Source organism: Euphorbia lathyris, chromosome 6 (assembly GCF_963576675.1).
Source record: "Euphorbia lathyris chromosome 6, ddEupLath1.1, whole genome shotgun sequence".
NCBI lineage: Eukaryota > Viridiplantae > Streptophyta > Magnoliopsida > Malpighiales > Euphorbiaceae > Euphorbia > Euphorbia lathyris.
In genome coordinates this window covers 73,865,079-73,937,167 of record NC_088915.1, presented here as the reverse complement: position 1 = coordinate 73,937,167, position 72,089 = coordinate 73,865,079, and the positions used below count along the sequence as shown (strand labels likewise).

At 37.4% G+C, this 72,089-nt stretch overlaps 2 long non-coding RNA genes and 1 pseudogene across 2 annotated transcripts; all 3 read left to right on the top strand.

Annotated features, from left to right (window-relative positions):
- The first annotated feature begins 22,203 nt into the window (after positions 1-22,203).
- LOC136233137 (dehydration-responsive element-binding protein 2D-like) lies at positions 22,204-43,776 on the top strand (annotated as a pseudogene).
- Positions 43,777-54,526: 10,750 nt separating this feature from the next.
- LOC136234090 (uncharacterized) lies at positions 54,527-56,621 on the top strand. Its single transcript, XR_010691037.1, has 3 exons — positions 54,527-54,618; positions 54,802-54,977; positions 55,376-56,621. It is a non-coding gene; the product is annotated as an uncharacterized lncRNA (long non-coding RNA).
- Positions 56,622-66,478: 9,857 nt separating this feature from the next.
- LOC136232159 (uncharacterized) lies at positions 66,479-67,758 on the top strand. Its single transcript, XR_010690345.1, has 3 exons — positions 66,479-66,803; positions 66,880-67,230; positions 67,353-67,758. It is a non-coding gene; the product is annotated as an uncharacterized lncRNA (long non-coding RNA).
- Positions 67,759-72,089: the final 4,331 nt, after the last annotated feature.

Below are 72,089 nucleotides of genomic sequence, written 5' to 3'. Positions count from 1 at the left end.
ATTGAAGTACGATGTGTTCGGTCATTTGAGAGCTCAACTGGGAGTCACAAAAAATTAAGTTTAAGGGGGCATGTTAAAATATAATAAACTTAATTTGGTTAAATAATAATAAAACAAATAAATAAATATTCAACTAATTGAAGACATGTTTTACATAGATGAGTCAAAAATCATTTATTGTAATAATGTGAATTCACGTGCATTTATCAATGCATTATAGAGGTAGGTGGTTGAACAAAGCAGTAGTCAAAATAATAATAAATTAATATGTGGTTGTAATTTTGATTTGATTTTGTGGTGTGTCTACGTTTTTTTGTTGTTTCAAGCTCTATATAAAGAGCATATTATTTCATTTGAAGTATGAGTGTACCAAGAAAAAATAGAGTGCATAAAGTCATTTTGTTGTATTCTTATCTAATTGAATAAGAAGTAATTTAGTTTTCTATTTTTATTTTCAACATATGTTGCATGGATATGGAACCGAAATGGACATGGCAACATGATACATTATTTCTAAAACATAATCTTCATAAAATATCCTACAAACAAATATAGACACTGAATGCAGAAACGCTATAAGGGGTTGATGTTGATGAGATGACATTAGTAAAGAAAATATGCATTCCTGAAAACACAATAATCTCTTAATTCTATGATGTAGCAACAAATTAAAAATCTTCTAAAGGAACTATCTCATATGGCCTTCTCTAACACTCAAGTTTCAGCATCCCAAATCAGACTTATTTTCCCTAATAAACCCTATAAATAGAGTTAATGAAGTGTGATTAGGTCAATCAATTTCATTGATAAAAAAAACAAGTTTTAGCAATGGTTTTCTAGCATTTTCATATTTAATTAGGTGTTATTTGTTCTTAAGTTAATTTCAGAATTAATTAAGGTCTGGTTAATTAAATTAGGTCCATATTTCACATAGAAATGTTAATTTTAACTGGATTAGTTGGATGTTTTTTCTTCCCTTTTTCTTGTTGGTGGTACCACCAACATTGAGATTGTCTGAAAGCATTTTAAATGACACCTTAAATTCATTGATAATATCACCAGTTGACATTATTGACTAATAAAAATACATTTTTGGAATGAGGATTCACATTAGAGGATGAACCCTATAATAGGAACAGTGTAACTGTGCCATGGGTTTATAACCATTTTATTGCATTCATTTGTATCCATTTTTGCAACTTTTTATTATGTTCATTTTATTCCATGGACGAACTTCTTATTTTGTTCATTTAGTCCCTAGATAACCCTCTTATTTTGTTCATTTAAAAAAAAAGTTCCTTGTCTATCAGGTCTTTAAAACGGACTTCCTGGAAGTCGTACATTGGTATCGCAATCTCCATAAAGCATTTCTAGCTTTGCAGCTGTTTTATGCTTTAGCGTATTGGACGAATCTTTTGAATCCGGTACCAACAGGTATCATACCGCCTAGAACAACGTTTTCTAATTTTGAACTTCTTATTTCTCTTAGTTTAGTCCTTAAATAAACTTTTCAGTTTAGTCATTGACCCATTTTACATCAACATTTATTATATACTTGTCTTAATTATTTTTAATTTTCTAAATATTAATTTTATTTTCTTTTTGGGCCCCATGTAATTTGTGTATTTATTTTATTTATACTCTTTCGGGGTGTTTGTTAGAAGGGATATAAGAGGTGGGATAGGGATAAAAAAACACGAATCTCGTGTTTGTTTGGAAGATAGAAGAGTGAGACAGATGAGGGATAAATTTCTTATCCCTCAAATCCTATACCCAGGAGGGGGTGGTATAAAGAGGTGGGATTAGTTTAAATAAGGGATAAATTTCTTATCCCTCAAATCCTACGATTTTAATAGGATGGAAAATTCAATCTTATCTCTCAAATTAATGTTATATAGTTTAAATAAGGTTAACATAGTAAAATGTATTATTTTATCATCATCTCTATCTCATATGCCAAACATTGAATAATAATTCTCGACTATCATATTTTTATCCTTATCCCAACCATCTACCTTTGTCCTATCCCAACCTTTATCATTATCTCATCCCAATAGAATATCAAACGCCCCGTTCGTGTATGCGATGATTAAACAATGTAGCATATTAAAGGCACAGTAAAAATAGGTGTTTTATTTCTAAAATGCTAAATGACACAATAGTATGCATATACTTTGACATAAACTTAAAAAGCTTTAATGGAGGTCAAAGGTGGCATTTGTCCCCTCCCCGAAGGGTTAAGGTGCAAAAAATACCCCTAACGTTTTTTGTTAGGAGCAATTTTATCCCTAATGTTGGGTCAATTTGAGAAATAACATCAAACCGTCTTCTCGGTCATGAATCTTGTCATCTACACTTGACACATGCGTTATTTTGTCAGTAACAAATCAAACATATGTTGGGATGTGAAAAAAATAAGAAAAAATATTAAAAATATATTGTCTTTTGTACGAATTAGAGAAAAAAAAATTCAAAAAATTCACCGAATTTATAAATATTAATCTCCAATTTTATTATAAAATTACAAAAAACATTATATCGTTTTTTTAGAACAAATTGATATGCAATTGGTGCAAAATAAAGAAAAAATTGACTGTATATTATAATAGTGTCTGAAATTGATCCAATTTATCAACGTTAGGGATAAAATTGCTCTTGGGTACAAACATTAGGGGTAAAATTGCACCATTTTAGACGTTAGGGGTAAAATTGCTACGTTAAGGATATTTTTGCTCTTGGCTACAAAAATGAGTCTAAAAACATTTTACATAGAGTTTTGTCTCCCCCCCCCCCCTCCCCCCAAAATCTTGGATCCGCCACTGCTGTTAAATAAGAAGTTGGTGGGCTTGTCGGGTATTTTGGAGTTCTTGATATTTCCTTTCCGTGGGATATTGACCTTCGCCAAACATAACTAATTATTCAAATCCATACAGATTTTTTTGGAACAATCTAACTCGTCTAATTTATTTTGCTCACTTGAAGTCTACTAGTTCCCCTAAAATCCATTTTTAACATTTTGGAATTTTATGTAGAGTTTATAACAATTTTATTGCATTCATGAATTAATACCCATTTTTGCAACTTTTTATTATGCGCATTTTAGTCGTTGGACGAACTTTTAATTTTGTTCATTTAGTTTGTAGACAAATCTTTTATTTTAGTCATTTTTAGTCCTTAACTTGAGATTTTATTCATCTTTATCCCTTTTGTCAGTTAAATTTTCATAGAATTGAATATCCTTAGAAGAAAGTTGAATACTTAGGATCAAATTACGATTTTCTGAGTTCAAAACTAAAAACTTCATTAATAGTGAATCAACTATTTTGTCAAAAATTTATGAAAAGCGTTTTACTTCTTCGTATTTTTTTCCTAAAAAAGAAGGGATAATAAAATTATATCATGAAGTAGATGTTGGGGCCAAACAAACAAACACACACCCACACAAAGAAATAATAGAGAAAAACAATAAAGGCACACAACAATTTTAGCGTGGAAACCTCTTCAACAAGAGATAAAAACCACAGGACTCGTAGGCCTCTTAAATCTCCACTATCAAAGGATTACAATTTTTGGACCGACAAAACTGTAACAAAAAACCCTCGCTCTCTCACACAAAATCAAAAACCTAAGTTACACCTCCTAGTTAACTAGCCTTGAGAATGTGTAATACATCAACCAAAGGCCTGAAGCCTATTTATAAGGGAACTCCCCATTGACTTCCTTATTTCTAAGCAATGTGGGATTCACACAGCGCTTTACAACACTTTTAACCAATATGGGATTTGGGGTGATATCCCAACAAATCCTCCCTCGACCCAAATCCCCACATATCTCAACATCTTCAGAAAACTGAACCCTCTTTGCAGTTCTTTTTGTTCATTCTGCTAAGGGAACATCCATTCAGATAATAAATTTGTTTCCCTCTTTTCATTCCTTGCAGTATCAAGCTTCCACCTTTGAACACTTTGCAAAACTTGTCGGGTCCAACATATTTGTACCCACATGAAGTCAACTGTCCCAATGAAATTATATTGGCTCTAGCATTAGGCACAAACTTCACATCAGCAAGTGTTTTGACAACACTATTGTGGAGCTTCAGGCGGACTCTTTCGATGCCTTCAATCTTCATCTTCGAATTGCTCCCACTCCGAATGTAACCAAAATCTCCATCAACCTATAAAGTGTCAAAACTAGCTCGATCTCTACAAATATGAATATCAGCAGTAGAATCTAACACCCATTCAGAATGATCTTCAACAAGATCATCCGCAATAGTCAATAAAAAATCACAATCTTCAACCACATTAGCAGAGGATTCGCCATTTCTACCATTACCCTTCTGTAGACGCTTCAAGTCCTCCCTAAACTATGGGCAATGAGATTACATGTGACCGGATTCACCACAGTAAAAGGACTCAACAGTACTCATATCCTTTTGCCGAGATCTTGATCTCCCGCCACAATCACTGTTCCTATGGTTCCTCCCCCTTTATCCACTCTCTCCAGCTATGAGTATCTTGGGACAACTATCATCTTCTCGCATCATCTTCTCATTCTCTTTCAAAGTCGCCATCACATCATTTAGCTGCAACCTGTTCTTCCCCACTAACATCATTTGCACTAACAACTTGAAAGATCTAGGCAAAGAAGCTAACAGGAGCAACGACTGCTCTTAATTCTCAATCTTCTCTCCAATAATCAATAACTGACACACCAATTGATTAAAATTATTAATTTGGTCAAGAATGTTACTTCCATATTCCATTCTGAGTGTGTACAGATCCATCTTCAGACACAACCGGCTAGCCAACGACTTCGACAAATAAGTGCTCTCCAACTTCTTCCATAACTCTTTCGGAGATGTCTCCGTCAACACAGTCATCTTAATTTGGGGAGCAAGGGCTAACCTGATAGTGCTGATAGCCTTCCTCTGAATCGCACTCCATTCATTATCTTTCATACCATCGGGCTTCTTCTCTAACGCGATGTCAAGACCCTGCTGCACCAAATAGTCTTGAATCGTACTTTGCCACAACGTGAAATTACTCTTTCCATCAAAGAGCGGAATCTCATACTTGAACATTGTAGACGACATCTTCTCTATAGCTCGGCTTATGCTCTTCCTCTGCCGAACCTCGGCTCCGATACCACTTTGTTAGGGCCAAACAAACAAACACACACCCACACAAAGAAATAATAGAGAAAAGCAATAAAGGCACACAACAATTTTAGCGTGGAAACTACTTCAACAAGAGATAAAAACCACGGGACTCGTTGGCCTCTTAAATCTCCACTATCGAAGGATTACAATTTTTGGACGGACAAAACTGTAACAAAAAAACCCTCGTTCTCTCACACAAACTCAAAGCCTAAGTTACACCTCCTAGTTAACTAGCCTTGAGAATGTGGAATACGTCAACTAAAGGCCTAAAGCCTATTTATAAGGGAACTCCCCCTTGACTTCCTTATTTCTAAGCAATGTGGGATTCACACATCCCTTTACAACACTTTTAACCAATGTGGGATTTGGGGAGATATCCCAATAGTAGAGACCAAGATAAAACAGAATTGATGTTCAAGAAGAGAGATAGAACCATAAGAAATTGAATAAGGAAATAAGGAGGGAGAGTAAACACGGATTGAGGAGCCAACCCAAAATGATAAAAAGATATATATTTTCCTTCCCAGCGGAAGCCATATATTAATGATCTTCGGTTTTATATAGTCGTTATGGTTATAATAATAACTAAACATTATCAATGAAAAGACTATTCTACATTTCTAACTTATATTAACCTAATTATATAAGAGCTCTATTAACATTGAGTCCTTGATCAATTATGATCACATTCACTAAACTTGTTGCTTGTCAAACAAGCATTACTCGTTTTATTTAGGTATGAAATTGTATTCTTTGTAGTTTGAAATAAGATTTTCTTAAATTTTTATATAACCACATCAAACATAAAAAAAATTATTTCGAACTATTAAAAATATAAATGTCGAATGAAAATGAAATGAATAACGTTATATTAAGTAGGTTATGTGTTGAACATCGAGTTTTGTGATCGTCAAGAGCTTAATGTGTGCAATTGTGATCAATAAATTAATATATTAAATTGAAAGATTAAGAGCTTTATTAACAAAAATTGAAAAGATTATAAGCTTCATAATGATTTTTTTGTGGTGAGTTTGCTCGTCTCCTCTTTTGTATATTCTGTTTCCTAGTCTTTTGATGTGCTCAGATCTTGATCTGTTTGTTTTCTTGGTTTTTACATCACTATGTCATTTTCCCTTTCACATGACACAATGTACATGACTGACATTTGTTTTCGTATCGTCTAAATATTTTTCGTGACAGTATTTTAACATTATGTCATCTGAATGCGTAATAAAAAACACGCTCGATTCTCATATAACGTTACGATTACACACTACTGTTATCCAAAGAAAACGCACATTTTCATTAAATTTGATGTGCTCAACAGATGACACCTCTAATAAATGAATGTCATTGTATGCCGAAAATAAAAAAGCGGCAAATGAAATTTCACTTACGCGACCATATACCAAATTTTAGGCGCTCTATTGTTTGACTGAAATTTTAGCTGATATATAAACCCTCTCTCTAATCCCAAACCCTAGCTTAGGTTACGCAAGCTTCATCCCTCTCATCCCTCTCTATCTCCATGGTTGATTTCAACATGCAATCACTGGGAGTGAGCTCGAAACACGGTACCGGTAAGCCATATTTTCTTCGTTCCTAGATGTATTAGAGTTTCATTGTTCCTTACTCTATCTTTTCCTCATTCGATTTACTTTTGTGTATGTCGATTTCAGCAGCTGGAATAAGGATCTAGTGATTTTCAGACCTATCGTTGAAAGGTTTAAATTTCTCGCTTAGCTACACTCATTTTATTGTATTCAGATTCACTGCTGAAAAGCTTGGGTCTTTATCCTTTTTAACCTAGGGCAATACAGTGCCTGATGTTGAAGATGGTATGAACTCATATGATTCCTTTTTATTTGAACATAACATTTGCAAGGATAGTAAGAATGCTTCAGTATATGGGAAGGCTGACTGAAGAGATTGTTAATCGGTTCATGCCTCTAGCATATGGGAAGATTTCTTTAACTTAATGAATATATATTAATGTTATGTTGGTTTGAACTGATTGGTCATGCCTTTAGAAGTAATTGAGTATGTTTGATGTACTGTTTAGGAACCTAGAACTCATTGATTTAGGAAACTAGCCTGATTTAGTATATATATTGTTATGTGGATTTGAACTGAATGATTACATATATGTATGATGTTGTGGGTGATGATGAAATGATTGGTATGAACAGATTGGTTAGATATAACTGTTTAGGAAGCTAGAACTCATATAGCTTATGTATGAATGATCATTAAGCATGTGGCTGATTAGGCATACTCTAAAGCTTTGAATGTTCATTGTGATTGACAATACTCTTACACCTATGAGTTATACTGCTAGAAGTGATTGAGTATGTGTATGTGTATGAAACATATTTATGTTTGATGGTCTGTTTAGGAAGCTAGACTGATTGAGTATGTGTATGAATGTTCATTTGGGAATGTAGCTTATTAGTTACATGTATGATGTGGTTGTGATTGGCCATACTCTCATGCTATGAATGTTCATTGAGTGAAATAATGTTCATGCCTACAACATATGAGATGGTTGAAGGGTTTATATTGGGTTGGGCCAAAAGAGTTATTAAATTGTGTTTAGTGGGTTTTACAAAATAAACCACACGCGCGCGCTCGCTCGTTCATTCGCGCGACGCCCGCCCGTCCCGACTGGGCCCAATTTTTATTTGGCCATTAAATATTTTAAACCTTTTTGACTATTTCTTAACAAGTTAAAATCCTATCTCCACTATTCCTGATTTTACTCAACCATTACGTTATTCTCTCCAAAAACGTTGTCCACTACAACGTTCGTTTTATACCAAAATAAAACACGAACTCAGAGACACAGAAACTTTGCGATTACAATTTTTATCTCCATTACGATTTTCTTCTCTGGGCAATTAAATATTTTGATGTTCTAAAGCTTCGCCCTAGAGTGCACTAGTGCGACGCTCGTTGTGTAAACCTTGGTTAACGATCGGACTTCCAGATTGCACTAGAGTTTGCCGTAATCGTTTTCAACGCAGTGGTTCTGTCCACGACACATCTTTTACATTCCGATAAGTTTTTTCTATTCCTTCTTTTGTACTTACAATTTGAAAACGATTATTTTGCCTGTCATCATGTCTGCTCTAATCTCAAAAAACATTCCCGATCTCTCTAAATTAGAGCCCTTAGACGGTCTGAACTACAAAAGATGGTCTCAAAAAATGCTTATATTTTTTGAGCAATTAGACCTTGATTATGTTGTTCTTTATGATCCCCCTGTCAACCCAAACGGTCCTGCTATGTCACTTATTGTTCAACAATACGATAACCAGTCTGCTAAGTATGAAAAAGATAACAAAACCGTCAGAGGACATCTCCTTAATCATATGTCGAACCCACTGTTTGATATATTTGTGAACAAAAAGTCTACGAAAGAAATTTGGGTCTCTTTAAAAGATAAATATGGGTCTGATGATGCTGGAAAAAAAGATAATATGTTGTTGGCAGGTGGTTACATTATCAGATGGTTGATCAGAAACCAATAATTGATCAGATTCACGAATATGAGAACCTTGTTGCTGAAGTTCTCAGTGAGGGGATGAATATGTGTGATATGCTTCAAGCCAATGTTCTGCTGGAGAAGTTCCCTCCTTCTTGGAGTGACTTCAGAAACCACCTGAAGCACAAAAAGAAAGATTTCAGCCTGCAGGAGCTTGTTAGTCATATGCGAACTGAAGAAGCAAACAGAATGAAAGATAAGCAACTTTCCTCTATTTCTGTTTCTATTAATGCTAATGTGGTTGAATCTGCTGTGATTCCAAAAGACAGATCAAAAGGACATGCAAACAGAATAAGTCTTTCAAGAAAGGTCCAAAAGCGAAAGGTTGAATGCTTTGTGTGTGGAAAACCCGGGCACAAAGAATTTCAATGTAACCAAAGGAAGAACCAACAGAATTCAAATCCAAATGCTAACACAAAGCCTACCGGACAATCCAATTTGGTGGAGAACAATGAAATCATTGCTGCTATGGTGGTAGAGTCGAACTTGGTGGAAAACAAAACTGATTGGGTGCTGGATACTGGAGCTACCAGACACTTATGTTCAAACAGGGAGCTGTTTCATCATTTTGAGGATGCTGCTGATGGAGAGTGCGTCTACATGGGTAACACCGCAACTGCTGGTGTTGTTGGTAAAGGAACAGTCTTACTCAAATTAACTTTTGGAAAAAGTTTATCATTGAATAATGTTCTGTATGTGCCTTCACTTCGTAGGAATCTTATTTCTGGTAGTTTATTGAATAAGGATGGTTTAAAAATTATTTTTGAGGCTGATAAGGTGATTCTTACTAAGAATGGGACCTTTGTAGGGAAAGGGTATCTAGGCGATGGGCTTTTTATCATGAACACTGTTTATGTTAAATCTGTTGCAAATAATGCAAGTTCTTCTGGTTCTGCTTACTTATGTGAGTCTTTGGATGTTTGGCATGGTAGATTAGGACATGTGAATTATGCTTCTATTAAAAGATTGAAAAATATGCATGTTATTGATATTGTCAATTCTGAGCATGAAAGAAAATGTTCTATTTGTGTAGAAGCTAAATTTGCCAAGAAGCCCTTTCCATCTGTTACTAAGAGAAGTACTGAATTGCTTGAATTAATTCATTCTGATCTAGCTGACTTTAAGAATTCCAATAGTAGAGGTGGTATAAGATGGTATATGACATTTGTTGATGACTTTTCTAGATACACCAAAGTATATCTTTTAAGATCAAAAGATGAGGCTGAAAGTATGTTTCTAAAATATAAAATGGAAGTAGAAAATAAGCTAGATAGAAAAATAAAAAGGCTTAGATCTGATAGAGGTGGAGAATATGGAACTAATTTCCTTAAAACGTTTTGTGAGGAAAATGTCATTATACATGAAACTAGTGCACCATATACACCACAACAAAACGGTATAGCGGAAAGGAAAAATAGAACGCTTAAGGAAATGATGAATGCCATGCTGATTAGTTCTGGTATGCCTGATAATATGTGGGGGGAGGCTGTTTTGTCTGCATGCTATATTTTAAATAGAGTTCCTCATAAAAAATTAGACAAAACTCCTTATGAGCTTTGGAAGGGGTATTCGCGTAATTTGAATTTCTTGAGGGTTTGGGGTTGTCTTGCTAAGGTTGCTTTTCCATCTTTTAGAAAACCCAACATAGGGCCAAAAACCTTTGATTGTGTTTTTATTGGATATGCTTCTAATAGTTCTTCCTTTAGATTTATGGCACTAAATGACTATACCATATGTGAATCTAGAGATGCAGAATTCTTCCAAAAAAAATTTCCTTTAAAGAAAAATCTTGTGAGTGATGATGTTGGTCCCTCTAATACTGTATCTGCTAGTGATTCTCTTGCTTCTAGTTCTTTGGAAAAACATGATGAATGTGAACATGAACCTAGAAGAAGTAAAAGAAGGAAAATAGCTAATAGTTTTGGACCCGACTTTGTTTCCTCTTTTCTGCTAGAAAATTCAGATAGAATAGATGATGTTTTTATGTCTGCCTATCTAATAGAAGAAGATCCTAAGACATATAAGGAGGCCATGACCTCTGTAGATGCTAACTCTTGGAAAGAGGCAATGAAAAATGAATTAGACTCTATTATGGTCAATCACACTTGGGATCTAGTCTCTTTGCCTAAAGGGTCCAAAATTATAAAACTTAAATGGATCTTCAAAAGGAAAAGAAGACCTGATGGATCCATTGAAAAGTTCAAAGCTAGATTAGTTGTCGTAGGCTATAGTCAAAAGAAAGGAATTGACTATTTTGATACTTACTCTCCTGTTACTAAAATTTCTACTATTAGAATATTAATTGCAATTGCAGCAATACATAATTTGGTGGTACATCAGATGGATGTAAAAACAACTTTTCTAAATGGTGATTTAGAAGAAGAAATCTATGTGCAACAGCCTGAGGGAAATGTTGTACCCGGTCAGGAAGATAAGGTATGCAAACTGAGGAAGTCATTGTACGGCCTGAAACAGGCACCCAAACAATGGTATGAAAAGTTTAACTCCACCTTACTTTCTGATGGGTACGTAGTTAATGGATCAGATACATGCGTTTATTCTAAATCATTTGGATCAAATTATGTGATTGTATGTCTTTATGTGGATGATATGCTTATCTTAGGGACTAATTTAGAAGCAGTGAATAACACCAAAGCCTTCTTATCATCACAATTTGACATGAAAGACATGGGAAAAGCTGATGTAATTCTTGGTGTCAAAATTACAAAAACTGAAAATGGCTTTTCTTTAGGACAATCACATTATGTTGAGAAGTTATTGAAAAATTTTGATAGCTTTGATGTAGTGCCAGCTAGAACACCCTATGATCCTAGCATATGTCTTACTAAAAATAAAGGACATAGTGTTTCACAAGAAGAATATGCTAAGATTATTGGGAGTGTTGTGTTCTTAATGACTCATACTAGACTTGACATTGCATATGCTGTAAATAGATTGAGTAGATATACTCACAATCCAAATGATGAACATTGGAATGCACTTCGTCGTTTACTTAAATACTTGAGAGGTACCATGAACTTTAATTTGTATTTTAATAAATTTCCTGCTGTTTTAGAAGGATATAGTGATGCAAACTGGTCATCCAAAAATGATTTGGTGTGTTCCACTAATGGTTATGTTTTCGTTTTGGGTGGTGGTGCCGTCTCTTGGAGATCATGTAAACAAACCTGTATTGCACGCTCAACCATGGAATCAGAATTTATAGCATTAGAACTAACTAGTCAAGAAGCAGATTGGTTGAGAAGTTTATTAGCAGATGTCCCATTGTGGGGGAGATCTAATGCACCTATCTCACTTCATTGTGATTCACAGGCAGCCATAGGTACTGCAAAAAACAGTGTCTACAACGGAAAGAAAAGACACATTCGCATTAGACATAGTGCAATAAGACAACTCTTAAAACATGGGGTAATTGCCTTAGATTTTGTGAGATTATAGAAGAATCTAGCTGATCCGTTCACCAAAGGGTTACCTAGAAGAATTGTTCTAGAAACGTCGAGGGGAATGGGCCTAAAGCCCACTGATTAAAGAAAATATGATGGATACCATACGTGGTCAAACGAAACCATACTATATTTTTATACACTATATTTTACCCATTCCTATGACTTTTGATAGTGTGTGTATAATCCATAGCCCGTGGTGTGGTGGTTCATTTATATGAACTTGATGTATGCTCCTTTTGAGGTTGAGTTGTGAGAAACTCTTAATGGTCTCTTATAGAGATCACCTACATGTGTGTGAAGGTGGACCGCCTTCTATGAAAGACTTTGGGCTGTCTTTCCAGAGCACTCATGAGATCCAAAGTGTGCGCATGGCCATTAAAAGCGCTATTGTTTTTATCACGGAACAACAAAATTTCGTTTAAAGTTTTTCTTTACGTGGTGTGAGGGTCTCAGTTAGAGTTGTAGAAGTTCAAGAGCAATTCACTTCTAAAACTATAACATGTTGCCTCACATCACTATGTATCAATTCAATCAAAAGATATTGATGCTTAAGTTTTTAAAATCTGTAACTTATTGCCCAGAAAAGATTTATTATTGTTCTTAAAACTGTTTTGCTATAAAGCCATTTGTGGGGGATTGTTGGAGATTTTGGTAAAATGGCTCTTTAGCCTTTGCTTGTCTTTTGTGACTTTAAGTATCCCACATGGAAAACTTTTGAGATGGTTGAAGGGTTTATATTGGGTTGGGCCAAAAGAGTTATTAAATTGTGTTTAGTGGGTGTTACAAAATAAACCACACACGCGCTCGCTCGTTCGTTCACGCGCCCGCCCGTCCCGACTGGACTGGGCCCTATTTTTATTTGGCCATTAAATATTTTAAACCTTTTTGACTATTTTAAACCTTTTACATTCCGATAAGTTTTTTCTATTCCTTCTTTTGTACTTACAATAGTCATATCATACACTTCATCACCATACTCCTTTTTATTTGAACATGAGCTATGCTAATAAGTAAGGAATAAGTTGTCTTGAATAAGTAAGGAATAGACATGCACGAATAAGTTGTCTACTTGTTATAGCATGTTCAGTTGAATATACATATGTCTACTTGAATAAGTTGTCTACTTGTTATAGCATGTTAGGCATACTCTTAAAGCTGAAAATGTTATGAACTCAACTGACTCCTTTTTATTTGAACATGAGTTATGCTGATAAGTAAGGATTCTGAATGCAATTCGTTTACAATATACCTTAATCATGCATCAAGTATTAAAGGAACATTGTAAAAGGGTCATTGAGCATGCATGAAGCATGTATTAAAGGGTAAATTTAGGCTAATTGCATGTAGTGATATGGCTTGCAAATGATAAGATATATTTTGATTAGATAGAATATACATATACATACATACTAAATAGCAAGCTCTACGTAAAGGGTTATGTATGTGCATTGGCCATACTCTTACTATGTTCCTTTTCACTCGGCTTGATATCGTAACAACAACATTCAACATGGTGATAAGTTTATGATGCATTCAGCGCAAACAGAGTCCTTTGTGGTGACAGCATCATAAACCTCATTATCAAGTTCATTGTACAATGAGTACAACCCAAGTGGAAGGAACATTGTAAAATGGTCAGTTTAGTCTACTTGCATATACATACGAACTGAATAGAGAGCTCTACGTAAAGGGTCAATATACATATACATACGGACTAATGTCTTTTGATATGACATGAATATACATATAAATATGAACTGAATAGCAAAGCTCTACGTTATATTACAAAAGGCCGGATGAGGGTTGCCTTTCGGTTGTAATTGAAAGTCCAAAGCTCCTTAACTATTTTGACTAGAGAAAGGAAATTTGGAATTGAAATGAGAACCACATTTGGAGCTCACACTGCCTTTCGATTCTCCTTTCTCTTTGCCAAGATAGTTTAGGAGATCTGGACACCCTCATATCCACTTTGCATACTCCTCAGTCCATATCTGGGTCGAGCCTCTCATACTCTTCCCTGTTGTTATGGTATTGCTCAGCAACTGCTTCTTGCCCAGGATATGGCTCCTCATTGTGGGGCTGTAGAAGTAGATCATATAGGTTCCACAAACACTATAAAATGCATAGAATAATTTGATAAAAAAATATGATGTTGTGTTTTTATCAAATGAAATAGATAAATGGTTGTATTATACCGTGGCAGTGGATAAGTGATGAGTATTAAGGATATGGGGAAGACAAATCAACCCTTGAGGAACCACGTTAGGATGATATATCATATTCCAGAAGTGAAACTGAGAATAAGAGGAGACATTTATTAGTGTATGTTTATATGTCATGTAGGTGATTATATCTTACTGATCTGAGTTAATATTACTCTTACATGACTGTTTGGGAAATCCGGAGAGTAGCTAATTCTGATTTCAAATACGTGCAAGTGTGAAAATCGGAAATATGATGACAACGTGATGAAAAAACATGAAAAATGGTGAAACCCTGGAAAAACAAAAAGAAAACATGAAAAGTGGAAATGGAAAAAAAATGAGAAACAGTGAAAATGCCATTGTGAAAAGACCTCTCTCTTCTTAGAACGTTTTCAAACTTTTTTTTTTAATCTTAGATCATTTTTAAGACTTGAGATACAATATTAATGTGTTTTTTTTAGTTAAATTTTATTCATCTTTATCCTTTTGTCAGTTAAATTTTATTAATGTGTTTTTTTTAGTCCTTAACTTGAAGTTTTATTGATCTTTATCCCTTTTGTCAGTTAAATTTTCATAGAATTGAATGTCCTTAGAAGAAAGTTGAATACTTAAGATCAAATTACGATTTTCTGAATTCAAAACTAAAAACTTCATTAATAGTGAATCAACTATTTTGTTAAAAATTTATGAAAAGCGTTTTTCTTCTTCGTTTTTTTTTCCTAAAAAAGAAGGGATAATAAAATTATATCACGAAGTAGATGCTAGGGCCAAACAAACAAACATATGTTATGAATCTTGTCATCTACATTTCACATGTGTGTCATTTTATCAGTAACAAATCATAAACATATGTTGGGATGTGAAAAAAATAAAAAAATATATCGTCTTTTGTACGAATTAGACAAAAAAAATAAAAAAGTTCACCAATTTTATAAATATTAATCTCAAATTTTATTATTAAATTACAAAAAACATGAAATCATTTTTTAGAATGAATTGATATGCAATTGGTGCAAAATAAAGAACAAAAATATTTGTGTTTTATAATAGTATCTGAAACTGACCCAAATTATCAACGTTATGGGTAAAATTGCTCTTGGCTACAAAGATTAGGTATAAAATTACACTGTTTTAAATAGGGTAAATAATTATAAGGTCTCTATATTTTTACCTAATACTTTTTTTTTGATTAAAATTTTTACCTAATACTTAATCTCTATGTTTTTACCTAATACATTACTTTACGTTTGAGTCAATGGTTAAACTTTACTAAATAAATTTTAAAATATCAAAACCACCCTTTACTTTTGTTTTAATAATAAACATCTATTTTTTTATTTTATATTTTTTCTCTTTTTTCCTACCTATCACAATCTTCCCAATATAAAGTAATTGATATATAAATTTTTATATAATTAAAGAACTTTAATTTAGTAACATAAAATTTATTGAATGAATGAAAAATATTTCAAAATTATGAAAGTACGTAGGAGCAAAACTATAATCGTAAACAATAATTTTTTTTTATATCTCTAATAAATTTTACGAATTAAGAAAAAATATATGATTTTTCCTAGAGATCATGGGTTCGAATCACATGGGGTGGAGTGGGTTGAGGGTTTTCCTTTGTCCTTAATGTAATTTTCATTTGTTTAATGTAAGTGCATTGCACACAACGTTTAAAAAAAAATTATATTAAAAAAATAATTACAATTTTAAAAAATAAATAATATATTTTTTCAAGTATATTAAGTGTATTTGTAGTTCAAAAACTTTATTGAAACTATTTAGATTAAATTTGAAATTAGAAGATAATTTTTTTAAGTATATAACTAGGGACAATTTTGGACTTTCATTTACATAAACAAATAGAAAGATTAAATAATTGATTAAGATAAAACTTAAGAATCTTATATGATGGATTTATTATAATGTGTTAAGTAAAAAAATAAGCACCTTATAATTGTTTACCAAAAATATTAGGGACATTTTTTCCCCTTGCACCTTTCTTTTTTTTTATATTAAATTTGTAGATTCCCTCAAGTTTGTTTTTATGTTGGTGGCTTACTTTCCTTCTGGAAATCAGGCACATCATGTGATCCGGCTCTTGCCAGCTTCAGTAGGTGTCATACGATCGAGGCTCTTTCAGCACGTCATCCCCCCAAACTTCTCTTTTTAATGGTCGTCTGGCTCTGTGTTCAAAGAGAGAGAGAGAGAGGTGTAAGAATGGCTGCTTCTGAGGCGAGGAAGAAAGGTAACCATTGTAAACTTCTAGCTTGAAATTATTAAGAAATGAGAAGAATTCTGAATAGATGGATTGTTTAAGAAATGAACAGATCTAGAATACAGTAGAACCTCCGTAAATTAATACTCGATAAATTAATAAACTCTTTAAAATAATAATTTCTTCTGATCCTGCCTTGGGCCAGTTCAAAAAATGATCAATTTTAATAAATTAATAAGATAATAATTTTCCGGAACAACCCTCTACAAATACATTGTATTATTACCTCTATAAATTAATAATTTCTCAGATATATATATGAAATATATATATGAAATAATTTCTCAGATATTTAGCAAAATATAAATCTATAGTATTTTGTTTTTTCTTGAAATTTAAATCTAGTTGAATTTCATCTCTAACTATTCTTAGTGGATGATACTATAATTGTTTCCTTTCCTTTGACTGGTTTCAAAACTACCGAATTATCCTCAGCTTCATCCTCATTTTTGGTATGCTTTGAAACAACACTCGAAATAAATTTATATAGTAATTCATTAACTATAATACATTAAATATTTTTAACATAAATACAATGAACTTCCAAGTTCAATTAACTTATATAATACACATTTAAATTTATTTGTTCATTGATTTTAGACAAAAAATTTATTTAAATTAGTAATTTAAAATTTATTTTTAAAAATTTAAAATCACTCTATAAATTAATAATTATTAATTTATCAATTAATTAAAAACTCTATAAATTAATAAAATTCTATGATCCAAACATTATTCATTTATAGAGGTTTTACTGTAGTTCTTGCGAGCTGGGATGGTTGAGAAGGGAAAACAACTTTCATATGCATCTGATCTGATTCATATGATGATTTTAATTTTCTTTTTGCAGGAAAAACGGGGGTCAAGAAAATGGAAGAAAATTCATGTCCACATATGAGTGCTTCAGCAGATCTTCTGGGAACTCATATCAAATCAGATGAAAAAAAGGATTGCAGAATGTCCTCGGCGAAAACTCTCTTCTCAGGCTCAAGACAAAATAAGAGTTCAAGTAAGCTGATTTGTAGAATAATTAATCCCTTATTGCTTGTTAAATATGCATTATTTAAGGAAAAAAACATGAAGTTTTTGTATTAGTTCTTTTTAATTTATTGTTTTTGGCTTTCAATCGAATTATTTTTGTCTTTCAATCGAATTATTTATTGATGATCAATGCCTTTTGTTTAGTTTCAGATTAGCATTACAGTCATGTTTAGTTTCCGATTAGTAACATTTATGATCAATGCCTTTTGTTTAGTTTGACTAAAATTTGTATATCAAGCCTTGCAAACTCTTGATATTCAACATTGATGGTTATTTGACCCTTAAATTTAACTGATAAAAAAAAGTGATATCCTTGTTGTGAATAAAAAGCCTTGGATCTTAATGCATGTACTAAGTGCATGTCAATGGGTTGGCCGATATACCTTTCATTGCTATGCTATAAACAATATAGCCTTTGGTGATCCCAGCAATAGACGATGTTGTTGATATACCTTTCCTGTGGATGATGTCAATAAAGGGAGATGATGCTTCCCAACCACAACAGCCTCATGTTTACAGGAACGATCAGGGTACAGAAGACCCAACCACAACTGCACAATGCTGGGCATTTTGAATTAGAAGAAGGATATGCAGGAGGTTAAGTATCAATTTAGGCACTACAAAATAGCACAAAATATAAGTTTAACGTTAAAAAAATATATCAATTTCAGCCTCGATAACAGAATGTCACACATCATTTATATTAATCCGTTAAGTTCTGATTTCTCTCTCAATGTAAAATTGACACATTTCATTATGGAGACGTAAATTGGTACTTTTTTAAACGTAATTTGGTGCTACTTTGTACCTGGAGCCTAAATTCATACTTTACCAGAAAGACAGATAGACCTATTTTGGTAACTTAATCCCTGGTATCATAAAACCAAACTTAGAAACCCTTCAAAACCTGCAAACAGAAGTTTTTTCGAATTCTAATGCTGATAAAGAATGTATTGAAGACAAAAAAGAAAAGGAAATAAAATCCATAGTGCAAATAAATGTGACGTACGGTTTCTTCGAAAAAGTTTTGTATAGTAGCACTGAGGCGGCCATCCCAACGCTATTCATTTTCATCTTCTGTAGTTTGTACGCTCTCTAAATTTGGAGCCGATAATTCTCCTTGAACAAAAATCTCCATGTTGGGGCATTCTTGCACAGTTACTTGTTCCAGAGATGCGAACTTGAAGCTTTCATTTCCTGAGCAGAATCTTGTGAGTTTTGGCAAACAATAAAGTTTCAAATGTTTCAGCTTACTGCTTCCACTTCATCTCCTGTACTGGCGGCTACTATTTGCTCCACCATTTCACATTCTGTTATTTCCAGTCTTGTGAGTTGTGACAAACTTCTAGCAGTCGAGGAAGTTATCAAATTTAACAATCCATGACATTTGGATACTTTCAAAGCAAGCCTAGAAGGGGTTCTTGATTGTTGTCTCTCTGCACTACAGCTGTTGGATTATTTTCCCCTCTTGCAATTTTGGTGAGGGAAGCCACATCAGAAGGAAACCTAGTAGGGGTTCTTGATCTCTTGCGTATTGAGTCCTTCACTTGGGTTAAGATTGCAGTCAACTATAAGGGTAAATGGAGGTAGCATTTTCTGAACCTTTTTTTCTTGTCTGTCCATGTCTTTTGAAAATGTCACACGGGATGTGGTTGAATTTTGAAGATTTCATCAGAGAGTCAGTCTTATAATTTATATGAGCTGCAGAGATCTTGGTGTTGAGTGGAAGTGTAATGTGTCCTTGCTTCTCTCTTTTCTTTCACTTCCATAGCCATGATTGCATAACGTTGCCGGCAAAAACTCCCTTCTCAGACTGAGGATGAAATCGGACTTCAAGTAAGTTGATATTATTAGTGTGAACCTGTCCGTGTTGCTTGTAATTTTAGTTGTACACTATGAAGATTTGTAATTTTTGATTTATTTGGCACATGAACTTTGTAGTCTTTCTTCAAAAAAAGAAAGTAATCTTGAGTTTGATGGCCAGGCCAATTCACTCTCTTACTAGTTCATTTGGTTTATCAGAGTTTATTAATCTCTTGTGCTACTGCTTGCTTGGTGTTTTTATGGTTCTGCTGTGTTTTTATGGTCCTGCAGTTTTAAATAAAATCAATGGAAAAAATGACTAATTAAAGAACAATAAAGAAACCAATTGCATATTGGACTTTAAATGTATTTATTCTCACGTTTGGTGTGCTTTTAATTTGGTGTAGTTGTTAATCATCTCATATGTAAGCCAATCTCTCCCGTTGAGAGGTTTGTTTGAATGGATTGGAGAAATGGTCATCAAAATATACTTGTTCACTAGACCCGCATTCAATGCTTCGGGCTTAGATACAGAAAAAATGACCGGATGGCAAAGAGAGGTTTAGAGTAAAAAAGTGGTTTCAAGCAACAACTTGAGCTCAAACCACTAATTTTGAAAAAGCTTATTTTAAAAAGTTTAGTTTTTATTTTTTCTCAAAAATATTTGAGATTGAAACATCTAATCTAAAACACTTCTTTTTATCTCCAATTACAAACCCAACCTAACAAAATAAACGTTATCTCTTGAACCAAAATTACAACCCTATATTTGTACCGAAACAATTGCAACCCTATTTGTTATTTGATTAATTTAAATAGCTTGACATTGGGTATGGTCACTAGACTTCCAATGGTAAAACTTTATTTGAAAAATCAAAATTATAAATAAATTTAAGGGAAATTTTCACCAATAATGTACAACATTTGTTCCATTTCACACTTTGGTGTACAACTTTCACTTGGACTAATTATAAAACTAGCCCAGGTACAAGAGTTGTCGCATTTGTGACGAAATGCGACAACTGTTATTGAATTTGTGACGAAATGCGATGACTATTGTTGCATTTGTGACGAGATTTTTTATTGTATTTTTTATTTTTACTATGGTTGAATTTTTTTTAATTTATGGACAAACTTAAAATTCAAATTAAAAAATACCGACGCTTTTTTCTAAATATATAGTTAAAATTTTAAAAACGACATCAAAAAATTTAAAGCGTCATAAGTGATTATAAAAAGCGACACGAAATTACAAAACGTGGTTGAATTTTTAGATACGGGGTAAACAATAAAAGTATGTTCAAATAAAATATATCGGGACATTTTTTGACGTCGCAAAATCTAAAAATGTCTTTAACTTTTTAAAGAATGGTGACACTTATTATAAAAGCGTAGTTAATTTTTAAAAGTGTCATCAAACAATGAAAAATGTCGGCAAACGATAATAAAAGCCGACATATACACAAAAGCGTGGTTAAATTTAAAAATATGGAGACATATCCTATAAAGCGTGGCTAATAAAGTGTCGTAATATACCTTTTTTTTGTAGGGTAATTATTGTTTTCTAAATAGATTAAGGGCTTAATTAATAATTTTAATAGTTTGAGTAGCTAATTGATTTTGAAGGTATAGTTTATGGACTAATATTTGATTTATGCTTTATATTTTTTTAGGGATAAGGGTTTGGCCTATGGTTTTTTGGAAAAGTATCAATTTAGGCTCCACGTATAAAATAGCACTAATGTAGGGTTAACGTTTAAAAAAAGTATCAATTTAGGTCTCCATAACGGAACGAGACTTGTTATTAATATTACTCCGTTCTCCAAGCATAAATTGATATATTTTTTAAACATTAAACTTATATTGTTGCTATTTTAAATTTAGAGTCTAAATTCATACTTTCCTAATACATATAGGTCTATTTCGTAACTTATCCCTATTTTTTTTTATAGGGATAAGGTACCAAAATAGGCCTAAGGTTTTTGAAAAAGTACTAATTTAGACTCAACGTTCAAAATAGCACCAATATAGGCTTCACGTTTACTACATAATATCAATTTGGGCTAAACGTTTACAATATAACATCAATTTAAGCCCCACGTACAAAATAGCACCAATATAGACTTAACGTTTATAAAATAATACGAATTTAAGCTTAACGTTTACAAAATATATACAATTTATGTTAAACGTCATAATTAAATTGAGGGATAAGGTACCAAAACAGACCTAAGATTTTTGGGGAAGTATCAATTTAGGTTCAACCTTCAAAATAGAACCAATATAGGCTTAACGTTTACAACATAATATCAATTTAGGCTTAACGTTTATAATATAGCATGAATTTAGGCCTCACGTACAAAATAGCACCAATATACGTTAAGCCTATATTGGTGCTATTTTGTATGTGAGGTCTAAATTGATGTTATATTGTAAACGTTAAGCCTAAATTGATATTATGTTTTAAACGCTTAAACCTATATTGGTGCTATTTTAAACGTTGAGCTTAAATTGGTACCTCCCTAAAAATCTTACGTCATTTTGGTACCTTATCCTTTTTTATATATTAAATTAGATTCCATCAGTTTTGTTTTAAGCTCCAAATCACGCACATCGTGTGATCCAGCTTCAGCTCATGTCACGTGATCCATGCTCTTTTTGCACATCATCCCTCTAAACTTGTCCATTTTAATGGTCGTGTGGCTCTGTGTTCAAAATAGCACCAATATATATAGAGAGAGGTCTAAGAATGGCTGCTTCTGATGTGAAGAAAAAGAAAGGTAATTGTTATAAACTTGGTCTTGTTTATTTTTCATCAAATAGATGGATTGAAATGTTTAAGAAATGAAAAGAATTCTGAATAAATGGATTGTTTAAGAAATGAACAGATCTAGAATAGTTCTAGCGAGCTGGATGGAAAACAACTTTCATATGCCTCTGATCTGATTCATAAGACGATTTTAATTTTCTTTTTGCAGGAAAAACGGTGGTCAAGAAAATGGAAGAAAATCCATGTGCAGATATGAGTGCTTCAGATCTTCTCGGAACTCATACCAAATCAGATGAAAGAAAAGGATTGTAGAATGTAGCCGGCGAAAACTCCCTTCTCAGACTGAGGACAAAATGAAACTTCAAGTAAGAAAAGAAACTCCCTTCTCAAACCAAATCAGATGAAAGTTCCTTTTATTTTATTTACCTTTTATGGCTTTCAATCTGTTGATTCTGTTTCAATCGACTTGTTTTTTCTTCCAATCAGTGTTTGTTAATGAATGAACTTTGATGATCAATACCTTTTGTTTAGTTTCGGACTAGCATCACATTCTTGTTTACTTTCAGATTAGCAATACTGATGATCAATGCCTTCTGTTTAGTTTGATTATAATTTGCATATCAAGCCCTGCAAACTCTTGATATTCAACATTAATGGTTATTTGACCTTTAAAGAAGTACTCTCCTTCTTGTGGAATAAGAAGCCTTTGATCTTAGCGTGATTTTATAAGACTTTGAGTTATGTTGATGCCTCCTGGAGAGAATCTGTTAATATGTTGATGCCTCCAAATAACATCACTAGAGGGTGTAAAGAGAGGGTGTTGGTTGAATTTTATTATCATTTCTGGAGATAAATTCCTAAAATGCTAGTTGCAGTTACAATCTAACGTGATTTTACATTTTTCATAAGATAAGTTTTCTATTAATGTAGGTAAACATTTTGAAGCATACTTTCAGAGATAACCTTAAGTGAAGAACAACATTCAGCTATAGAACAGCTGAAACAAAACATAGGAAACAACATGAAAGAGAAGGTGTTGTGCGGAATTAATGAAAAATAAAATAATAAACAATCGAAAAACACAGATTTACGTGGTTCACCAACGTTGTGTTGGGTAGTCCACGACAGAAGGAGAATAGTATTATTAGGAGGTGAAAATCAGATTACAATGATTAGGTTACATAATGGGGTATTTATAATACCCAATCTAACCTAATCCCACTAGGAACCCATGATCCTAACCCCACTAGGAACCCATGATCCCAATCCAACTAGGAACTCATGATCCTAATCCAACTAGGAATCCGAAACCCAATCCTACTCCGAATAGGAAACGGGATATACTGATTCAAGGCATTACGACAAATCTCCACCTTGACTTGAATCCTCCTGAAAACATAACAGATGCACCCATGACAGTGCCAGATGAACAGACTTCTCTCTCTGCCTCAGAGTCGCCCCCACAGGGCAACTAATAATCTCTGACGTTTAGCAAGTCCAAACAGTGTTGAAACTTGCTCTGTGGAACAAGCTTGGTAAACATGTCAGCCGGATTGTCAGCAATGCCTACCTTCTTCACCTTAACCCTCTTCTCACTTCTCAGAAAATGATACCTGACATCTATATGCTTGGTCCTCTCATAATGAACCTGATCCTTGGCTAAACAGATTGCACTCAATCTGTCACAATACACTGTAGCCTGATCATGATGTAGACCAAGATCACTAACCAGTTCTTTAAGCCAAATCCCCTCCTTAGCAGCTTTAGTCAGTGCCATATACTCAGCTTCCGTAGTAGACAAAGTCACTGTAGGCTGCAAAGTAGCTTTCCAACTGACAACTGAACCGCCAAGAGTGAAAACATAACCAGTCATAGATCTTCTACTGTCAATATCTCCAGCATAATCAGAGTCTGAAAAACCTGTCACCAAACACTCTGTATCACCTCCATAAATGAGACCAACGTCAGATGTACCTTTTAGGTACCGAAAAATCCTCTTCACAGCTTGCCAATGCTCCTTGCCAGGTTCACCCATAAACCTGCTAACAACACTAACGAACTGTGCAAGATCAGGTCTAGTGCAGACCATTGCATACATCAAGCTTCCTACTGCACTAGCATAGGGAACTCGAGACATGTACTCCTTCTCTTCAGCAGACTTAGGTGCAAAAGCAATAGACAGATGTGCACTTGCAGCACTGGGAGTATCTATGGGCTTTGCGTTAGACATGCCAAATCTTGACAAGATCTTCTGAATATAGCCCTTCTGTGACAGAAAATGTTTTCTTTTGCTTCTGTCCCTGTAAATCTCTATTCCCAGAATTTTCTGAGCTGCACCTAAATCCTTCATCTCGAACTCTGCGCTGAGAAGACCCTTCAACTTCTAAATGTCGTGCTTCTTCCTTGCAGCTATCAACATGCCATCTACATACAACAACAGATAGATAAAAGACTCATCTTCTAGTTTATTGTAATAGACACAACAATCATATGGGCTCCTTGTGTAGCCCAACTGCATCATGTAGCTATCAAACCACTTATACCACTGCCTAGGAGACTGCTTAAGTCCATACAAGGACTTCTTCAACTTGCAAACATAATTCTCCTTCCCAGGAATCTGGAAACCATCTGGTTGGGTCATGTAGATCTTTTCCTCCAAATCTCCATGCAGAAAGGCTGTCTTTACATCAAGTTGCTCAAGCTCGAAATCCTGATGTGTAACTATAGCTAGCAACACTCTAATAGAGGTGTGTCTGACTACTGGTGAGAATATCTCATTATAATCCACTCATTCTCTTTGATTGAAACCTCTAGCAACAACTCTAGCCTTATACTTGACTCCCTCTGCAAGTGATATCCCTTCCTTTATCTTGAGAACCCACTTGCAAGTAATAATCTTTCTCCCTAGAGGTGGTATGAGTAAATCCCATGTTTGATTCTTATGAAGGGATTCCATCTCATCTCCCATAGCAGCAAGCCATTTCTCAGAATCGGTGCCTGAAACAGCTTCTTAGTAAGTTGATGGTTCACGAGTGTCCACCTCTTCAGCAACCTGTAGTGCATAGCCCACCATGTCCTCATACCTCTTAGGTGGCCTAACTCCAACCCTCCTTGGTCGATCTTGAGCTAAGCTACGATGTGTAGCTTTAGATGGTTGAGAAACTGATGGTGTAGACTTTGGTAGCTCTATTTCTGCTTCTAACTCTTGTTCCTTCAAGCCACTCTCACTCTGTATGATCTGAAACTCCACCTGTTTATCAATGCTATCAGTTTCTGTTGCAGTTGTAGGCTTCACAATGGGTCAAAGGACAAATTTTTCGTGAAAGACTACATTTCTGCTCAAAATGACCCTTTTCACTGATGGAGACCAGATCCTGAAGCCTTTAACTCCATCTCCATAGCCTATGAACACTCCCTTCTTGGCTCTTGGCTCTAGCTTACCCTCATTAACATGATAGTAAGCTGTGCACCCAAAAGCTTTCAAATTTGAGTAATCAGCAACCTTTCCTGACCACATTTCTGTAGGCGTCTTGAGTTGTATGCCGGTGTGTGGTCCGCGGTTAATCAGATAACATGCTGTGTTCACCGCTTCAGCCCAGAATCTTCTTTCTAACCCAGCGTTAGAGAGCATGCATCTCACCCTCTCTAGTAATTTCTGGTTCATTCGTTCAGCTACACCATTTTGTTGCGGTGTATTCCTGACTGTGTGATGCCGAGCAATCCCTTCATCCTTACAGAACTGATCAAACTTAGACGAGCAGAATTCCAGACCATTATCAGTTCGCAGCCTCTTTATCTTCTTTCCTGTTTGGTTTTCCACCAATGCTTTCCACTGCGTGAAATTCTTGAAAGCTTCACTTTTATGCTTTATCATGATGACCCAAGTCATCCTTGAATAATCATCAATCAGAGACATAAAATATCCGTGACCTCCCAAAGACTCAACTCAAGATGGACCCCAACAATCAGAGTGGATATAATCGAGTGTGTCTTTTGTTATGTGAATAGCTTTGGGAAACTTGCTGCGATGTAGTTTCCCAAAGACACAGTGCTCACAAAGCTCCAGACTCTTGACCTTATGACCACCAAGAAGATCATCCTTTGATAGAATCTACATCCCTCTTTCGCCCATATGACCAAGTCTCATATGCCATATCTTTGTCATATCCTCCTGGTCAATCTCTGACGATGCAGCATTAGCTGAACCTGTAACAGTGGAACCTTGCAAAAAATACAAAGTACCATGCTTCACACCTTTCAGAATCACATCAGAACCTTTATAGACATGTAGAACTCCATCTTTTCCTGACCAGCTGAGACCCCTGCTGTCTAACAGACTCAGAGATATCAGATTCTTCGTCATTAAAGGAACATGTCTGACTTCGTTCAACGTGCAGAACTTACCATCATGTGTCCTCAACTTGATCGAGCCTATTCCAACTACTTTGCAGACATGACTATTAGCCATTGAAATGCTACCTCCATCTACCTGCTTATAAGTTGAAAACCACTCTCTCCTTGGACAAATATGGTAAGATGCTCCAGAATCAAGAACCCACACATCAGAGTGATGAGTGTGTCCATCAATAACTAGAGCAATATCATTTTCAGAGCTGCTGTCGCCATCTGCTACAGCAGCACAACCTGGTTGATTTTCTGATTTCTTCTTCTTTGGACAATCAGTTTTCCAATGTCCTTTCTCCTTACAGTAATTACAGGTGTCGTCTGGCTTGGGACCCTTTGAGAACGGCTTCTTAGACTTCTTCATTCCACCATTTCCCTTTCCCTTACTGCCGCTGGCAACCAGTCCAGAGGCCTGATTATCTGCACATGTATTGCTCGCCTTATGGCGCAACTCCCTACTATGAAGAGATGACCTAACTTCTTCCAGAGTCACAGAATATTTACCAACAATAAATGATTGAACAAAATTCTCATATGAAAGCGGTAAAGACACCAATAGAATCAAAGCAGCATCTTCATCTTCAATTTTCATATCAATATTACGTAATTCTAATAATAATGTGTTCAATTGATCTAAATGATCCCTGAGTTGCGTACCTTCCTGCATTCGCAGGCCAAACAGACGTTATTTCAGAAGAAGTTTGTTTGTTAGAGATTTCATCATGTATAAGCTCTCTAACTTCATCCACAGACCGGCAGCAGTCTCTTCGTCTGAGACCTCAGTGATGACGTCATCTGCGACGCACAACATAATTGTCGAATGTGCCTTTTCTTCCAGAATCGTCATCTCAGCAGTGACTTCTCTCGTAGCCTTCTTCAACGGTGTCCACAGACCTTGTTATTTTAACAAAGCTCGCATCTTGATCTGCCATAGACTGAAACTATTTCTCCCAGTAAACTTTTCGATTTTCACGTTCATCGCAGACATCTTTCTCTCCAGAAAACAAAACCTCGATCGGAAACCGAAAGCTCTGATACCAGTTTGTTGTGCGGAATTAATGAAAGATAAAATAATAAACAATCGAAAAACACAGATTTACGTGGTTCACCAACGTTGTGTTGGCTAGTCCACGACAAAAGGAGAATAGTATTATTAGGAGGTGAAAATCAGATTACAATGATTAGGTTACATAATGGGGTATTTATAATACCCAATCTAACCTAATCCCACTAGGAACCCATGATCCTAATCCCACTAGGAACCCATGATCCCAATCTCAATCCAACTAGGAACGAATGATCCCAATCCAACTAGGAACTCATCATCCTAATCCAACTAGGAATCTGAAACCCAATCCTACTCCGAATAGGAAACGGGATATACTGATTCAAGGCATTACGACAGACGGTCTGGTGGGAGATAAGGTGAACGGCAAGAAAGGTGGTCAGAGCATCGCCACATGCATGATGGCTCATTGGTTGTCCTCTGCCTACATCACAAAGGAAGCCTAGCAGAGCATCTTGATCTCTTTCTTGTTGAACCCTTCATATGGGTTAAGATAGAAACGGAAAATTGCATATTCTCCCAGATGAACTGCCAGGAGATCTTGGTATGAGTGGAAGGGTAATGTGTTCATGCTTCTCTGTTTTCCTTCACTTCCATAGCTATGATTGTAGAACGTCGCCGGCGAAAACTCCCTTCTCAGACTGAGGACGAAATGAGACTTCAAGTAAGCTGATGTTATTAGTGTTAACCCGTTCGTGTTCCTTGTAATTTTAGTTTTACTCTATGGTTTTGATTTATTTGGCACATGAACTTTGTGATTCACTCTCTTAGTAGTTCATTTATCAGAGTTTATTAATCTCTTGTGCCACTCATTGCTGGGTGTTTTTATGGTCCTGGTGTGTTTTCAACAGCTGGAGTTTTAAATAAAATCAATGGAAAAAATGACTAATTGAAAGAATAATAAAGAAACCAATGGCATATTGGACTAAAAATATGAATACTCATTTTCTATTAGTTTTCAGCCAGTCTGGCATTCACATAATTAATATCAGTGTCAACCATTTCGAAGACATTCCTGTTCCACTCGCACGATACAGTCTGCAGAGTCTTAAGCTTATGACAAAGGAGTTGAACGGGTGGGAGAGAGAGCGTGGAGGAGTCCCGGTAAGAAGAAATCACATCATGGATAGTGGGATCGAAATTGGGAAACCCATAAAGGCCCAACAACACAAGACAACCTTAAAGGATAATGACTCGAGAGGTCACGGGTGAGAGCAGTGCATGACATTCTGTCCTAGATATCCATAAATCCAGCTGAAATTAGAGCAATCTAGCCAACATTATGCATGTGCCAAACCCTGCCTACCATTAGACCATGTGTATGCAGACCTAGCAGTATCAACTTCTAATAAACCACGCTGCCCAATAAAAGCTTCTGAAATCTGCATATGCACTAGGTGCTGGGGACTAGTTTTCTCATGAGCACCCACCACAACATTGGAATCCCCTAATACAAGCCAATGTCTCATTAAAATAAATCTATACGAGATGTTATCTTGAATCATTAAAATTAATCAAAATGAGTTCAAATTAACACGAAAATATTATTTGAGTTTATAATATATTTAAAATATTCTTTATTAAAATTCGTATTTTATTTTGAGTATATATATTATATGTAAAATAAAATTCAGTTTAATTTGATAAATAATATTACGTGTATGTTATATATGTAATTCCAAATCAAAACTAAATCAGTTTGAGTTTATAATATATTTAAAATATTCCTAATTAAAATTCATATTCCTTTTGTTTTTTTTAATGCAAAAGATGATACTTTATTAAGAGATATTGGAAAGGTTACACAGAAACAGAGGTGGATTGGAAAACCACACACCTAAGTAACTGTTATCTAAAGCATGTTGAGCTAATAAATGGGCCGACACATTGGCTGATCGTTTGATAAAGGATACTGAACACTCCTCTAAGTCCTATAGTAGTGCTCTACAGTCGTTGACTATGACATAGAAAGGCAAAAAGGCCTCCAATGTGCGGGTCAAGGCTTGAACGGTAATGAGGGCGTCTGATTCAACTACTACCCGGCTCCATCCGCAGTCTGTTATCCAACTGAGCGCCTCCCGGATTGACATGGCCTCTGCCGTTGCTGCATCTACTGCAAAAGGCAAGATCGCATTCCGAGCAGCAAGAAAAGTTCTCGTGTCATCCCTTAGGATGCAGCCAAATCCCGCACTTGTCATTGCTGCTCGCCAAGCCGCGTCAACATTCAACTTGGCAAACCCCGTGCCAGGCGGTGACCAGTACGATGAGGCAGTAGAGCCAGGAGCCATACGGAGGGGCATTTCCCCGCAGACATGCGCTGTTTTCCAATCAGAAAGGAAGTTCATGGCTCTCTGATACACGAAAGGCGCGGCAGTTGTGCGATGATTCCAGAAAAGGTCGTTCCTTGCATCCCAGATTTGCCAAAGCAGGACAACAACAATTTCCACTTGAGGGGTCGGTTTTGATGCCAAGTAAGACTAGAATTCTAGCAAGTTTGCGTGCCCCCAAGCACCCTACTAGAGCATGGAATGCGTCTTTCGGAGCCACTGCGCAGACGGGACAGATAGAGGGAGTTTGGATGCGCCTTCTCTGTAGCTCGATGAGGGTAGGTAAGCAACCACTGATTGATCTCCGCGCCATATTTTTCACTTTAGGCGACACCTGCAGTTTCCATAATAGTTTCCAGATTAGTACCTGTGTAGATGAGGTAGTATCATCATCTTCGTTCATCAGGTGGCGATAGCCACTTTTTACTGTATAGTTTCCACACCTTTCCCCAAACCAGTACTAGGTGTCCTAAATTCGGCGCTGACTAATCGGAATTTGTAGGATCCGCATCTGATCATGGTCGTTGAATAAGCCGCGAATCAAATCGATATCCCACGTTTTCGACTCCTCTAGTATTATATCCGCAACAAACTCAATCTCAATATTTTCTAGACGAGCACTAACCACTCTCGGGTTTACTTTGTCAATTAGCCATGGGTCATCCCAAATTCGGACCGATTGACCATTCCCTATCAGTTTTCTGGCCCCTGATCTGACTAAGTCTTGGGCGGCCATAACGCTGCGCCAAAGAAAGCTCAGATTGTCTGGTATAACAGCATCTAAAAAGGAATAGTGTGGAAAAACCTTGCTTTCAGAACACGAGCTAGAATCAAGTGAGGATCTGTGAGTAGCCGCCACCCTTGTTTGGCTAACAAAGCCAAATTGAACTAGTGCAGACGGTGGAAACCCATGCCACCAAGCTTCTTCGGTCTACACAGATTTGGCTAGGATCGCCAATGGATACCAACAGAACTATCAGATCCAGAACTCCACCAAAAAGCGTTCATACAACGCTCCAACTCATCGCACATTCCTTAAGGAAGAAGAAACAAACTCATCACATATGTTGGAAGGGCCTGCAAAACCGATTTTATAAGAATTTCCTTCCTTGTGTGGGATAGGAAACGGGCTTTCCAACTTCTCAATCTGGATTCCAGCATTTCAGATATGTAGCCAAATACTTCTCTTTTATTTCTCCCAACGATAGATGGTAACCCTAGGTACCTTCCAGGGGTTTCTGTAGCCGAGACACCCAGAACTGAACATGTCACATCCCGCTGAGCAATAGGGCACCGCTTGTTGAAAGAGATGGATGACTTTTCAAAGTTGATTTTTTGACCCGAGGCCCGCTCATAATCTAATAAACAATGTTTTACCGCGGAAGCTTCTGCACTGTTTGACCTAAAAAAAGAAATAGCTATCATATGAAAAAAATAAGTGAGAGACAGTGGGGGCATGACGGGCAATTTCACAACCGTTTAAACTACCAACTTCCTCCAATTTTGCTAGAGATAATGAAAGACCTTCTGCACAGATAATAAACAAGTATGGAGAGATCAGGTCCCCTTGCCTGAGGCCCCTCTGGGTTTAATCGGGTTGCTCATATAGTTGCCGCTAACAACCGTGTAAGTAGCCTTGGTCACACATTGCATAATCAGACTAACCCATCTCTGTGCAAACCCTAACCTGAGCATCATTAATTCCAGGAATCTCCATTCAACCCGGTCATATGCTTTTGTGTATATAATGATTAATTTCGTATGGCAGCATGACGTTGTTAGAGATAAGCCTGCCTGGGATAAATGCACTCTGTGAAGGTGAGATAATCAAGTGGAGAAACTGCTTGAGCCTGTTAGCGAGAACTTTAGCTAGGATTTTATAAACAACATTGCATAAGGCTATCGGCCTTAAATCAAAAAGAAACTCGGGGATAGGTTTCTTCGGGATAAGCACAATGTTGGTCTCATGAATATTTTTGGGTAGCTGACCAGAGTTTAACCAGAACAAGCAAAATTCTGTGACCTATGGACCCACAACATCCCAATATTTCTGATAAAATCCAGGGTTGAACCCGTCGGGACCCGGGCTCTTAGCAGGGTGCATCGAAAAATACAGGATTCATCGCAGCTAGAAGAAGTAAATAAAGATTCAAAGTAGGACTGAATTATTGGCATCAAACCTGTATCCCAAGTGCTCCATACCCCATCAGCATTTTTAAGGCGGTCAATGTTGTTCTTCTTTGGTCTAGAAGAGGCTGCCTTGTGAAAGTAGCTCGAATTGAAGTCTCATGCTTTTAACCATAGTTTCTTCGCGCGCTGGCGCCAATGTAGTTCCTATTTTAATAACAGGTCATCAAGACGAACCCTGGCCTCCAAAACTCGCCTCTGCGCTTCCATTCCAGGCGGACGTTTAGCTTGATCAATTTTTACATGGCAAACCGCCAGCTCAATACGGAATCGACGCCGTAAATTCTCACCCTAAATCTGCAGACTCATGCCATAGTGTTGCTGCCTGACTATCAGATCCGATGTGCTACTCTCTTCCCAGGCTTTCTTAACAGTTTCATGGCAATTCTCCTCTCCAAACCATGAGTTTTCAAAACGGAAGCGATTTTGGCGTGTATAGGCCGGCTGTTCAATCATTAAGTGGAGCACAGAGTGATCCGAACAGTGAGCTTTTATGTTAGATAGTTTAGCTTCAGATAGCAGTAGCAACCATGAACTCGAGGCAAAAGCACGGTCAAGTCTCTCCTCCACACACATCGGGGAGCCCCGGCTTTTCTCCCAAGCATATTCATAACCTTGTAGAGGTAGTTCATATACTTCACAATCACGAATAACATCAGAGAAGCCATTCAATAGGCTTATGGGATGATTCCTACCACCACGTTTATCCACTGGGGATAGCATGTCGTTAAAATCCCCGATGATAATCCAGGGTAAAGAAGAATTACCACTAAGTTGTCTCAGGAGATTCCAAGACTCAGAGCGGCAGACCCTCCCAGAAAACCATAAAAACCGGTTAATCGATCCTCCGGCAAACCTTGTACTGTAACTTTAGTATCAATGAAATTAGAAGAGGAGCTCAGTAAGCTAACCGTACCCCTTTGCTTCCACAACAATGCTAGACCACCTCCCATATTTATAGGATCCACCACAAACAGGCCTGCATAACCAAGTCTATGCTTAACGGCTTCAACTTTCGCACGATTTCACTTGACTTCCATCAGGAAGATAAAATCCGGACGCAGCTTGCTGACCAAGGCTTATAGCATGCGAACTGTTCGGGTATTGCCCATCCCTCGATAGTTCCAGCTGAGAGTGCTCATGACCCAAGGCGGGTCTGAGTATCAGAACTCGCTAACTTTTTCGGTATAGCTCCTTTAGTGCTAGCATCGCAATCCATTGGCCCCTTCATCTGAAAACTTGTTCCTGAGTTTTCCCACTCGGCTGACCGGTCATGCCGATGCCTCTTTGCCTCAATAATGCAAATGCCCTCCTCAGTATTCCCGTTGAATCCTGATCCCTGCTCTAAAGCTTGCACCGTGGCTAAAACTGAGGTGTTGATTGGACCCAATACCTTCCGTGCCCCTGGAATCGCAGAAGGTGAGTCTGTCGATAGGGACGTTGCGGCCTGTGCATGAGGGACATTTTCTTTCATAGTAGTATGGGGTTTTGGTGCAATTCCAGTCGGCAGCCCATCAAGAAGCCAACGGGATTGTGTCTGGGCTAGAGATCGTCGAGTTTGTGCACGGAGAATAGGGCTGTCTGGTTTATTTGCTTGGTCTGGTGTAGGGTGATCAAGGAGCTGTGAGCAGTATTTATCCGCATGTCCAATCAGTCCACAGTAAAAACAGAACGTAGGGAGTCATTCATATTTAAACAAAACCCACGAGAACTCATCTCCCGCCTTAGTGGCTGTAATACATTCAGCAGTGCAGGGCCATTTGTAAATAGGAAGTCAAGGGGCAAGCTTCCTTTTGTTGTTGTTGACCGAGCGGCTTCTATGAGAAGTGTTCGTTCTGCTATCCCATTGGGGTTGCTGTGGGCTTTATCCTTACCCGTAGCTTTAATAAAATTATGATGACACTGCACGGCTGAATGTCCGATAGCAGAACAGATGATGTAGAGCGCTGGAAGGTGTTCATAATATATTTAAAATACTCTTTATTAAAATTCATATTTTATTTTTGGATTTTAATTCGGCAAATACTATTACGTGTATGCTATATACGTAATTCCAAATCAAAAATAAATCAGCTCGAGATGTTGTCTCGAATTAATAAAATTAATCAAAACAACACAAATTAACATGAAACTATTATTTGAGTTGATGATATGTTTAAAATATTCTTAATTAAATATCATACTCCTTCAATTCAAGCAAATAGAACGTCCAGTCATGCCCACACATGCACTAGAAAATATGATGGGTGTTGATTCGAAACAAAGAGATCTCGTCTCGCAACTTGCATGCCTGGACGTGAAACTTTTCACGAGAAAACGAAACACATTAAGGTTGATTGTAATTTTGTACCTTATATATTTCTACTACAAATCAAAATGCCAATAATTAACAAAAAGGCCAATAATTAATAAACTTGGTGTACTCGTACGGTCTCTACTCATGTTGGAGGACGTTACATAAATGTTAAAGGGTGTTTTAGTGTTTTGGAGATTAAGGGTATTGTTGTCTTTTATATTTATATATAAAAAAACTTATACTTGGCTTTTAGGGTTAACGCTCACTATCTCCTTTGCTTCTTCTTCATCCTCTTCTTCTTCAGCTTAGTGTAATTTCATTTCTTTCACCTGTAAGTCGGTCTTCATCGTATGAGCGCTAGTCCTCGGCAAGAAAAGAATTTGTTTGTGTGTACGGGAATAACAAGCTCAGAATAGTCATAAAGATTTCAAATCAGAACATCCCCAAGGGCACCGTCCACTGATAGAGTTGCTTGACCTCTTGGCATCTTCATCTTGCTAACGAGCCAATCCATACTGAGCTGCTTCTAGCCAAACCTCCTGTCCATTTCTGCACCACTACCTCCATTATCACTGAGTGGTAATGAGAATCTTTGATCTTTTCTTATGTGAAAAAGAAATCTGAATCTAGCTTTGATTGTTTAGTTTGTGATTAGGGAGAAATCTGAATAGATCTAAGGAATTTTATATGTATAATCTGATTCATCTGATGATTTTAAGGAACCCGTTCACTTCTTCTGGGAGATCGTGTACCTGTATCCAGAACTCCGCAGACGCTATCACTTCTTCTGGCTGCTGATCGTGTTCCTCAAGTTTCTGCACCAAGAGATGATTTAGGGTATGGATTGCGGCGCAAAAGGTAACCCTCGTCAAAAGCGAGACGTTGTTATTCCGTTGCACCTTAATAGAATTAAAAGAATTAAAACACTCTCATTTTCTATATTCAATTAAAATTCATATTCTATTTACATGATATATGTAAGATTAAAATTAAATTGCAATTTGATAAGTATAATTACATGTACGTTATATACGTAATTTCAAATTAAAACAAACACATACCCTAAATCCTAAATCCTAGAAAACGCGTAAGTATCCGACGTATATCAACAATTTAAAGCATAATAAATAGTAAACACATAATATTATGATAGTACTGATTTATCGGGCGGGATAAGATGAAACCACGTCTCTTCCCAACACATAACTAGAAAATGAAGCAAAATCTCTTCATAGACCATCATTTTCGAAATTAAACCACAAAATCAATTCAAGTAAATAAGGCATCAAATCATGCCCACATGTGCACTAGAACATATGATTGGTGGCGATTTGAAAAAAAAAAAAGCTCACCTTCGGGCATGACACTTTTTACGAGAGGACGAAACACATTGATATCGATTGTTATTTTGTAAGAGAAAAATTGACAACATGCCTCATTCTTCCATTACATATATTTGTACTACAAATGAAATTCTAAATGTCTTTATAAAAGCTCTACCTACAAAGTTTTTAAAGTCAATAATTAATTCACTATTTGTACTCCAGTTTGAGAGCGTTAACATAAATATTGAATGGTATTTTAGTCTTTCTAATTTATTAAGGGTATTTTTTAGTTCTTGTGTTTATATATAAAGAACCTTATGCATGGTTTTTTTAGGGTTCACTGTTTCTCTTCTTCTTCAGCCTATAATGATTCTTCTTACTCTAATTTAGGCTATGTTTTGAGGGGCGCCAACCCATGACTCATATTAATAACAAGAAACCCAAAAAATTATTATATATATACAGTATATATACATAAGGAAATACACTATATTTGTTTTATTTTTTCATTTATAGTTTTTCTCTTTTACGTTTTTTTTTTTACTTTTGATTTCCTTGTTTTTATGTTTGATGGTGTTAAAATCAATTGGTGAACTTTGTAATTATAGACACATTAAAAACTTAGATTGCATTTTCATTTTTGTTGGTCTATACTATACCTATAAATATTTTATATTTTTAACTTAGTTATGTAAAAAGACCAAGAATAATAATTATTTATCTTTTAAGCCTTGTAATATTAAATTTAGCATGCATTATGGTTTTTGGAGGAGAGTGAATTTAGTTTTTAAGCAATTTCAAGTCTAGTTGATGAAAAATGATTTTTTATTTCATTGACATAAAATGTGCAATTTCAAACAATATTAAGTGACTAGAATGGTGGAGGTAGGAGCGAGGAAAAAACATGAAATTACACTTAAAAAAATCTCATCTTCGTTAATTAAGCTTGAAATTATACCAACTCATAATTATACCAACTCATAATTATACCAATCTCATCTTCGGTTCGGCTGTAGCTCAACAAAAGTCTTCCTCTATGGAGCTAGTTTATTTTTAGTTGTACTCTATAGATATTTGTAATTGTTCATGCACTTTTCACTTTTTGTCATATTGAGTTGTTTATTTCAATTGTGATCAATTAGAAAAGCTGCAGTGCATAAATTAGTTGGTGTCTATGTTGCATGGATATGGAACCGAAATGGACATGGGAACATGATACTTTATTTCTAAAACATAATCTTCATAAAATACCCTACAAACGAAAATAGACACTGAATGCAGAAACGCTACAAGGAGTTGATGTTGATGAGATGACATTAGTAAAGAAAATATGCATTCCTGAGAACACAATAATCTCTTAATTCTATGATGTAGCAACAAATTAAAAATCTTCTAAAGGAAGTTGCTATCTCATATGGCCTTCTCTAAGACTCACAAGTAGCAAGTTTCAGCATCCCAAATCAGACTTATTTTCCCTAATAAACCCTATAAATAGAGTTAATGAAGTGTGATTAGGTCAATCAATTTCATTGATAAAAAAAAAACAAGTTTTAGCAATGGTTTTCTAGCATTTTCATATTTAATTAGGTGTTCTTTGTTCTTAAGTTAATTTCAGAATTAATTAGGGTCTGGTTAATTAGGTTTTCTAGCATTTTTAGCAACTTTTTATTATGTTCATTTTATTCCATGGACGAACTTCTTATTTTATTCATTTAGTCCCTAGACAACCCTCTTATTTTATTCATTTAAAAAAAAAGTTCCTGATTTTGAACTTTTTATTTCTTTCAATTTAGTCCTTAGATAAACTTTTCAGTTTAGTCATTGACCCATTTTACATCAACATTTATTATATACTTGTCTTAATTATTTTTAATTTTCTAAATATTAATTTTATTTTCTTTTTGGGCCACATATAATTTGTGTATTTATTTTATTTATACTCTGTGAATGCGATGATTAAACAATGTAGCATGTTAAAGGCACAGTAAAAATAGGTGTTTTATTTCTAAAATGCTAAATGACACAATAGTATGCATATACTTTGACATAAACTTAAAAAGCTTTAATATTGCACAAAATTGTACGTTGGAGTGTTAATCAGTGGCGGATGTAGGGGTTCAAAGGTGGCATTGATAAAAAACAAACAAGTTTTAGCAATGGTTTTCTAGCATTTTCATATTTAATTCGGTGTTCTTTGTTCTTAAGTTAATTTCAGAATTAATTAGGGTCTGTTTAATTAGGTTTTCTAGCATTTTTAGCAACTTTTTATTATGTTCATTTTATTCCATGGACGAACTTCTTATTTTGTTCATTTAGTCCCTAGACAACCCTCTTATTTTATTCATTTAAAAAAAAAGTTCCTGATTTTGAACTTTTTATTTCTTTTAGTTTAGTCCTTAAATAAACTTTTGAGTTTAGTCATTGACCCATTTTACATCAACATTTATTATATACTTGTCTTAATTATTTTTAATTTTCTAAATATTAATTTTATTTTCTTTTTGGGCCCCATATAATTTGTTGCAGATAAAGCAAAATTGGCTGAAATGCTTACATTAGTGATCCGAGATGGAAATTGTGGTCTCACACATATACAGAGAAGGTAACCCCACCGCAGATGCCTTGGCGCGTTTTGGTGTCTTGAGCAACTGTTTCAGATGGTGGGTGGCTGGGCCAGCATTCTGTCATGATTTTATCTTAAGCGATATCTGTAACGCTCCGCACTTTAGATTGTCCTAGCTCCTTTTGCTTTTTTGGTTTTGTTTTGTTTTCTCTTCCTTGTTTCCCCAGTTCTCCTTGTTTTTTCCGCCTCCTATTGTAAGAACCTTTTATTTGTTTTGGTTTGGTCAGGGAGAACGGTTCCCAGGGGTGCCAACATAGTTGGGATGTCTAGGGCCACTCCTCCTAGTTCCTTCTCTTAATAAAAAAAAACCTCCCAAAACTGTTGATAAAACAAACCTCCAAATCCATCAGGCCCAGGAGCACTTTCTTTATTGAGGCTGAAAACTGTCTACCAAATTTCTGAAATATCAAGCTTTTTTGTCAGGAATAGATTATCTTCTTGCGAGACCAGCGATGGAATAATCTCAGAAACCCGCCTATAATCAACATTGATAGCTTCACTGGAGAAAAGCATGGAGAAGTAATCCGTGATGTGTCTGAAGATGAATTAATATCAGAGGAGGGCGTGCCGTGGATCAGAAGGTTTTGAATACCTGTCTTAGTTTTCCAGATTTTGGAAGCTCTATGGGAAAAACTGTAATTTCTGTCTCCCGCGGATAACCATTGAACCCGACTACGTTCCTTAAAGAAGAGCTTATGTGTATATAATTGTAAATCAAGATCATTCTGAGCCTCCACTTCTCTATTGTGTTGGCTTGGAGAATTTCCCAAAGAAGATATTTCAAGCTGAATGTGATGCAGAAGATCCTTAGTAGAACTGATATTGGTTTCAACCCTACCCAAGACATTTTTGTTCCACTCTCTAAGGACATGTCTTAGAGTTTTTAATTTATGACAAAGCAGTTGAGCCGGCGGTAAAGAGATGTGGGAAGAGGGCCAGTGATCAGAGATTACCAATGTGAGAGAGGTATGAGTAGTCCACATGGCAAGAAATCTGAACCATGAAGGTCTATATGTCCCCATGTTACAATTAACCAGAATAGGAGAGTGATCCGACCTGTGTCTAGGAAGAGCGGAGCAAGCAATGTTATCCCAATAATCCAGAAAAGCCTCATTAATTAGTGCTCGATCGAGCTTGCACTCCACATGCGCATTACCCTGCCGACCGTTGGACCAAGTGAAAAAATGCCCTGAGGTGTCGACATCCAGAATATTCCCATGATTAATGAAGTTGCGAAAGTCAGTGCACGCATCAGCAGAGGCTCTGGAACCAGTCTTTTCATGAGCGCCCATATTGAAATCACCTAAAACCAACCACCTCGCATTTGGGAGGCGCAGAAGACTATCTCAAAGTTTCCTTCTACCATTCACAGTAGTCTTCCCATAGACAAAGGAAACTGTAAACATGATCCCAGCCGAATTCAGATAGATAGAGATATGCTGCTCAGAACAGGCAAGAAGAGAAACAACACTAGAAAAGCCAGAAGATGCAAAACGCCATATAGAGTTGTAGGTATTACTAGTAATAAATGAGAGACCCAAGGAGTTTCAAAAATTACCTGGAATTCTGTCTAACCTGACCATAGGTTCAGACAAGCAAAAGAGGTCCAAACGGTGCTTCTGATAGAGCAATCTTAGAGCTCAATGTGTTCTCGGGTTTGCAATACCCCTGCCGTTTCAAAAAAGTGCGATCATTGGTATCTAGACGGAGGACGACTCCTTCTCTTGGAGCGGCTTAAAATTTTGGGCGGGGAAGATGCCTTTTTTGTTTTTTTCCTGACCGTATTCCAATCCTCCTCAGAATCGGTTATCTGTAACAACACTTCAGCTGTTGGCTTGACGCAACCAGTAGCTATTCATCTCTATCAGATGTGAAAGAATTAAGAGGTCTGGACAGATCCCGTAGTGCAATCGTGAAATCTCTAGCCTGATGAGGGCAATCATCTTCAGAATCGCCCCATTTTGGAGCTCTTTGTGTGCTAGTTTCAGGGAAGTTATCCACGGAAGAAGTAAGTTCTGATTTGTGCAGGGCCATTTGTAAATTGGAAGTCAAGGGGCAAGCTTCCTTTTGTTGTTGTTGACCGAGCCGCTTCTATGAGAAGTGTTCGGTCTGCTATCACATTGGGTTGCTGTGGGCTTTATCCTTACCCGTAGCTTTAATAAAATTATGACGACACTGCACGGCTGAATGTCCGATAGCAGAACAGATGATACAGAGCGCTGGAAGGTGTTCATAATATATTTAAAATACTCTTTATTAAAATTCATATTTTATTTTTGGATTTTAATTCGGCAAATGCTATTACGTGTATGCTATATACGTAATTCCAAATCAAAAATAAATCAGCTCGAGATGTTGTCTCGAATTAATAAAATTAATCAAAACAACACAAATTAACATGAAACTATTATTTGAGTTGATGATATATTTAAAATATTCTTAATTAAATATCATACTCCTTCAATTCAAGCAAATAGAACGTCCAGTCATGCCCACACATGCACTAGAAAATATGATGGGTGTTGATTCGAAACAAAGAGATCTCGTCACGAGAAAACGAGACACATTAAGGTTGATTGTAATTTTGTACCTTATATATTTCTACTACAAATCAAAATGCCAATAATTAACAAAAAGGCCAATAATTAACAAACTTGGTGTCCTCACGGTCTCTACTCATGTTGGAGGAGGTTACATAAATGTTAAAGGGTGTTTTAGTCTTTTTAAGATTAAGGGTATTGTTGTCTTTTATATTTATATATAAACAAACTTATACTTGGCTTTTAGGGTTAACGCTCACTGTCTCCTTTCTTTCTTCTTCAGCCTTTTCTTCTTCAGCTTAGTGTAATTTCATTTCTTTCACCTCTATGTCGGTCTTCATCGTATAAGCGCTAGTCGTCGGCAAGAAAAGAATTTGGCTGTGTGTACCGGAATAACAAGCTCAGAAAAGTCATAACTGAGTGGTAATGAGAATCTTTGATCTTTTCTTATGTGAAAAAGAAATCTGAATCTAGCTTTGATTGTTTAATTTGTGATTAGGGAGAAATCTGAATAGATCTAAGGAATTTTATATGTATAATCTGATTCATCTCATGATTTTAAGGAAGTTAAATTTTCCTTTGTAGGTTAAAGGATGGCCAAGAAACCCTAAGAAAATTCATATCCAGATATGAGTGCTTCAACCAATCTTCCAAGAACTCATACCAAATCAGATGAAAAAAAGGATATTATAGTAACGATTGCAGAATGTGGCTGGCGAAAATTTCCTTCTCAGACCTCAGACGAGTTGAAACTGCATGTAAGTTGGTGCTGCCCCCTGCTATTTCCTATTTACATACAGCCAAAATTTTAGAATACAAGAAAGCACAAGCATTGTTTTCTAAATTCCCTTTTCTCTAATATTGTTTTTTTCTCTCTTCAATACTTTTAGCCCTTGTTTGGGAAGAAGTTAATAAAAGGTAAATGAATTTTAATGAAATTTAAATTTTTATCTGCTTTAACCTCCAAACTCTCACCTCAATTTGGTGTTAATGGAAGTAACAGAAAGTTAATGTTCATTATGATATGATTTATGTTAAACTTTGAGCAAATGCCTTACTCAATATCCGAATGAAAATAAAATTGTTCTACTGATGAACAGATCAGTTTTTGTATTCGTTTGTGTTTGTAAGTTGCATTATTATTGACCCTTAAAATCATTTATTTCTTTTGTGCTTTTGCAGTGTGCATGGCTGGGAAGTTGAAGAAATGGAAGAGAAACATGAGGTTCATTTTATTGCTTGAACAAAAGCAATTAGAGAGAGAAGAATATCTTGTTGCTGTATTTTTCTTTTGAAACCTCCTAGTTTAATGTTCATTGTTAAACTTTGTAACCGGAATGTGCAGGCCAAAATTAAAGACGAGACAGCCCAAAAAGAAGAATATCTTAAAGAAGCAGCCTCGAAATATCAAGAACAACTGGAAGCCTCTCGTAAATTACTCTGCCCAAAAATACTTGTTTAGTTCGACTTACATTAACTTCATTGCAGTGTTCTATTGCACTAATCACTAATATGTGGCTTCTCAAATTAAATTGATGATATCTGGAGTCACTTATAGACTTTGAGTTATGTTGATACCCACTAGGGTAACTTTGATGTTAATATGTGATTTTGGTAGGTGATAAATTGTTCGGGTCTGTATCATGACCAAATAACATCACTGAAAAGATAGGGTGTTCGTTGAATCTTATATTTGTGAGAGATTTGTTGATATGTTATTATCATTACGAAGTAATTTTCATTTTCGTAGAGATAAATTGCTAAAATGTTAGTTTTAATTACATTCTAATGTGATTTTACATGATTTTCCATGGGACTGCTCATTTGTAACCAAAGGAATAAGTTGCTTATAAGTTATCTTCTTTTTTTCGCAGTTGTATAGGTGTCTCTGCTCATTGGATGTCAATATCAAGGATGGGTACTGTTGGGGAGAAAAAACCCAGCACAAGCTAGTTCGAGAAAAGGGTGTATGAGAGGCAAAGGCGGCTCTGAGAATGCACTCTGCACTTATCATTCGTCAGAGAACTTGGGGCAAATGGGTTGCTGAAATTACCTAATCGTGGTGCTAGTAAATGATTAGGTACTCTCGAAGCTGCTATGGCTTATGATTCTGCTGCAAGGAAACTCTATGGTCCTGAAGCTAAACTCAATCTTCCCGATCTTAATTGGTTTCCGGCTTCTTCTCATAACACCAAAGTTACCCAATTGGAAAATCAAATTCAAGTCCCGCTTAATTCAGGTCCATCCCTGTTTATAACAGAGACTGATTCGTATTCGAGTTATATCTCCGATCCATTTATGCCGGCAAAAAACGGAGAAGAAATTTGGGGGAAAGGAGAATAATTAATCGGGAATGGAAGAGTTCTGGGCGAATTTGAATGTGAATCTCCCATTGTACGATGATTCGATTTGGGCGGAGGTGGCAATCTCCTGTTGGAAACTCCTTTCTCAGACTGAGGACAAAATGAGACTTCATCAGAGACTCTCTTATATGAGCTTCAGAGTTCTTGCTGTTGAGTGGAAGGGTAATGTGTCCATGCTTCTTTTTTTACTTTCATTTCTATAGCCATGATTGCAAAATGTTGCGGGCAAAACTCAACAAAAGTTCGGTTTGGCTGTAACTCAACAAAAGTCTTCCTCTGTAGAGCTAGTTTATTTTTTTGTTGTACTCTATAGATATTTGTAATTGTTCATGCACTTTTCACTTTTTGTTATATTGAGTTGTTTATTTCAATTGTGATCAATTAGAAAAGCCGCAGTGCATGAATTAGTTAGTGTCTATGTTGCATGGATATGGAACCGAAATGGACATGGGAACATGATACATTATTTCTAAAACATAATCTTCATAAAATATCCTACAAACGAAAATAGACACTGAATGGAGAAACGCTACAAGGAGTTGGTGTTGATGAGATGACATTAGTAAAGAAAATATGCATTCCTTAGAACACAATAATTGTTGAAATAATAAACTTATAATTAATAGAGTCTTTAATGTGGTTCAGTGTATTATCCAAGAGTCATTTTTGTATCTATGTCTGTATCAGTATTTATAGAGAGAGTTAATGTTGTTTATTAAGAGTCATGCTTGTTAAATACCTATCAATACAAGTAGTAAGACAAGAGAATTTTCTTTCCTCAATTATACTCTTCCTCTGTTACCTGTGAAAGTTTAGTTATTTGATCCAACAAATTGGTATCAGAGCCAGCAAAAATTCTCTACAATGATGAGTGGAATGATCCCATATAAATATCCACAATTATCAAAGGAAAACTATGATAATTGGTGCATTAGAATGAAGGCTTTGTTGGGTTCCCAAGATGTATGGGAAATGGTAGAAATTGGATATGATCAGCCAGAGAATGAGGAGGAATTGACGAATGCTCAAAAAGTGAAAAGGAAGAAAGACCAACAAGCCCTCTCTCTAATCCACATGTGTCTCGATGAGAATATGTTCGTGAAAATTTCGACTGCAATAAGAGCGAAGGAGGCATGGGAGATTCTCGAAAATTCCTTTAAGGGGAAAGATAAAGTAGTGAAGGTGCGTTTGCAAACCTTGAGAAGTGAGTATGAGAAACTCAAGATGAAAGAGTCAGAGAAAATTGATGAGTTCTTTAATAGAACTTTGGTAATTGTCAATCAGTTGAAGAGATGTGGAGAAAAAATGGAGGATGTTCTTGTGATAGAAAAAATTCTTCGTTCTTTGACTCAGAAATTTGATTACGTGGTGACTGCCATTGAAGAATCAAAAGATCTGGAGACTATGTATGTAGATCAACTCTTGGGTTCGTTACAAGCCCATTAGGAGAGATTAAAAAATAGAGAAGAACCTGTCGCTCAGGTGTTGCAGGCGAAACTAGATTTGAATGATAAAGAAGAAAAGAAGCAATTTGAAGGTGGATATGGAAGAGGAAGAGGAAGAGGAAGATCAAGAGGTAGAGGCCGTGGCCGTGGCTGGAATCGTGGATATAATGGAAGAGGTAGAGGTGGCAGAAATTTCCACAATAATGAAGCCATAAATAATCAGCAATGGAATGCAAGAGAACGTGGTAGAGGCAATAATTTCCAAGGCCGTGGAAATAATTGGCATGCTCGTGATAAATCTCGTGTGCAACATTACAATTGTCAAAAATTTGGGCATTATGCTGCTGAGTGCAAATATGAACCTTTTAAAGACGAACATGCCAATTTTGCCGAGGCGGACGATGAATGATCAACTTTGTTACTGACATGGAGCGAAGATGAAGCAAGGAGCAAGGAGTCTTGGTATCTAGACTCGGGAGCAAGCAATCATATGACGGGAAATAAAGAACTTTTTTATAAGCTTGATGAATCTAAGAAAGGAAGTATTTCTTTCGGTGACAAAACAAAAGTTCCAGTTGTGGGCAGCGGTGACATTCTTATCAAACTAAAGAATGGAGATCATCAATTTATTTCTCATGTTTATTATGTTCCAACTTTGAAATCCAATATTTTGAGTATTGGACAACTTTTGGAGAAAGGTTATGAGGTGGAGATGAATAGGAATGGGCTGGTTATGAAAGATGGAAAGAAAAAAATGATTGCAAAATTTCCTATGTCTGCAAACAAGATGTTCAAATTAAAAATCAGCAGTAATCGTCCTGTGTTTGAAAGCCTCATCAGATTCTGCATGGTTGTGGCATCTCAGAATGGGTCATTTGAATTTTGGTGGACTGGAGCAAATGTGCAAGCAACAAATGGTGCATGGATTACCTTCTATAAATCATCCCAATCAGATTTGTGAAGGATGTATGTACGGGAAGCAATCCAGAAGGAGTTTTCCAAAGGAGTCTTTGTCAAGCACATCAAAGCCACTTGAATTGGTGCATGCAGATATTTGTGGTCCCATTAATTCGAGTTCACATGGAGGAAGCCGGTATTTCTTATTATTTATTGATGATTATACTCGGAAAATATGGGTTTATTTTTTGAAGGCAAAATCTGAAGCATTTGAAGTGTTTAAAAAATTTAAAGCACTAGTTGAGAATGAAAGCGGCTTGAAGATTCAATCATTGCGAACTGATCGAGGAGGAGAATTCACATCTGAAAAATTCAATCAGTTCTGTGATTATAATGGTGTTCGTCGATTGCTTACTGTTCCAAGATCTCCTCAACAAAATGGTGTCGTGGAACGGAAAAATAGAACCATTCTTAACATGACTCGAAGCATGATGAAGTGCAAAGGTATGCCAAAAGAATTTTGGGCAGAAGCAGTAACATGTGCAGTCTATTTAAATAATAGAAGTCCTTCAAAGAAGCTTTTGCAAAAGACCCCTAATGAAGCATGGTGTGGAAAGAAACCAAATATTTCTCATGTAAAAGTATTTGGTTGTCTTCGTTATGTTCATGTTGCTGACGAATTGAGAAGAAAATTGGATGATAAAAGTGAGAAGATGGTGTTTATTGGCTATGCAAAAAATCCCAAAGGTTATAAATTTTATAATCCTCGGAATGGAAAAGTTGTGATAAGCAGAGATGCAGAATTTCAAGAAGAAACCTCTTGGAATTGGAAGATTCCAGAAGATGAAAATTATGATTTTCTTCCTGTATATGATGATGATTTTGCAGGTCAAAATGAAGATGTAATTATCACACCACCGAAGAAGCTTGAATGATCATGATTCCAGAAGATGAAAATTATGATTTTCTTCCTGTATAAGGCAGCCTCGAATGAGAAGCTTGAGTGAGATTTATGCAGAAACTGAAGAAGTAGATAACGCTACTTTATTCTGTTTGTTTGCTGATACAGAACCTGTACAATTTGAAGAAGCTGTTCAGGAAAAGAAATGGAGACAAGCAATGGATGAAGAAATAAATTCGATAAAGAAGAATGACACTTGGGAAATGACAACATTGCCAAAGGGAAAAAAAGCTGTAGCAGAGTGGATTTTCAAAATAAAGAAAAATGTCAAAGGAAAAGTGGAGAAGTATAAAGTTCGCCTTGTTGCAAAAGGTTTTTCTCAAAAGGCCGGAATTGATTATGAAGAAGTTATTGCTCCGGTGGCTCGAATCGAGACAATTCGATTAGTTATTTCTTTGGCAGCTCAACAAGGATGGAAAATTCACCAAATGGATGTCAAATCACCATTCTTAAATGGAACTCTTGAAGAAGAAGTTTATGTCAATCAACCATTGGGTTATACTGTGAAAGGGCAAGAAGATAAGGTGCTGAAATTAAAAAAGGCTTTGTATGGCCATAAGCAAGCTCCAAGGGCTTGGTATTCTTGCATCGATGACTATTTCCAGAAGAATGGCTTCACAAGATGTCTATATGAGCATGCTTTTGTTGGCGATATTTTCGAAATATCCCAATTTTCAACCTTGATACGCGTTTGTGGGGATTAAAAATGGTAAAACTAATGCGGGCGTGCCAGAGAAGCTAATTCTCAAAGGGTAAAATGGTAATTGAATGAAGTAAATAAATAAAATGCGCCTAAATTATTTGAATTCTAAACGAAAAGTGATTGACGACCGTTACAAGGACTGAAAATAAAAACAACGGTCTTGGGCCCCGACGTTACTTGACAGGTCGGTCGGAAAAACAATTTTTAAGATAAGTACTAAAAATAAAAGCAATAAAACAACACAAAGATATAAATTTTTTAATTTTCTTTTATATTTTTATTGATTTTGTAAATATTTTTCAATATTTTTTGTATTACAAATAATAATAAAGCATGAAAATTACAACTTAAAAAGAAAGAATAACTTTAAAGCTAGAAATGTAAATAAGTCACAAAAACAAATATATACGGGATGAAATAAAATTAACCGATCTCTTTGATATCGTTGGGATGCGTGAAATTGAGGATTGGACCTCCAGAAAATCGACTAGGGGCTGTTGCGTCGTTCGGGTAGTGCTGGGCGAATTTGAAGTAATTCGGAGAGTTCAGGGACTTGAGCAGAAATTTACCACCAAGTCAACAGCAAAATGAGACTAAATTGATGTTTTTGTGGGACTTTCGGGCTCAATTCCGGGAGCTGTAGAGGTCGGATTATAGCGAGACGAAGGCTAATATCTAAAGTTAGTGTGTGAAGAAAGGATTTAGAACTGGAATTTCAGAAAAAAAATCGAGTAAATGAGTCGGAATAAATTATTGAAAATTGGGCCACAGAATAATTGTTTGATGGTTGAAAAAACCAAAAGCTTGATTCTCTTTCGTGGAGGGTAATTTAGGGGCGATTTAGAAGGCTATAGGATGTCGTTTTTTACGAAATAAAAATTGAGAGTTCTAGAATTGATGTCAATAAAGCGATTAAAATTAATTTGGGCTAAAATGATCAGCTAACGAACTCTAAATAAAATTTGGAAAACGGCTCACCAGAAAGGTTGTTTGATAAATTTTTTAATGATGAAAAACTCAAAAGCTTGTTTCTGGGTCTTTTTAATTGATTAAGATCAATAAAAAGTTATTTGGAATAGGTGTGTAAACTAAGAATGACTCGAAAATGGGGTTTCGGTGATCTTGGTTTCACGGAAAATGCTTGAAGCTTTGAAGAACTTAACAATGGCGAAATTTGATTTAGACTAAGAAAGCTTGAACTGAGGATTGGGTAATGATTTTACTGACTTAACTAAGAGATTGCAAAAAACGATTTGTGAATTGGTTGATTAAACTAAGAGAATTTCGGATTTGAAGTTTCTGAAAATTGAAAGCTTTTCTGATGAACTGAAGATTAAAGAACTAATTCTGGGAATTGAGACCTTGTTTAGACTAGTTAGATGCTAAGGAATGATTTCTACGAATCTAAGGATTGATAAAGAGGCCGAATTTGGCAGAGAATTTGAGAGACAAATTGAGTTGTTCTGTGTTTTTTGATTGATTTTGAGTGGGGTTTCGAATGAAAGGATTAGGTTCTATTTTGGGTAACAAATTCCAAGTTAGTGGCCCTTAAATTTCTCACCCATGATCCCATTACCTTCCCATTAGTTGAAGAAAGAAAGTGGCTAAGTTGGGAGTTGGAAGAATGGAGATAATGCCGTGAAAAACGTTCCTGTAATGTGTAATGTGTAATGTGTTGGACATGTTCAAACCCGTTTTTCAGCACTACTTCCCTTTGAAAAATTCTACCGGCTTCGTTTTAGCTTCGTTTTGCTCCGTTTTTGACATTCCGGAAAGCTAACATCCCGAACTTTCTAAAAAAAATAATAACTGTATGATATCTTGCCGTTTCATGGTCCGTTTTCATCACCGAAGTTGTTGGACGGGTTATTGAAGAAAATGGTGCAAATTTGCCCCTGATTTTTATTATTTCTTTTTCTTTTCTTTTTTATAATCATCTTTTGATATTATTTTCTATTTTTTATTACATTTTTATTTTGTTGCAAAATGAAAAAAAAAACTATAGAGTAAAATTATAACCTATGCTAAAAATACAAAAATTAAATTAGCCCCCAATAGCTTTGTATATCAAGGAGAATGAGGATGGAAAAATAATATATGTATGCTTGTATGTGGATGATTTAATTTTCACAGGATCTGATCAAAAGATGATTGAAGAATTTAAGAAGTTGATGACAAATAATTATGAGATGATGGATTTGGGACTGATGTCATATTATTTGGGCATTGAAGTTAAGCAAAGTGATAAAGGTGTCTTTTTGTCTTAGAAGTCATATGCAGAAGCTATTTTAAAAGAATTCAAGATGGATAAATGCAATTAGTATGATGATGAAGAAAAGGTGAATCCAACTTTGTTCAGAAGGTTGGTTGGAAGGTTGAGATTTTTGACATGTACAAGGCCAGATATCTTATATGAGTTGGACTCATTAGTCGTTACATGGAGGTTCCAACTTTAACTCATATGGAGGCAGCAAAACGAATACTTCGATACATACTGGATTATGGTTTATTTTACTCTTCCCAGAACAATTTCAGATTGTATGGGTTCAGTGATAGTGATTGGGGAGGAGATGTTGATGATAGAAAAAGCACAACTGGTTTTGTGTTTTTTATGGGAACTGCTGTTTTTGCTTGGAGTTCTAAGAAACAAGCAATTGTTACACTTTCAACATGTGAAGCAGAATGTTGCAGCAGCTTCTTGTGTTTGTCATGCAATATGGTTGAGACGGATGTTAAAAAGTTTGAAGTTTGCTCTAGTTGGAGCAACTGATGTTTATGTTGATAATAAGTCAGCTATTGCGTTGGCTAAAAATCCGATGTTTCATGATAGAAGCAAACACATTGACACCAAGTATCACTTTATTAGAGAATGCATTGAAATGAAAGAAATTCAACTCAAGCATGTACCATCCAAAGATCAAGTTGCTGATATTTTTACTAAAGCTTTGAAGTTGGAAGATTTCAGCAGATTGAGACCTGTTCTTGGTGTTACTAAGGGATAAAAAGATTATAAGTTTAAGGGGTGTGTTGAAATAATAAACTTATAATTAATAGAGTCTTTAATGTGGTTCAGCGTATAGTCATTTCTGTATCTGTGTCTGTATCTGTATTTATAGATAGTTAATGTTGTTTACTAAGAGTCATGCTTGTAATCTTTAAATACCTATCAATACAATACAAGTAGTAAGACAAGAGAATTTTCTTCCCTCAATTATACTCTTTCTCTATTACCTGTGAAAGTTTAGTTATTTGATCCAACAATAATCTCTTAATTCTATGATGTAGCAACAAATTAAAAATCTTCTAAAGGAAGTCTGCTATCTCATATGGCCTTCTCTAACACTCAGAAGTAGCAACAAGTTTCACCATCCCAAATCAGACTTATTTTCTCTAATAAACCCTATAAATAGAGTTAATGAATTGTGATTAGGTCAATCAATTTCATTGATAAAAAAAAAATAAGTTTTAGCAATGGTTTTCTAGCATTTTCATATTTAATTAGGTGTTCTTTGTTCTTAAGTTAATTTCAAAATTAATTAGGGTCTGGTTAATTAAATTAGGTCCATATTTCACATAGAAATGTTAATTTTAACTGGATTAGTTGGGTGTTTTTTCTTCCATTTTTCTTGTTCGTGGATCTCTACCACCAACCACGACATATCATCTACCGTCTTTTTTCATCAAAGTCTATTTCATATTCTTTTAATACTTCATTTCCTATATATATTATTTTGACAGTAACATTGAGATTGTCTGACAGCATTTTAAATGACACCCTAAATTCATTGATAATATCACCAGTTGACAATATTGACTAATAAAAATACATTTTTGGAATGAGGATTCAGATTAGAGGATGAACCCTATAATAGGAATAGTGTAACTGTGCCATTGGTTTATAACCATTTTATTGTATTCATTTGTATCCATTTTTGCAACTTTTTATTATGTTCATTTTATTCCATGGACGAACTTCTTATTTTGTTCATTTAGTCCCTAGACAACCCTCTTATATTTTTTCATTTAAAAAAAAGTTCCTGATTTTGAACTTTTTATTTCTTTCAGTTTAGTCCTTAAATAAACTTTTCAGTTTAGTCATTGACCCATTTTACATCAACATTTATTATATACTTTTCTTAATTATTTTTAATTTTCTAAATACTAATTTTATTTTCTTTTTGGACCCCATGTGATTTGTGTATTTATTTTATTTATACTCTTTCGGAGTGTTTATTAGAATGGATGTAGGAGGTGGGATAGGGATAAAAAACACGAGATAAGTTATCCCGTGTTTGTTTGAGAGATAGAAGAGTGAGACAGATGAGTGATAAGTTTCTTATCCCGCAAATCCTATACCCAGGAGGGGGGTGGTATAAAGAGGTGGGATAAGCTCCTGCGATTTTAATAGGATGGAAAAGTCCATCTTATCCCTCAAATTAATGTTATATAGTTTAGATAAGGTTAAAATAGTAAAATGTATTATTTTATCCCCATCCTTATCCCATATACCAAACATTGAATAATAATTCTCGACTATCATATTTTTATCCGTATCCCAACCATTTATCTTTGTCCTATCCCAACCTTTATCCGTATCCCATCCCAATAGAATACCAAACGCCCCGTTTGTGTATGCGATGATTAAACAATGTAGCATGTTAAAGGCACAGTAAAAATAGGTGTTTTATTTCTAAAATGCTAAATGACACAATAGTATGCATATACTTTGACATAAACTTAAAAAGCTTTAATATTGCACAAAATTGTACGTTGGGGTCAAAGGTGGCATTTGCCTCCCCCCACTTCATTAAATTGATGCAATTTTATCGCTAACGTCTAAAATGATGCAATTTTATCCCTAATGTTGGAAGTCAAAAGCAGTTTTGCTCTTGGCTACAAACATGAGTCTAAAAATATTTTACATAGAGTTTTGCCCCACCCCCCCTTCCCCTCCCCTAAAATCCTGGATCCGCCACTGGTGTTAAATAAGAAGTTGGTGGACTTGTCACGTACTTTGGAGTTCTTGATATTTCCTTTCCATGGGATATTGAGCTTCGCTAAACATACCTAATTTTTCAAATCCATACAGATTTTTTTGGAACAATCTAACTCGTCTAATTTATTTTGCTCACTTGAAGTCTACTAGTTCCCCTAAAATCCATTTTCAATATTTTGATATTTTATGTAGAGTTTATAACCATTTTATTGCATTCATTAATTAATACCCATTTTTGCAACTTTTTATTATGCGCATTTTAGTCGTTGGACGAAATTTTAATTTTGTTCATTTAGTTCGTAGACAAATCTTTTATTTTACTCATTTTTAGTCCTTAACTTGAAATTTTATTCATCTTTATCCCTTTTATCAGTTAAATTTTCATAGAATTGAATGTCCTTTGAAGAAAGTTGAATACTTAAGATCAAATTACGATTTTCTGAGTTCAAAACTAAAAACTTCATTAATAGTGAATCAACTATTTTGTTAAAAATTTATGAAAAGCGTTTTTCTTCTTCGTATTTTTTTAATAAAAAAGAAGGGACAATAAAATTATATGACGAAGTAGATGTTGGGGCCAAATAAACAAACATATGTTATGAATCTTGCCATCTACATTTCACATGTGCGTCATTTTATCAGTAACAAATCACAAACATATGTTGGGATGTGAAAAAAATAAAAATAAAACATATCGTCTTTTGTACGAATTAGATAAAAAAAAGTTTAAAAAGTTCACCAATTTTATAAATATTAATCTCAAATTTTATTATTAAATTACAAAAAACATGAAATCATTTTTTAGAATGAATTGATATGCAATTGGTGCAAAATAAAGAAGAATAATATTTGTGTTTTATAATAGTATCTGAAACTGACCCAAATTATCAACGTTATGGGTAAAATTGCTCTTGGCTACAAAGGTTAGGTATAAAATTGCACTGTTTTAAATAGGGTAAATAATTATAAGGTCTCTATATTTTTACCTAATACTTAATCTCTATGTTTTTACCTAATACACTATTTAGTCCTTACGTTTGAGTCAATAGTTAAACTATACTAAATAAATTTTAAAATATCAAAATCACCCTTTACTTTTGTTTTAATAATAAACATCTATTTCTCCTTCCACCGGGTTAAGTTTACTGTATTCTTCTTTATTATATTTTCTTTTTAGTCATTGTTTATATATTTTATTGGATCTCTTTATCCGTTTGAATTGGATCTGCTCTCTATTATTCTGCTATTTATACATTTTTCGGATTTAGCAAGAGCGGAAATGATTTATTTTATCCGTAGATCAATATATCTACGTGGTTGCAACAAACAAAAGGACTCAGATCCGAATATTCGGAAGGGTCTAAATGATGAAGTCTCCATTGCTACTGTTTTTCTGTAGATTTGGATTTTCATGAAGTATATGTTTTATGGGTTTTTTGTGTGTATTTGATACCTTTTATGGTTTTGTATGCTCTTTGTAGTCATTCTCGTTTGTTGTTCTTGTTGTACTTGTTTTTTTCTAATCTAATGAAGATATAAGCATTTTCATCAAAAAAAAATAAAATAATAATAAACATCTATTTTTCTTTGTTTAATGTAATTTTTCTTTGTTTAATGTAAGTGCATTGCACACAACTTTTTACAAAAAAAAAAATTATATTAAAAAAATAATTACAATTTTAAAAAATAAATAATATATTTTTTCAAGTATATTAAGTGTATTTGTAGTTCAAAAACTTTATTAAAACTATTTAGATTAAATTTGAAATTAGACGATAAATTTTTTAAGTATATAACTAGGGACAATTTTGGACTTTTATATACATAAACAAATAGAAAGATTAAAGAATTGATTAAGATAAAATTTAAGAATCTTATATGATGGATTTATTAATATGTTAAGTAAAAAAATAAGCACCTTATAATTGTTTACCAAAAATATTAGGGACATTTTTGCCCCTTGCACCTTTTTTTTATTTTAAATTTGTAGATTCCCTCAAGTTTGTTTTTATGCTGGTGCCTTACTTTCCTTCTGCAAATCACGGACATCATGTGATCCAGCTCTTGCCAGCTTCAGTAGGTGTCATACGATCGAGGCTCTTTCTGCACGTCATCCCTCCAAACTTCTCTTTTTAATGGTCGTCTGGCTCTGTGTTCAAAGAGAGAGAGAGAGAGGTGTAAGAATGTCTGCTTCTGAGGCGAGGAAGAAAGGTAACCATTGTAAACTTCTAGCTTGAAATTATTAAGAAATGAGAAGAATTCCGAATAGATGGATCGTTTAAGAAATGAACAGATCTAGAATAGTTCTAGCGAGCTGGGATGGTTGAGAAGGGAAAACAATTTTCATATGCATTGGATCTGATTCATTTGATGATTTTAATTTTCTTTTTCCAGGAAAAACCGTGGTCAAGAAAATGGAAGAAAATTCATGTCCAGATATGAGTGCTTCAGCCGATCTTCTGGGAACTCATATCAAATCAAATGAAAAAAAGGATTGCAGAATGTTGTCGACGAAAACTCCCTTCTCAGGCTCAGGACAAAATAAGAGTTCAAGTAAGCTGATTTGTAGAGTAAGTAATCCCTTATTGCTTGTTTTTTTTTTTTTTGATAAGATCCCTTATTGCTTGTTAAATATGCATTATTTAAGGAAAAAAACATGAAGTTTTTGTATTGGTTCCTTTCAATTTATTGTTTTTGTCTTTCAATCGAATTATTTATTGATGATCAATGCCTTTTGTTTAGTTTCAGATTAGCATTACAGTCTTGTTTAGTTTCGGATTAGTAACATTTATGATCAATGCCTTTTGTTTAGTTTGACTAAAATTTGTATATCAAGCCTTGCAAACTCTTGATATTCAACATTGATGGTTATTTGACCCTTAAATTTAACTGATAAAAAAAAAGTGATATCCTTGTTGTGGAATAAGAAGCCTTCGATCTTAATGCATATAATATATGCTTTTGCTAGGTGCATGGCAATGGGTTGGCCGATATACATTCCATTGCTATGCTATAAACAACATAACCTTTGGTGATCCCAGCAATAGACGATGTTGTTGATATGTACCTGTTCCTGTGGATGATGTCAATAAAGGGAAATGATGCTTCCCAACCACAACAGTTACAGGAACGATCAGGGTACAGAAGACCCAACCACAACTGCACAATGCTGGGCATTTTGAATTAGAAGAAGGATATGCAGGAGGGGTAAGTATCATTTTAGGCACTACAAAATAGCACAAATATAGATTTAACGTTTAAAAAATATACCAATTTACATCTGGGTAACGGAATGTCACACATCATTCATATTAATCCGTTAAGTTCTGGTTTCTCTCTCCATGTAAAATTGATACATTCCGTTATGGAGACGTAAATTGGTACTTTTTTAAATGTTAACCCTATATTGGTGCTACTTTGTACCTGGAGCCTAAATTCATACTTTACCAGAAAGACATAGACCTATTTTGGTAACTAATCCCTGGTATCATAAAACCAAACTTAGAAACCCTTCAAAGCTTGCAAACACAAGTTTTTTCGAATTCTAATGCTGATATAGAATGTATTGAAGACAAAAAAGAAAAGAAAATAAAATCCATAGTGCAAGTAAATGTGACTTACCGTTTCTTCGAATAAGTTTTGTATAGTAGCACTGAGGCTGCCATCCCAACGCCATTCATTTTCATCTTCTGTAGTTTGTACGCTCTCTAAATTTGGAGCCGATAATTCTCCTTGAACAAAAATCTCCATGTTGGGGCATTCTTGCACATTTACTTATTCCAAAGATGGGAAGTTGAAGCTTTTCATTTCCTGAGCAGAATCTTGTGAGTTTTGCCAAACAATAAAGTTTCAAATGTTTCAGCTGACTGAATCCTATCTCGGCTTCCACCTCATCTCATGCACTCGCCCCGACTATTTGCTCCACCATTTCACATTCTGTTATTTCCAGTCTTGTGAGTTGCGACAAACTTCTAGCAGTCAAGGAAGTTATCAAATTTAACAATCCATGACATTTGGAAACTTTCAAAGTAAGCCTAGAAGGGGTTCTTGATTGTTGTCTGTGTAACAATTTGAATTGTTCAGTGATTGTTATTGATGTATCAAATGATATATATACTATTTATAGTTTGTATCTAAGTGAAGGACTAATTCTATACTGTAGGCTAGAAATAGGGAACTAACTATTTTACAAATAGATAAATGACTAAATAGTAATTATGTCTAATACACACCCGTAGTTGAAAGGTTCGGAGGCCGAACATTGAGACTATGCTGGAAGTCTTCGAAAAGAGGTGTTGGTAGTCCTTTTGTGAAGATGTCAGCGGCTTGGTATCGAGACGGGACGTGCAGGACGCGAACCTCTCCTTTCGCAACCCGTTTACGAACAAAGTGAAAGTCCATCTCGACGTGCTTCGTACGATGATGGTGAATGGGATTACCAGTGAAGTAAATGGCGCTGACATTATCACAGTATACAATAGCAGATTTGTGGATTGGGCAGCCAAGTTCAAGAAGAAGATTCCGAATCCAACAAGTTTCGGACACGACGTTGGCGACACCACGGTATTCTGCTTCAGCACTGGAGCGGGAAAGAGTAGGCTGCCGTTTAGCTGACCAAGAGATTAGACTGTCGCTAAGAAATACACAGTATCCCGATGTTGAACGACGAGTATCAGGACACCTAGTCCAGTCCACATCAGTGTAGGATGTTAATTGGCCCGGAGAGGATGCAAGAAGAGTGAGACCATATTCAAGTGTACCTTGAATGTACCGAAGGATGCGTTTGAGGGCTGCCATGTGTGAGGTCTTGGGATCGTGCATGAACAGGCATATCTGTTGGACCGCATAGGATATGTCGGGTCTAGTGAGAGTGACATATTGGAGGGCACATGCTAACTGGCTGTATTCTGTAGGGTTGGAGTATGGAGAGCCAGATGATACACTGAGTTTTTACTTTGTGTCGATAGCTGTGGAGGCAGGGTTGTAATTCGCTAATCCGACTTTGGCAAGGATTTCCGTTGCATATTTTTTATGAGACAGAAAGAGAGAAACCTATGACTGAGTAACCGAGATCCCCAAGAAGTAGTGAAGTGGCCCCAGATCCTTCATGGCGAATTCTGAATTTAATTTGGAGAGAATGGAAGCCTGAAGTCGATCAGATGAAGTGACAAGAACAATATCATCGACGTAGAGTAGTAAATAGGCAGTGTCTGAACCGTGCTGATAAATGAATAGAGAATGATCAGACACACTGTTGATGAAACCTACTGTGGTGACAAATGTGGCAAACCGATGATACCAAGCTCGGGGTGCCTGCTTCAGCCCATAAAGTGATTTTTTCAGCAGACAGACATGATTAGGATATTGAGAATCATGGAACCCCAATGGTTGATGCATGTAGACTGTTTCATTCAAATCCCCATATAGAAAAGCATTTTTGACATCTAGTTATCGGATGTGCCAATTCCTGGATAATGCAATACTAAGAACCGCTCGGATAGTGGCTGGTTTGACAACGGGATTGAACGTCTCACCACAATCAATACCTGACAACTGTCCTGGCCCATTGCCAACAAGTCTGGCTTTGTACCTGTTAGATGAGGTGCCGCGGCCTAATCTCCCGGACGGACCGGGGGGTGGACACCTCATGGCGACGTAAGCGGTGATTGGCGCCGAAAGCAACCAATCGTGGAATCAAGCTGCTCGACAGGACCGGAGCTCGGAGATATGGAAGAGTCGCCACCCACGAATGGGAAAATGAACACCGATCCCTTGCGGGAGACCGGTGTGGGTTTGGAAAACTTAGGTACGAGCCGAGAAGGCTAGCTCCTTTCCGGAGAAAGACTACTAGGCACCCCGACATCGCCCGGTTATGAACCACCGGCCTCCTACTCAGCATGTTAGGCGATAACGGACTAATCGTATACTTCTTTAAGTTTAAAATTCATTTGAAACCCTTTTCTTTCTCTTTTTGGAAACCGTTTTGAGCATATATTATCGAAAAGCCACATTAGTAAAGAATCACCCATTTATGTTATACATACACAGAGAGGGGAGAAGAAAGAAGTGATTTATTTACAACTTATTTAAATGTCATGCTTTGTGTTTGTTCTATGCTAACTTATTTCCCCAGAACAAGTTTATTTACATGGTTCGCACCTTAATCGCCGTTGGAACGATTTTGGTGCGTTTTAAAACCCCGTTTGATGAAGTTTACCCGAATCGCCGTTGGAACGACTCGAATATTTGAAAACGTTTGAGATAAAATCCTTTTAATGAGAAAACGTGGTTAAACATACAAGTCAATTTTATTTTGTACAAATCCTTTAAGAAAATGACTCAAAAAGTCTATTATTCATAAAGAAGATTATTTTAATTACAATGTTCGCTTAATCCGTCGTTGGAACGGACTAAGGTTTTAAAACGTGGCGTTTTGAGAAACGATTTGAAATGGTAACAAAAGTAACTCTATTTATTTACATTAGGAAACTCTAAAAATTCATTAGTTTAAATAATTAGATTGAAAACTCTCTTTTTGTGATTTATTTTCCCCTTTTATTTAATGGACTCTATACCTATTATAATTACCATAATAAACCCCTTTAAACTAATGTTTACACTCAAATAAAGCCGATTTGAAACATGGACCCATGAATGGGCCAAAAGAATAAAGAAAATAATGTAAACCTATATATATACATTTAAATCAAAAAAGAATATGAAAGTGAAAGTTAATAAAAAGGAAACTATATAATATATATATGAAAATACTAGATAAAATACATTTATACTTTTTAAAAATGTGAAAATAGTAAATAAACCTCATAAATAAGGAAATAACATTTATTCAAAATAATTTCATTCAATAATCAATAAAATGACCCAAATATCCCAAAACTATATATATACATATCTATTATAGTTTTAAATACCCAAAAATAACATATACTAATATATATTAATTATTTCCAAAAATACCCAAGTAAACAACCTTCAAAATAGAATCTAATATAACTCAAAATGAATAAAAGAACATACATATACCTATACTTATATTATAAAATAAAATAAAAAATGGAATACAAATATTCTAAAATGATTATATACACTAAATGTCTAAAATAATTTTGAAAATATATATTACATATCTATACATATATATATTCAGGATTAAAAGCTTAAAAGTTAAGAAAAAGGGACTGAAATGGCATTTTTTACATTTTGGCAGATTTACCGACGGAAAATCCGTCGGTAAACAGCCATTAGTGACAGAATTGGCAAATTACAGCAGCACTCCTAAACGTTTCCAGATTTATTCAAAAGCTTGGAATTAAATCTAATTCAATCGTTTTGGATTTCCGAACTACCAAAAATGGATCATAGTCGAAAACGGAAGTTCCTAAACGACGTTTTTTATTTCAAAACATTATTTGGAAATTTCTTTTAAATTAAAAACTTATAATTACAACGTTCTCGATACCCGAACTACCTTTTTATCGGATCACGGTTCGTATTGGGATATCAAAACGAGGTTTTTTATTTTAAAACAAAACCGAATTTTATTCAACACGAAACGAAATTTAAATAAATACGCTAATTAAATAAAACGTAACAAAATAAATAAATAACTAAATGAATAAAAACTATAACATAAAAATAAATAGAAGAAGAAGATAAAATAAATAAAATAAAGAGTCTAGTCCTCGGATAATACCTCAAATTCGATATCTGACAGTCGAAGCCGATTGATTCCACGAACCGCGATCTTCCGTTTTTTATGAAAATTTAGTAAACATTGAACTTTAGGAAATTTGGAATTTTTGAGAAAAAAAATATTTTTCTCAAAAAAAATTCACTCTCTCTCTCTAAAAATGTTTAGAGTGAGAAAGCTCTCCCTAAAATCCCCCCTCTTTTGCATTCGGATCCGTGCCCTTATATAGGGAAACGGGTCCCGGAACTTTGGGCGACGCCCAAGTAAAATTGGGCGTCGCCCAAAGTCGTTGGGCGGCCGCCCAAGGCATGTTGGGCGGCCGCCCAACATTGTTGGGCGGCCGCCCAACAATAGTTGGGCGGCCGCCCAACATTCGTTGGGCGATCGCCCAACAATTGTTGGGCGATCGCCCAACGACGTTGGGCGAGCGCCCAACGCAAGGTTAGGCGCCCGCGCCCAACCACCGTTGGGCGTTCGCCCAACGTTCGTTGGGCGCTCGCCCGACGTGGTTGGGCGCTCGCCCGACGACCTTCGGGGCGTGCCTCGCGCCGTCGGGCGCGCGCACCCTGCGGCCGCCGAGAGCGCGTTCGGCGCCGTCGGACGCTCACACGCCGCGGCCGCCGAACGCGCGCTTCGCGCTACCGGGCGCGCACGCTCAGTGGCCTACGAGAGCGTGCATCGTGCCACCAGACCCGGGCATTGCTCGGACGTCGAGAGCGTGCCACTCGCGATGCGTCCGACAGACGCCTAGCGCACGTCCCGTGCCCCCGAGCGGGCGTTCGACCATTGTCGTCCGCGTGCAGGATGCCGCTAAGCACCCGCGCCTTGCCGCTAATTTTCCTTCCTTATTATACGCTTATTATTCTTTATATTTTTTTTTTGTTTTTCAAAACTTCCGGAATCAATCGCTTCAACCGTCTTGTTTTCAGGTTTTCGTCACAGGTCCTCCGACTCGGTGTCTACAGTTGCCCCTACTTTTCTATTTTGACAGTGATGTGTGTGTTTCGAAAACGTTTTTTTGCTAACATAACACATGCAGTGTAAAACATATAAAAGTAAAAGACACGTAAAGTGTAGGAGGGAGCATACCTGTTTCGGTGCCGTGCGTTCCCGCTTTCCTTCAGGCTCTGCTTTGGGTTGTACTGTGCTGCCTCTGAATCGGCTGCTAGCGAATGTCCCCCTTTTCGACTCCGGCCTACGTCGGCTGACTGCGATGAGAACGGCTCTAAAGCGATTTGGTCTACGGCTGTGGGGATGATGGCTCAATAGCTACCCTAGTCTCCGATCTTAGGTAAAACGGCTCAAAAGCTACCCCAGTCTGTGATTGCGAGGATGATGGCTCAATAGCTACCCTAGTCTACGATTTTAGGTAAATATGGCTCAAAAGCAACTCCGGTCTGCGACCGTAGGTCAGAGGGCTCAAAAGCAACTCCGGTCTGCGACCGTGGGTCAGATGGCTCAAAAGCAACTCTGGTCTGCGACCGTGAGTCAGATGGCTCAAAGCCAACTCCGGTCGGCGACCGTGAGTCAGATGGCTCAAAAGCAACTCCGGTCTGCGACCGTGAGTCAGATGGCTCAAAAGCAACTCCGGTCTGCGACCGTGAGTCAGATGGCTCAAAAGCAACTCCCGTCTGCGACCGTGAGTCAGATGGCTCAAAAGCAACTCCGGTCTGCGACCGCGAGTCAGATGGCTCAAAAGCAACTCCGGTCTGCGACCGCGAGTCAGATGGCTCAAAAGCAACTCCGATCTGCGACCGCGAGTCAGATGGCTCAAAAGCAACTCCGGTCTGCGACCGCGAGTCAGATGGCTCAAAAGCAACTCCGGTCTGCGACCGCGAGTCAGATGGCTCAAAAGCAACTCCGGTCTGCGACCGCGAGTCAGATGGCTCAAAAGCAACTCCGGTCTGCGACCGTGAGTCAGATGGCTCAAAAGCAACTTCGGTCTGCGACCGTGAGTCAGATGGCTCAAAAGCAACTCCGGTCTGCGACCGTGAGTCAGATGGCTCAAAAGCAACTCTGGTCTGCGACCGTGAGTCAGATGGCTCAAAAGCAACTCCGGTCTGCGACCGTGAGTCAGATGGCTCAAAAGCAACTCCGGTCTGCGACCGTGAGTCAGATGGCTCAAAAGCAGGGATTGTTTCTGGATTTTCTTACAACACTGTTGTCTGTATTTTCTCACTGGAACTATCATCTCGGAGGTTCGATGGGAAGATGTTTTAGTCTAGAATGATATAGACTAACGATTGTTTTTCTGTTGACTGTCGTCTGTATTTTGACTGGTGTCACTGTTCTGTAAAAATTGACTGTTGTCTGGAGTTCATATTTTGACACTGTTGTTCGCTGTCTGGGAGAAATGCAGGCTGAAACGGACTGCAAATCGGAGGTCTGTGCACCTAGTAATTAATTATTTACTTTTTACCTTTATGTCAAATCGTACCTTTTTCACTATTTACGGGAATGCCATTCCCTCTTCCTATATAAGGTGGTGGGGTTTCATTTCAACCCCACACCTTCTCTCTCTTCTTTCTCTCACTAGACTTCAATTTGGATTATTCTCGGGATGGATTTAGATGAATGGGATGGCACTAGAGGCATGGACGGGGTTTACGTAAACCTGGATAGAGTGGATACCTTCCACGACCCTACGACGCATTTGAGCAGGACACGCTGCAACGAGGTAAGTAATTTCTTACTTTTATGCTAACCCTTAGACTGCCTTAGAGGACTTTAGCTAGAAAACGTGAATTCCTGTATTTACAAGTAACACCTATTTATTTTTGTAAAAATGCGCGCTATATGCATGTGAACAGTGACACTATGAATTTGTGCATGCCAACAGTAAAAAAACGACGTGAATAGTGAAGATGTGAATAGTGCAAACGTGAATAGTGCATATGAATAGTAAAAACGTGAATAGTACACGTGAATAGTAAAAACGCGAATAGTAAAAACGTGAATAGTGCACGTGAATAGTAAAAACTTAACTAATGCACGTGACTACAGTTGCCCCTACTTTTCTATTTTGACAGTGATGTGTGTGTTTCGAAAACGTTTTTTTGCTAACATAACACATGCAGTGTAAAACATATAAAAGTAAAAGACACGTAAAGTGTAGGAGGGAGCATACCTGTTTCGGTGCCGTGCGTTCCCGCTTTCCTTCAGGCTCTGCTTTGGGTTGTACTGTGCTGCCTCTGAATCGGCTGCTAGCGAATGTCCCCCTTTTCGACTCCGGCCTACGTCGGCTGACTGCGATGAGAACGGCTCTAAAGCGATTTGGTCTACGGCTGTGGGGATGATGGCTCAATAGCTACCCTAGTCTCCGATCTTAGGTAAAACGGCTCAAAAGCTACCCCAGTCTGTGACTGCGAGGATGATGGCTCAATAGCTACCCTAGTCTACGATTTTAGGTAAATATGGCTCAAAAGCAACTCCGGTCTGCGACCGTGAGTCAGATGGCTCAAAAGCAACTCCGGTCTGCGACCGTGGGTCAGAGGGCTCAAAAGCAACTCCGGTCTGCGACCGTGGGTCAGATGGCTCAAAAGCAACTCTGGTCTGCGACCGTGAGTCAGATGGCTCAAAGCCAACTCCGGTCGGCGACCGTGAGTCAGATGGCTCAAAAGCAACTCCGGTCTGCGACCGTGAGTCAGATGGCTCAAAAGCAACTCCGGTCTGCGACCGTGAGTCAGATGGCTCAAAAGCAACTCCCGTCTGCGACCGTGAGTCAGATGGCTCAAAAGCAACTCCGGTCTGCGACCGTGAGTCAGATGGCTCAAAAGCAACTCCGGTCTACGACCGCGAGTCAGATGGCTCAAAAGCAACTCCGATCTGCGACCGTGAGTCAGATGGCTCAAAAGCAACTCCGGTCTGCGACCGCGAGTCAGATGGCTCAAAAGCAACTCCGGTCTGCGACCGCGAGTCAGATGGCTCAAAAGCAACTCCGGTCTGCGACCGCGAGTCAGATGGCTCAAAAGCAACTCCGGTCTGCGACCGCGAGTCAGATGGCTCAAAAGCAACTCCGGTCTGCGACCGTGAGTCAGATGGCTCAAAAGCAACTTCGGTCTGTGACCGTGAGTCAGATGGCTCAAAAGCAACTCCGGTCTGCGACCGTGAGTCAGATGGCTCAAAAGCAACTCTGGTCTGCGACCGTGAGTCAGATGGCTCAAAAGCAACTCCGGTCTGCGACCGTGAGTCAGATGGCTCAAAAGCAACTCCGGTCTGCGCCCGTGAGTCAGATGGCTCAAAAGCAGGGATTGTTTCTGGATTTTCTTACAACACTGCTGTCTGTATTTTCTCACTGGAACTATCATCTCGGAGGTTCGATGGGAAGATGTTTTAGTCTAGAATGATATAGACTAACGATTGTTTTTCTGTTGACTGTCGTCTGTATTTTGACTGGTGTCACTGTTCTGTAAAAATTGACTGTTGTCTGGAGTTCATATTTTGACACTGTTGTTCGCTGTCTGGGAGAAATGCAGGCTGAAACGGACTGCAAATCGGAGGTCTGTGCACCTAGTAATTAATTATTTACTTTTTACCTTTATGTCAAATCGTACCTTTTTCACTATTTACGGGAATGCCATTCCCTCTTCCTATATAAGGTGGTGGGGTTTCATTTCAACCCCACACATTCTCTCTCTTCTTTCTCTCACTAGACTTCAATTTGGATTATTCTCGGGATGGATTTAGATGAATGGGATGGCACCAGAGGCATGGACGGGGTTTACGTAAACCTGGATAGAGTGGATACCTTCCACGACCCTACGACGCATTTGAGCAGGACACGCTGCAACGAGGTAAGTAATTTCTTACTTTTATTTGATTCGAACTCTAGGCCTTAGCATTCCTATCCGAACATGATTTACATGCTAACCCTTAGACTGCCTTAGAGGACTTTAGCTAGAAAACGTGAATTCCTGTATTTACAAGTAACACCTATTTATTTTTGTAAAAATGCGCGCTATATGCATGTGAACAGTGACACTATGAATTTGTGCATGCCAACAGTAAAAAAACGACGTGAATAGTGAAGATGTGAATAGTGCAAACGTGAATAGTGCATATGAATAGTAAAAACGTGAATAGTACACGTGAATAGTAAAAACGCGAATAGTAAAAACGTGAATAGTGCACGTGAATAGTAAAAACTTAACTAATGCACGTGAATAGTAAAAGCTAATCTATGCTCCTCGTCCCTGCAGACGAGGGTGGATTAAAGAATTGACTAAACCTTACGTGAATGACCCTACAGGAGAGATTTTTGCAAAAAATTGGTCCTAACTGACCGGATGTCTCTAGTTTAGATAATGAAAGAATACCTAGTCTTAACGCGTTCTCATCAATTGCATGCTTTAGGAGATGTACTTAAATTTTCTTGTCTTGTTCCTTTTTAGTTCATTGAGATTTCGGGGACCACTGCCGAGATTCACTCGTGGTATGATAGGCTAGGTGCCGCGGCGAGAGCCCGCGTGCGTGAGTTGGGCTTCGAGCCTTTTATTGCAGCGCTGCCCCGCACCAACGGGGTATGCGATCCTTTTGGTCTACGGGCCTTATATGAGCGGTGGGTTGACTCGACCCACACCTTCCACTTTTCCTTTGGAGAGATGACCATCTCGCCCCGAGATTTTTCGCTGCTGACAGGGTTGCGAGGGAGCAGCACTCCCGTTCCTTTTCATTTCGATATGATGCGACCACGGGTCGACCTTGCTAGGCTCGCTGCCTTGATTGGACCGGGAGTTTGCCTATGCGCCAGATCTACTCCGGCGAAGTTCGTTTCCACCGCGAGCCTCTTGAGTAGGCGAGATTTCTGCGCGACTGACGATACCGACTTGGCGGTTCGTAGCTTCTTGGTATATGCTCTGAGTGAGACGATTTTCCGCACGAAGGTCGGGAAGGTACACACAGGTCTCATTCAGGCGCTCAGCGATTTGGATGCAGCGGCTTCCTACGATTGGGCGGGGGCAGGCTTAGCCTTTCTTTACAAGTTTTTGGATCTGACTTGCCGGAAGCGCAAGGACTTCGGTGGTTATACCTTCGCTCTGCTGGTACGTGTCGCCTTCTTGATTTATCCGTCTTATCTTCTTCGCATTTTTCACACTCCTAGTCCTCGTTTTTACCGCAGGTGTGGGCGCATGAGAGGCACATCCTTCCCAGCCGGTCTCGATCTCGACCGAGAGTACCGAGGCCGCCTTTCATGACTCGATGGAGGGATTTTGACTTGAGCGCCGAGAGGAGTCGGACAGTGCCGCGGCTCCTAGATTGGATTGACTCGCTGACCCTCGGACAGGTAGATTTTGTCTAGTCGTGCTAGATTTTTGTTTGAGTCTTTCTGACTTTTCTCTTCGTGCATTTTTTAGATCAAGTTCCGATGGGACGACCTCGACTTCGGCCCCGGTTATACATATGTATCGATGATCCAGGGGCAGCAGTGTGTGCTCACCGGCCCCTGCGTGCCATCCCCGTCTCTATGTTCGCGGTGCGGACCATGCCCCTATCGGTCGTTCGTCGGGACTTGTCTCGTTGGTTCGTTGGTAGAGCGGTGTGGGTTCACGCCGGGGGCCGTGAGCTTTACTTGTCTACTCTGCTGAGCGTGAGGAATGCCCCGATGGCAGCGATGGAGGTGGATCCGGTGGCAGATGTATTTTCGAGGGAGGCTGTTGCGGCAGTCTTTGGTCAGGAGGAGGTCCCGGTGAGTGGTTACGCCTTTTTTACCCTTTATTCATGAGATGGTTAGCGGTATTTATTGTGTGTTTTTTTTTTTGCAGGAGGGATCCTGGAGGAGTGCCCATTTATCTGATTTCTTTGACGGCACTCGAGCTCAGACACTCGTGTGAGAGCAGCCTTACTATGTCGGTGAGTCCTCCAGCGCTGCCCGACCAGAGAGCTCATCCCTAGGTGTGCCCCTACCAGACTACGGGCGAGATTTCGCCACGATTTGTTATGACGAGTTCGGGGCAGCCTATGCGGGATTTGAAACAGCTCCTCCTATCTTCACCTCGAGGGTCCCCTTTGATCCCTCATATGCTTCTCTGACTACGAGGGAGACCTACACGGATTACGTGGGGCTGTCTGGTTATCTCCGAGACCGCCTCAGTTTGCGCTGCACCGATCACCTGGTATGTATCATTATTTTACTTTAGTGTAGTGGAATGTATGCATGTATGTATGATTTATGTTCTTGCCTATGCCGCTTTTTTTTTCTTTTTTTTTTCACATCTGTTTTTCTTCTTTTTTTTAGAGCGATCTTCACGCCCATGAGCGGAGGCAGAGCGAGTTGGTGCGGGAGGTCGACGCCCGGGTTGGTCAGGTGTATCAGGAGAGAAATGACCACTGGTCAGGGATGATGCGACGGGAGACTGAGGGTCGCCTTGCTGTTGAGGAGAGGGCACGCGATGAGTCGATCGGACGCCTCGCTGCCGAGGAGAGAGCACGGGTCGCCGATGAGAGAGCACGAGTTGCTGATGAGCGAGCGCGAGCTGCCGAGGAGGCACTATCTGCGGAGCGGGCATCCCACTTGAGAGATTTTGAGGACTATTGGGATTTCCCTTCGTATTAGGCCCGTTATGTATTGCTTCGTAGCTTTCATTATTGCTTTGTAGCTTTTATTGGAGTTTCCCCGCTGTATAGCTGATGTATAGGGAGTAGGGTGGATAATAGGTAGGCTTTTCGTGAAAAAGTAGGATAGAAAATGTATAACTCGTGATTCATATTACAATGCATTCAGTAGATTATGATGATTCCAATCATTCTCGTCAAATATATTCATGCCTTTATTTATTTACAAACAACAGAAATACTTAGTCTCTTATACATTGTTTTTGTAATTGCTCAAGTCATAACTATTGTTACCAGGACCCGCCTTTCGGTTTTCGGATCCCGGTGATTTTTCTCCTCTCCTTTTACTATCCCGAAATTTTTAAATGAGTGCCCTTTCGGGTTTTCACCCATTGGGATTTCCCTTATTGTTGCATAGGTCGCCCTTTGCGGGTTTTCAACCTATCGGGAATTTTTTCTTTTTCTTTTTTTTTTCTTCTTTTTTTTTTTTTTTACGAAAAGTATTTCTTAAGCCTATCCAGGTTCGTAGGTTCGGAGAATTCCATGCCGTCCATTGTAGTTAACTTCACCGCTCCTTTGCTTAGTATCTTTTTCACGACGAATGGCCCTTCCCAGTTAGGCTTAAACTTCCCCCTTGGGTCGGTGTGCGTCACACGGATCTGTTTCAGCACTAAATCTCCTTCTTTGATAGGGCTGGTCTTGACTTTTTTATTGAAAGCCCGAGCCATCCTTCTTTGATATAAATGTACGTGGTAAAGGGCTTCCATCCTTTTCTCGTCAACTAAAGCCAACTGCTCACATCGCCTCTTCACCCATTCCGTCTTGGGGATTTCTGCTTCCACTGCGATTCTCAACGATCGCTTTTCAATCTCAATCGGCAGGACTGCTTCTGTTCCGTATACCAAGGAGAATGGCGTCGCCCCAATCGAGGTTCTGACTGTCGTGCGATAAGCCCATAATGCGAGTGGGAGCTGCTCATGCCAATTCCGATGTGATTCCACCGTTTTTACGAGAATCCTCTTAAGATTCTTATTAGCTGCTTCTACTACTCCATTAGCCTGTGGACAGTACGGAGAAGACCTGTGATGTTCAATGCCATATTCTCGGAAAAGATTTCTTACTTCCCCCTGAAACTGGACCCCGTTATCCGTAATCATGTGATGAGGCACTCCAAACCTGGTGATCAAGTGTTTTTCAATGAACTTTCTCATCTGCTTGGATCCCAGTTTGCTAAACGACTCTGCTTCTACCCACTTGGTGAAATAATCGATGGCGACAGCAATAAACTTATGTCCATTTGAAGCGTTAGGCCTTACTTCACCGATGACGTCAATGCCCCAAGCCGCGAATGGCCAAATAGGTGCCAACACCTGTAATTCCATGGCTGGAAGATGACTACAATCGCCGTGGATTTGACAATCGTGGCATTTCTTCGCATACTCGCTACAATCTCTTTCCATGGTGAGCCAATAGAAGCCTTGTCTGATGATTTTCTTGGCTAACACTGCTCCTCCCATATGGGCCCCGCAACTCCTGAATGCACTGATTCCATTGCTTCGCGGGCTTCTTCCACATCCAAGCACCTCAGTTGTAACCCATCGGTGTGCCTTTTATAAAGCAAATCGTTGTGGATGACGAACTGCCGGGCTAACCTTCTAATCACAGCTTGATCCCTAGGTTCTGACTCTGCCGGATATGTTCCATTTTTCATGAAGTTCACGATATCGAAATACCACGGTTTTTCATCTGCCTCTAACAGCATTACGTCCTCGTAGCATGGTTTGTGAGATCTCCTCAATACCAACGGTTTCGAGGCAAGGTTCCGGGGGTTGTCCCAAACTGACACCAAAGTGGCCAAGGCATCCGCCACCTGGTTCTGTGCTCGAGGAATATGATAGAAACGGCATTCTTTGAATCTTTGTGCCAACCCTTCTAGCTGAGCGAGGTACGGACGTAGTCTTTCTTCTCTTACCTCCCAGTTTCCTTGTGCCTGTTCGATGATCAACTTTGAGTCACCCCAAATTTCGACATATGACGCTCCCAGTGCCGCTAATGACTCTAAACCATAAATGCACGCTTCATACTCGGCCATATTATTGGTGAGAGGGAAGGATAACTTCTTGGCCATCGGGATCCTTTCTCCTTCCGGTGAGGTAAGTAGTACTCCTACTCCGGCTCCATTCGAATTAACTGCTCCATCGAAGAACATTTTCCACGGTATAACTTCGATTGCGTTCAAGTGCTCGTCGGGGAAATCATAGCTTATCTCTTCTTCCTCTGCGTTCAGGGGTTGGTTGGCCAGAAATTCTGCCACGGCCCTCCCTTTGATAACCTTCTTCGTCACATATTCAATGTCAAACTCGGACAAAAGCAACAACCATCTGGCTAACTTCCCCGTCAAGGATGGAGTTCGGTATAGATACTTCACGGGGTCCATCCGAGAAATAATGATCACTTTATACGATTGGAAATAGTGCCGCAGTTTCTTTGTCAACCATACTACTGCCACACATGTCTTTTCGATCATGTTGTACTTGAGCTCGTACTCCAGGAATTTCTTACTCAAATAATACACCGCGTGCTCCACACCGGTGTCTCCCTCTTGAGCCAACATTGCCCCAATAGATCGCTCCTCAATTGCTACATAGAGGAGAAGCGGCTTTCCCAGTTTAGGCGGTCTCAGCACTGGCGGATTAGACAAATAGTTCCGGACGCTCTCCAAAGCTTGCTGACACTTATCATTCCAAATAGTGGGTTGGTCTTTCCTTAATAACTTAAAGATTGGCTCGCAGATTGCGGTGAGTCTCGCTATGAACCGACTGATATACTGAACCTGCCCCAGAAACCCTCTCACTTCCTTCTCATTCTTCGGCACCGGCATCTCCTGTATTGCCTTCACTTTATCAGGATCCACCTCGATTCCCTTATTTTCGATTACATAGCCTAAGATTTTCCCCGACGAAACGTCGAAAAAACACTTCTTCGGGTTTAACCTTAGCTTGAATTCTGCAATTCGGGCCAAAAACTTCTCGAGCGCGGCAAAATGCCCTTCTCTTGTCTCTGATTTGACCATCATATCGTCCACATAGACTTCTACCTCCTTGTGTATCATATCATGGAACAGTGTTGTGGCCATTCGCTGGTAAGTTGCCCCGGCATTTTTCAAACCAAACGGCATTACTCTGTAACAGTATGTCCCCCACTCGGTTATGAACGAGGTTTTTGCTTTGTGCTTTTCGGCCATCTGAACTTGCATGTAGCCCATGAAACCATCCACATTCGTGTGTAAGACACTTGACGCTGCACTGTCGATCAATACGTCGATATGAGGCAATGCGAACTCATCCTTGGGGCATGCCTTGTTAAGATCTCTGTAATCAACGCACATCCTTACTTTGCCATCCTTTTTTGCGATTGGCACCACATTTGCGACCCAAGGGGGATAGTCGATCACTTCGATGAATCCTGCTTCTAACTGCTTCTTCACTTTCTCTCTGATCTTATCTGCCCATTCCGGTCTCATGCGTCGGAGCTTCTGCTTTACGGGCCTCGCCTCGGGATATGTTGGAATACGGTGAGTTACGATTGATTGATCAATTACAGGCATGTCTTCGTATGTCCATGCGAATACAATTTCGTATTTTTTAATTATTCTCTCGAATTCTTTTCTCTCTTCAATAGTTAATTCTTGAGCAATTTGTATAAGTTTAGGATTTTCATCCGTACCAAGATTGAAAGTTGACATTTCTATTGCACTGATTTCAAATGTAGGCATGTTATATGAATGAGAATGCATAGAATGATCATGGTCAACATCAAGCAAGTAAGCAAAATCAGAATTCATTTCATTGATAGTGTGGGTGATTACATCATCTGACTCAAACAAAGCAGTAATACAATTTTCATCATCCGGGCCTTCGGACTTCTCATATGCTCCGGAGGTACTAGGCTCAATCCCTGCTCCTGCAGTTGCTTCGATGGTGATGACCTGCTCCTCGGCATTCAAATCCAGCATCATGATCTCCTCGACAAAGCAGCTGGCCTTTCCTTTGCCCCAGTCGGCAACATCATTGAAGATTTCGAACCCCGGTAGAATCTTTCCTTCTATGCTAGTCCATGATTCGGGGGTCCCTGAATACACCTTTCCATGCCCCTCATTCACGAAGTACTTCCTTAAGCCCACTTTTCCTTCGCCACTTGCGTTGAATGGACCTCCCTGCTCATATCCCAAACCCCTCCGGGTTTTCTGACTCTTAAAGTCCGGAAATTCTGGCAACCCCTGATGGTGTGCTCCTAGGCCCATTCCTGGGATAAAACCTCCCTTCATCATCTTCACCACATCGGTGGTCATGCTTGACTCGTAAATCCCGGAAACTTGGAATCCGGAGAAGAGTTGAGGCTCAATTCCCAATGCTGCCAC